The 71,035-nt window shown below is 49.0% G+C and overlaps 3 protein-coding genes and 1 pseudogene across 3 annotated transcripts; all 4 read right to left on the bottom strand.

Annotated features, from left to right (window-relative positions):
- Positions 1–7,800: 7,800 nt before the first annotated feature.
- On the bottom strand, positions 7,801–14,441 carry LOC149342041 (solute carrier family 2, facilitated glucose transporter member 6-like). Its single transcript, XM_089542072.1, has 5 exons — positions 14,104–14,441; positions 11,836–12,059; positions 9,786–10,063; positions 8,899–9,171; positions 7,801–8,229 (listed from the first exon to the last, which is right to left on the bottom strand). The coding sequence occupies exons 1-5, from the start codon at positions 14,375–14,377 to the stop codon at positions 7,884–7,886; spliced, it is 1,395 nt and encodes a 464-aa protein (XP_089398198.1). The 5' UTR covers positions 14,378–14,441; the 3' UTR covers positions 7,801–7,883.
- Positions 14,442–20,426: 5,985 nt separating this feature from the next.
- LOC149342042 (lewis-type alpha-(1,3)-fucosyltransferase-like) lies at positions 20,427–21,555 on the bottom strand. Its single transcript, XM_089546729.1, has one exon. It carries the CDS (start codon positions 21,528–21,530, stop codon positions 20,427–20,429), a length of 1,104 nt encoding a protein of 367 aa, XP_089402855.1. The 5' UTR covers positions 21,531–21,555.
- A 31-nt stretch (positions 21,556–21,586) lies between these two features.
- On the bottom strand, positions 21,587–31,565 carry LOC149342043 (uncharacterized; annotated as a pseudogene).
- Positions 31,566–41,843: 10,278 nt separating this feature from the next.
- LOC149342044 (arylsulfatase B-like) lies at positions 41,844–59,413 on the bottom strand. Its single transcript, XM_089542073.1, has 9 exons — positions 58,994–59,413; positions 57,433–57,592; positions 55,788–55,900; positions 52,360–52,470; positions 51,312–51,440; positions 49,460–49,586; positions 48,657–48,956; positions 46,716–47,200; positions 41,844–42,539 (listed from the first exon to the last, which is right to left on the bottom strand). Exons 1-9 carry the CDS (start codon positions 59,306–59,308, stop codon positions 42,390–42,392), a joined length of 1,890 nt encoding a protein of 629 aa, XP_089398199.1. The 5' UTR covers positions 59,309–59,413; the 3' UTR covers positions 41,844–42,389.
- Between the last annotated feature and the right edge of the window lie 11,622 nt (positions 59,414–71,035).

A 71,035-nucleotide genomic window follows, 5' to 3' on the forward strand; every position in this document is an offset into this window, starting at 1 on the left:
CACAACGTACGCCAACACACTGTACTTTAAAATTAGTCGTTCGCTTTTAACTGCAAACGTGATACATCTATGAAACCTTTACACACCACCCCGTCTAAGTTCAGAGCTCGGGGGAGCTTACGGAGGAGCTGCTGGTCAACCAATCATTGTTGCCACGGAAACGATAATAGAAGGCGTGAATCCTAATATCTGGTCTGTCGCTCGATCACGACTGCTTGACGCGACTACCCTGTAAAAATTGGCAGATGACACTGAATACGTGGTTTATTGTGCGCGGCGTCATTTCCGGCTTACGTATCACCTCTCAGATAACCTAGTTTGACGGTAGACGGTCGTACAGTGAGACAAATTCACTACCTCAACTCTCTCATGAATGCAGCGGAGTTAAGTATGAACGCTTCTCGGCCTGGCGTATCTTAGGTGGAGTGAAATAGATTCGTTTGAGAGAAAGACTTATGCTTGCTGGTGGCTTTTATTATGGTTATTTAAACATCTAGCAACCGAAATCTTGCATACAGAAATGTTAATATTACACACATCCCCAACTGCAGTCACGAACTTTGCAGAAGGTTACTTTTTTCTTTGCCCATGCACATTCCTGATTTCTTCCAAGCAATTAGCGCTATGTATTTACTTAATATTTGTTTTGCAAGTGAACTCTGCTAGCGCGTGAATCAAACCAAACTTAATTATATGAGTCCTAGAATGCTAACCAAGACGCCGTATATTCCTCCTGCCTGCACTCTTGACTCCTATGGAAGCGATTGTGTTGCATGCCGAGTGCTGCTAGTACCTACTTACGTTACTTTTCAGCAGTTCAAATAAAAATGCCAAGGTTATTTCTATTTTCGTTTCTTCAGTTTGAGCTACGAGGTTTTCAAGTTCATCGCATTAAACAGGCTACGAGTGGATGAAAGATTCGCGCAGAACAACAACATTCATAAAATGTAATTGCCGCATCTCGGTTAAACAATTTTTTGAGAAAATGAGCTTTAGACAACGACTGACATATGTTTCTTCCTTCACAATCAGCAAGTGACTTCTCGGTAGTAACCAGTAGTTAAATCACGGCACTCGTTATCTTAACATCAGCAATTGAACGCATCACATAACTGACAATTACGGTTGAAACAAAGCAAACAACGGAGACCCTACCATCCCAGGTCGTTCTGAAACATCACTTATTTTTTTTTTTTTGTCTTCGGCCTGAGCACTGCAAGAGAATACATGCATGCATGGTGCAATGCAAACAGTTTAAAGGAATCGAAGAGAAACGCCCTTCGTTGTTCTCCTAGCAACGCAAAACGAAATGCAATGTCTGTGCTGTCACGGGACATTGTGAAAGAGTATGTAAGGCCGTCTTTCCTTCTTTAAGCACATGCAGTTGTTTTCAAACGCCCACTGAGGGCCTTCAACTCAGCTCTGAGTGGTCGCGGACACTCACCGTCGCTGCCCCAGACAAAGTAGAAGACTATGGCGAGCAGTACGAACAGGACCACGGCACCACCGGCGAAGAGGGGCAGCGCCCCTTCGTTCTGCATTTGGTACGCCCTGCACACACACGCCAAAGGCTGGGTCTAGCTAAGCATCTTGCTGCCGCAAGGTGAAAAGACGACAAGCTTCGGAAGTTCACTGTACTAATGACAACGGTCCCACATGAAAACTCTTCCTTGATCAGCAAAGGAAAAATGATCAATAAAAATGGGGGTACGTTCGCCACTCAACATTCAAACTGAACCTCCAAGATCACCAGCTCGACAGACTCGGGCAGACCACGATGCTAAGCGTTTTTCCGCTCATTTGTGAACGAGGAAAGAGCGAATCAAACAGAGCCGAAGCCGCAGCGAAATCCGCCACATGTCATCGCAGCGTAACTAGATACAGGACGGAAATGTGGCGCTGGAGTAGTGCAGTCCCAAAGGCCCCGATAAAAACAACTTAACAGCTGCAGAGCGATCGTAGTTCCGATGGAAAGTAAATTTCAGAGCAGCGTGCTGTTCACTGAGGATCGGCTAACCAGCAGGGTTTCCCTCTCGCTGCCTTCTGCCCACCATTGCGAACGTTAGACGGAGCGTTCACTCGGCACGCAGGTCATAATAATTTGCCTTACACCCAAATCATTACCATGAGCAAGGTACCTGAGCTGTGGGTGTGCACTCTTCGTCTTCTCCGTCCTGACTAGCGTGAACGGTATTGAACGGTGCGAAACTGTCTCGCTCGAACGGACGAAAGATTGACAGATGATCTGGGAGAGGTGGAACGAGGTGCAGTGTGTAAGCACCGCAAGGAAAGTCGCGCGGTAGTTGGCCTGCCTTTCGGCAAAGTTTCGGATAGTAAACGCATGAAGAAAGCTCCGTCTACCCACAGCATAAGCATTTACGGCTCTGTGAGCCTGCCCTCATCGATAAGTCTGTGATCAGGCATAAGGACAGAATTTTTTTTTTCCAAACAGCGTGCGAATACTTTCTGCTCGTCATCTGTTAGATTTCTGGCTTCTTTCCCCGTTTTTGTTCTTTGCGCTACTTCCGCAGAAAACACCGGACAAACGACCGCTTGCAAACATTTTTTCAACTCCACGGTGAACTAACAGTACCAGTAAAACAGGAAACTCGCCTAAAAATAGATCCGTCTCAGAGGCCATGCTTCGTTCAACTGCTTTTGCTATATCTTTATCTGAACGTTAAAAACGGCTCCTTACCGCAGGCAAGAAGTCACCGTATAGCAGCAGCAAGTTAAACTATACGGTGCTACGAAAAAGAGCGAACGGGATCGTTATGTTTGTAATAAAATCCTGAACTCGATGCAATTCGGCATTTTGTTTTGTTCTGGGTTAACACAATAATAATTTAAACCTTGTTTGCGGTAGTGGTATGTGATGCATGAGGATTAGCGTCCCGAAGCGATTCATGGGTTATGAGGGACGGCGTAATAAAGGGCTCAGGATTAGTTTAGACCGCATGTCTTTAACGTGCGCCGACATTACGCGGCATTGGAACATTTTTTCATTTCGCCTCCTCTTAAGTGCAGCCGCAACCGGCTGTGACAGACCTTTTTTGCAAAAGGCGTTCTAGAAACAGCAAGTTCGTATAGCTGATTTATCATTGAGCTTACAGCTATGTCTAACGCAGCATCCAAACTGGTTCGTTTTTTTTTTCCTTTAACGCGGGCGTTCACTTCGGAAGCTTCACAGAGAAGGTGGTTGAACTGCATCGTCAGCTGATGCAATGAAGCACGTACCTGTCGACAATTACCTGGACTGGCGAGCTAGGAGCAGCAGTGCGGACTGAGTGCCGCTCGATGTTTGATGGCTCGCTCGGTGAAACGGCATCGCCTCTGTGGAAGAGGACAACACGAACTGAGTTACATGGTCAAGCTAGCCAAGACCGGTGCTGAAATTCAGGCTACCGCAACCAATGGAAATAAACTTCAATTTGGGCTAAAGGAGACAATAACGCATACAAACCCAAACACAGCGGAAGAACGACGCAAGACAAGCGCTAACACAGCGCTTGCGTTGTGTTTGTGTTCGTAGGTACTATTGTTTTCATTGGAAAGAAACTAGGGATAAGAGGAGTATAGATAGCTATACTCCGAAAGTCGAGCTGTTTTCATGAAAACGAGCCAGGAGCACAGTAAGCCTCGCTTAATGGTTCCAAAAAAAGAAGTGACAGTCCTATTTCTCATTCAACCTACCTGTATCTGTTGTTGTTCAGACGGCGCAGCGAGTCGTTATTTCTACATTTTTAGCCAGATCACGGTGATTTGCCGATGCTCAGCCCATGCGAATGGCTACGAGCACATACGCTTGTTAAGAAATTCCAGCTATACAGGGCTATACGAAAATCGACTCCCGAACCTCACCAGAAGGGGACAACACCACATTGATGCGGCCAGTGGTGTGATATCAATAAATTTTTCAACAAAAAGCACCGCCAACTCTTGTTCTATCTGTCCTACACAAAGCGACGAAGGCGCATGACGAAGGAATTTGTTGCCCTTGATGCAGAAGCCACCCGTACATTCTTAATTTTTCTTCTGAAAGGATTGCTGGTACCTTACAAAATATCTTTTACACAATGAATTCCTTATGTTGTATGCGACAGCTTTCCTGGAGTGATCGCATACTATTACTTTCATTCAGCAATCTATACGGTCCTGCTCATTGTCCCCGGCAATGCCGACATGTTTTCCCTGTCCATTAGGCTTGTAGTATATTAAGTTGCCGATGAGGTAATTAAGGTTAATTCTCGCTATGCCGCCGTGAATTCGTGTGTATTACATTAATCTGTTTCTTCCATGCTATTTCAAAAACTCAACCTTCATCAAAATTGGTAAATAATTTGGCAATATCTCACTGTTGTGCACTTAGACCTCAAAACTGGAGAACAGAGTGGCTGAACATATGCGCTGGAGTACTTATTTTTATATAGTTCTTCAACTTCGCACAGAAAGCTCATGTTCAACACATATAAGACTATACATCACTTCGATCAAACCTTCTCAAGATTGCAAGAACTTAGTGTGGGCCTTGTGCTACGGAGTCAGCTTAGAAATATTCACTCCAGTGACCAATCGTTAAGGATTTTCATAAAGCGGAAAAGTAAATTATCCTACCTGGCACCTGAAGCTGATGCCATAACGCAGACTGTCCTCCTTTTTCTTCTTCTTCTTCTTATGCCTGCTGAAGTTAGCATAACGAAACTTTTTTTTTTCGCTTGAGTGTTATCATTTATTTACTGCAAAAACAGCTGGCGAAGCCCTGAAAGTTTTCTTAATTCTTCAGAATTGTTAAGGTGCCAAAAGACAGCAGGTTAAAATTTATAAATCAGAAAGTGAAACGGCAACAAAAAAAAAATCGAAGAACGCTTAAGCTTCGTCTTTAAGAGTGGAACGCGGCAGCGTGCTGCAGGTAGTGGTGGTGTAAATGAACGAATTTTTCATTTTTTTAATTGTTTACAATTTTTAATAGATCAATTACACACTCTGTATATTCTTAATTACTGTCATCAAGAATTGGCTCTTTATTCTGAGTATTTTTACACCTTTAAACGCCCATTTTTACAAATTTTTCATTTCTTTAATTAGTACAGAACAAATTAATCACAATCACTTCATTAACTCCTAATTGCCTATCACACACCAATAAATCATCAATCACTAGAGCCACAAATTACCTTGATACGATTTTTACGAGCAGCCCCCCATTACTTCCGACACGCGGTGCCGACTACTACTAGGCCGACGGCTTTTCGACCGAACGAGCTGTATGCGCTGTCGCGTAAAAGTAATTCGGAACCTTCTACACTGTCGTCGAGAGCATTGTAGAAGATTTCAACTGACACTTTTGACAAAAGCAAAAACGTTAATAAAAAAACTGCAGGACTGCCATCAGGTGATCTGCGGAACTTTATTAAAATGCCGGTAACCGACGGTTTAACGTGTCATGACTTTGGCCAAGCGTCGACCCGGGGTTATGCCCTACTCTGCACTACCCCAGTTGGGCCAGTTTGTGGTGGGTCGTGAGGCTTGTGCTTTTCGTTGCTATGGTGAAATCTTAGATTATATGACAGACGCGTTCATAAATGGTTTCCCGCTCAAAGATACTTTTGTTCAGAATTGTTGGATATGAAAAGGCCATTTTGAATGAGGATATTGGTTCAGACCACATCGGCTCTTTTAACGCCCAATACGCAGTAAAAAAACAGTCGTTTTTGCGTTTCGTCTCCATTGAAGAGCGACCAGCACGGCATGAACCCAATCCCACGAAAGCATGCTTATAAAAAAAGAAGAAATATCATTGCTATTACTTCGAGGACGTTTTACTATTCATACAGTGCGGGTCATAAAGAATTATTAATTATGCTGAGGTAAAACAGTTTATTACGCATGTATGCAATCCTTCTTATGTGCCTTTCAGGACTTGGGACTACTGAAAGAAGAGATCACTGCTCAAAAACACCGAGTGGTCGAAACCACCTTGTGTTTCGTTTATTTTGTTTGTATCAAACTAATTTTTTCAGGTGTTATTGCAGTTTGAGCACCTTTGAGGGCCATTTTTTCTTTTTTTTACTTGTGTAGTAGAATACACAGTGAGAAATTTGAGCTGTTCCGGGAACAGCTCAACACAGTTTGACGGGCCTGGACGGGTTTGGTTGAGTGATAATATAACTGGCCCTGGCTTGAAGCTGTGGACCTGGGCAAGGTTCGAGCTTCTAGTCTCAGGCCGGGCTCGCGCCTCAGAAGGGGCCACCTGCAGTGCTTCAGCTCAAACGCCCGCTTTAATATCGTTGCCTAGCTATTCCTTTCCCCCAAAACCTCTTCCTCGTACACGAAATCAGAGTCCTAAACTTCGCTGGACACGCGTGCACTGAAAATCGTCTCGCTTTCACATGCAGCAAGAAAACCTCGCAGAGGCTGCAGAGTAATTCAGACCTCTCATCGGTACAGTGCCCAAACTTTCGATTTCGCCTCCCAGATTGTGCGACACGTTTTTAAACGCCGATTTTGGCTGAAAAGCACCTCAAAATGCAACCTTAAGGGTAGCACACACCCATCAAAGATGACAAATCTTCTGCATGCTTGTAATTCTTAGTATAAAAAAAAGATGGAAAAGAACCATTCCGAACAAAGGGGTTAGAGAGAGAGAGAGAACGTTTATACATTGCTCATAGCATCTCGGAGATCTTTATGACGCCCCTCATTAAGGAATTCGAACTCCTCGCTTATTTAGGGCTTAAACACGCGGCGCCAATATATTGTGCCAGAGTTCTGGGGGTATATCCAGGAAACAGTCCACTTTGTAACCGGCTCGCTTCTCCGCGGTTCGCCATATATCCCCTTATAAGAATGAATGCTTTTAACTGCCTTCTTAGCCTTCTCATAAAAGTTCGCCCACTTGCTGCTCGGTGACCTAGCTTAACTGGTCGCATAACACACTTACCCGAGACGGCTTAATGGAGGCAAAATTGAATCAGAATAATCGGTGAAAGAATACAGAGCTGGTACGAGAGAAACCTGTATGATAATTCAAGAGGCAGTACCCTTCAATTTGAGGAGAGATCGTGTTGTTTTAGAACCAAGCAATATGGACGCAAGTGTGAAAAAATTGGCTGTGGCTTAACTTGGTTAAGCCCGGTAATTGCGAAAGCAATATCCGTAGCTACGCCATGGTTCAGCTGGTAGTGTAGCTGGTGGTGGTGCTTGTGGTTGGACTTGCGGTGATGCATCGGTTATACAATCCAATCCAATCCAATCCAAACCAATACAATATGCTAATTTGGTAGCTACCGGCCTCGCTACGCGACGGGCTGAAAGTGCAACTAGTATTGCTTTCGCAATATTATCCGTAGCTACGCCACGGTTCAGCTGGTAGTATAGCTGGTGGTGGTGCTTGTGGTTAGACTTGTGGTGATGCATCGGTTATACAATCCAATCCAATCCAATATGCTAATATGGTAGCTACCGGCCTCGCTACGCGACGGGCTGAAAGTGCAACTAGTATTGCTTTCGCAATAAATAAATATGACATTTGTAGCACACGGGAACAGTGTAGCAAACAGCCACAACTACTGAACACTGCTGCCAGAGCAGCATTGTTGTGAGAGTGTATAAAGATGGAAATCCAGACTATTGCACTCGCATCTGCAGTGCAAAAAAAAAAAGAAACAGTTTGAGAATCATACCCCGATGATAATACATAGCTGGGGTGTTTTTATAGAAAGTTCAGAGCCGCCAAAAAAAAGTTCAGTACATGTAATGTCACCACTTATTTTATCCCGCCTTCACGGTGAAATCAGTTTGTTTCTCGTATCCAATTAGAAGAAACAAGAGAACGCCAGTGTTCTGAGCCTGTAGTGATCAAACGAGACAGCGGGAATTGCCAGTCATCCGCTCTCGATCTCTCCCAGCGTGCGACCTTCCGTCTCGGGGAGGAGAAGGACGACGGTGGCGGCGACCAGGAGCACTATCATGCTCAGCGCCAACAGGGACGCCCTCTGGCTGAAGGAATTGAGCACGTCCACCTCGAAGTGGAGCAGCACGAACGCCACTAGCCAGCGCGACGCCCATATGAACGAGGAGGCCGGGTGACGCAGCCTCGATGGCAGCAGCTCGCCAGTGAGCAGCGTCGGAAGGTGGCACAGGCCCGCCGAGTAGGCCAGCATCAGCAAAGTGATCGAGAGCAGGGCGCCCCAGCTGGTCACCGAGGGCTGTTCTTCCACCGACCACTGACTGCAACAAGGATCGGGAGTAGAGTGCACTGCGCTGTAATATACGCTGACTTCGATATAAAAATATTCGGTCGAGAATCACGCTCCTACCGCTGAGACTCTACTAGACGACAGGCTGAAGTGGTGGCGAGAAACGGAAGGTTAGGAGTTGAAATCAATCTACATGAAACTGTGCTGAAAGTCAAGCCAGAAAATCTGTTGTTATACATAATAATGAGGCTAAATTTGGTATGTGTCTGTTTAACACCTCAATGGGACTAATTCTATGAGGGATGTCGTAGTATAGGGCTCAGGATTAATTTAGGCAACCTGTTGTTCTTTAAAATGCAGCGACACCGTACAGCAAACAGCAGTTTTGGAATTCTGCCTTCACCAAAGTGCGGCCGCCGCGTTCAGGTTCAAACTCACAACCTTGGGATTAGAAGGCGAACACCAAAGCCACTGAGCCACGGCGGCGGTTGGAGCTCAAATTTCAGGCAGCTTGACTGTTTGACATGAGAATTATGTGGTGAAGTCTCCAATTACTGTGGCAGCACCTTAGAAAATTCCAGGGTTGCTTCAACCGATGAGATCGGTCCTCCCCGAGTATAGGAGTCTACTTTTCTATGGCCGACAAAAGGTTGGAGCTGTATACGCGTGCAAAAGAGGGTGAGCCCAGGGAGGAGCTCACCCGAAGCCTAGGTACTCGAGGGGCCGGAAGATGAACAGCACGCCAGCTACCAGGCTAGCCGAGGCGCCCAGTAATCTGTGGCGTCTGGCGATGTGCGTCAGGGCGGCGACCACGGCTGCGAACCCGACGTGGAGTGCCACCATGAACGCAGCCACAGCCTGCGCGGGCGTGTCTGCCACCGCACTCCCCATCACCTGCACCGCTCGCAGAAGGAAGAACTGTGCGCAGGACAGGTTCTGGAGGAGCTGGAGCAGCAGGCATGCCACCACCATCCTGCGGGTGCCGTGACCAACCGCAGAGTGAGCAACCTATAGAACTAGAAGGGCTGCGCCTTGATTATTTCCTTACGAAAATTGCAGCCGTCTCCCGTGGACATCGTAAGGACAGCTCGGGAAAACAAGGGGCTCTTCTTATCTCTTCTGTTGTTAAATATTCGTTAGAAGAAAGCACTCCATTGCTGCACGCCGTCACATTGTGGAGAATGGTTGTCATCAAAAGTGCCGCATTAAATGTTTTCTAAACGAAGAGCTTTTAGGCATGAAAAAACCTTTGCTAGAATAAAAGCGAAAGGTTAATATTATTGGTCGCTGAGCCCGCACACTTGTTTCCCTTTTTCAGTACGCATTTATTGATATCAAAGCGGGTAGATAATTCCCTAAATTATATAAACACAGAACACAAATTAAAAAATGCAAGTCTAGATACGCGAAGGCATACAAAAAAAAACTTTTGGCTGCAGTTTCTCGCGAGATATCTTATCCCAGACCTCTTACCAGCGTTCTCTCCAGGAAAGTCTTAAAAATGAATTAAGACGTCCGCATCTGTCTGGTGAGCACAACCAATGATAATGAATATTAAAGTTTGATGTAAAGGCGAAAGGTGGCCACCTCGCCTGCCTGGGCCAGCGGAGGGGAGTGGGTCCCGGAGGGGCCGCGTCTGGGCGCTGAGGTCGGTAGTCCGGCGGCGGGTCCACGCCGTACAGACGCATCACGGCCGTGTCGGCGTCCAGCGGACGTCCGCGCATCTGCAGCCAACGCGGGTTCTCGATCGCGTAGGCGTGCAGCGCCAGCACGGGCATCGAAGCGAGCGCGCAGCCGCCCGCCTGCAGTTGCCAGGCAAGGCCGCCCAGGAGGTAGGCAACCAGCGCACCCGCACTCGTCGACACCTGCGTCAAGTATGTATGAGTGTACAGTGGAAGCGATGGCTTCTACTTCGCTACGCCGGGAATGAATTCCTGTTCTAAAGCGATAGCTTCAAAGATCCGGTTCGCCAGAAAATCTGGCAGCGGCCGCTGTAGTTGGGAGCGAACAATCCGGATCGGTCGAGTAGTTGGCTTCGTCATACGTGAGGAGGCGGATTTTAAAAGTGAATAAAACATAAAAAACTGGTGATTATAAGGTTGCGACATGACTCAAACGGCATTGGAACATAGGAGTATATAAAGTGAAGGAACTGCGCTGAAAAGAAAATTAGGGTAGCGGGGCTTTACATGTGTGAATTACTGTCTTTCACATAACATGGAAAAGGTTTCGCTGTCACGACACATTAAAGCTGCCGCGTCATGCCGTCAAAGGCGTAACTCAAGTGCACCCGAAACTTTCTAAATTGTGTGCCGATGATTCCAAACATGAGGGAAGGTCGTCGGTTCGAATTCCTTTCGCAAGCTAGCCTCCAACTTGACTAGCACATGTAAGCTACATGTAACGAGAACTCGTATGACACCACCTGGAACGCTAGAAGACAAACGGTTGCGTCACAAATTTCGCACGAATGTTGTCGGGAAAACTGGCGCTACATCGAAGTCGGCCAGTTTGGAGGATATTTAGATGTAGGACATGTATATGATTGTCTGAAAGGGCGGTGGCGCTCTGCTTGGTGTGTGCGAGCGCTTGATTGGCATCGCTGGCACTTTCCGTACCATCTGCAAGCGCGCACGCACACACACACACACACACACACACACACACACACACACACACACACACACACACACACACACACACACACACACACACACACACACACACACACACACACACACACACACACACACACACACACACACACACACACACACACACACACACACACACACACACACACACACACACGTACACGCACACACACACACACACACACCACACACGCACGCCCGCACACACACACACACACACGCAGGCACATGCACGCACACACGCACACACGTACACGCACGCACGCACGCACACACGCGCACGCACACACGTTGCCGGATTTTTTCATAATGAGACTAGTAGTGATTTCGCATTAATATGGAAGAAATATGAAAAGAAAAATTCCGTGCTACACATTCAAACAGTAGAGCGCATATCTGTGTTGCCGTAGAGGAACATTTCAGAAATCATTAGTACTGTCGTAGTAGTTAATATGTTACATGATTTGCAAAATCTATTCCTCTTCTCACTTCAACAATGCAAATTCAGATTGGAAACACGAATTACAAATCACGACTACGTTAGAAGTTTCTTGAAAGACATCCTGTGTCACGCATTCAATGCTGGAAGATATTCGTGGTTATGTTTTAGCAGCGCACATATTTCCCGCACTATAATTAGTTCTTCCGCAAACGATGTTTCCATGACAGAATACATAGATATGAGAGACTACCTATCAGGGTTGCGACTGACCATGAAAGTTAATTTCGCTCAGCAGGCCCGCATTGTTTCAGTTGTTTTCTCGGCGATATCTCCTACGTCATGTCTTCTTCTTACGTGGTCACGAACAGAGGTATCAGTAAAAAATAATTTAAACACGAAGAAGGAAGGACGTTGCTCTTGCCTTGTTTTCGTCCACTGAGATGAAATAAACCATTGAATCTCTAAGGCGCCAAGATAGAGACAGCTCTGACCTGGATTGTCCAGAGTCTAGCAGGAGTTTTAGCGCATGCAGTTAACAAACCTCAACTAGGCCTCCGAAGAGGGCCCTCTTGGACGGAGGGGACACGTCGGCCACGTAGAGGCAGGCACAGTTGGTAACGACGCCCAGGCACATGCCGCTGGCCACACGTCCGGCGATGATCAGGCTGACACCGCTGGACACGGCCAGGAAGATCCAGACGCCGGCCAGGCCGCCAGAGGACAGCAGCAACGTCCTCCGGTAGCCCACGAGTTGCAACAGGAGGCCTGCGTCGGGTAAGAAATTAAATAACAAAGTTTTACTGAGATGCACCAAAGTCCCCTGTCTCCACACGTGATCAGAACTTGGAGGTGCACTAAAGAGCAATGTGAACTCGTCTTTTTACCGCGGAAATTCTATCTACACTTTCCGAGCAGTCTTATAGACTTCTAATTATTGTCCGGTCCGGCCGATTTAACTAATTCAAATCGGATTAAACGTCCCGGCTCCCGCCTTTTTTTCAATTTACCACTGACGGTAGGAGGAGCTAATTACCTCGCTTTCCACTTACACATGATTAGAAATTTGAGTTTCTATTTAAAGTTGGACATGGTTGGATCCCGGCCGCGGCGGCTAGAATTTCTTTGGAGGAGAAATTCTAGAGGCCCGTGCACTGCGCGATGTCAGTGCACGTTAAAGAACCCCAGGTGGTCGAAATTTCCGGAGCCCTCCACTACGGCGTCTCTCATAGCCTCAGTCGCTTTGGGACGTTAAACCCCATAAACCAAACAAAACCATGGTTTGACATGGTCAATAAAATTGATGAGCGAAAAGGAGGCAAAATGATCAGTTACAACTCAAGCGACAGTGACTGACCAATTTTTCTAGCTTGCTATCTGCGCAAGAAGCGTAGTATTACTGGGCATTGCTTGCTTGTGATGTTTAATGCGAAAAATTGTGCTTCTATCTTTGTCATTCGAACGTTGTAAAAGAATCGTCATCGTCGATGTGGTAGCCTACGCATTCAATCGGCTGGCCACAAACGCCACTCGCCGATTTCTTCCGTACGGCGAGATTATATTTTTAAACACTCGAGGAAGAAGTCTGATTCAAACGAGGCAGCCGGTATCGATGAACAAGCGCGAAGTTTTAAGCAAGGGCGTTTCTACGCAGGCTGACTCTAGAAGAAGTCCTCCGTGGAGACGCCACGTTGGATGAATCGAGGCGCCCCATCTGGGTGGTGAAAATCGACTGTACTGTTCACTTCTCTTTAAACGGCCGGGCTTGAGGGTTCATGGAGGGTGCATGGCCCGAAGGTTCAGAAGGAAAATTGGCAGAGGCTTAGATTGGTTAAGTCCGAAAGCAAATTACGAGCAACTTTAGCGACTAAAGTAGTGAAAGGCGAAAGCCTGAGTGGTGCACGGAACGCCGGAATTAGCTTAAAGTGCTATTGAGGTGTGCACTAAACCACAAAGTTGGTAAGGCGCCTTTCCTTTCCTCCAAATCTACAGTCTACAACGCTGTCTATCTTACCGAGGCTCCCCAGACCTTTGCCGAAATTACCAACCTCTACAGAGAGATGAGACGCCAGTTCCCGCCTCCACACCCCGACTTGAATCGAGCGCAAGCCAGCTTGCTCCGCAGGTTGCAGACGCACTCCATCCTTAGCCATTCTAGACTTTCACTCATCACAGACGGGGAATACGACCCCGTCTGCCAAAATTGTTACCAGGGAGAAATCGCCACCCAGGCACACATCCTCTGGGGTTGCGCGGGAAATCCGCCCCCTCGAACCTTACTGCCAGCTCCCTCCGAAGAAGGATGGAACCAACTCCTCAAAAGACCAGACAAGAGCATCCAACTGGCACTCATTTCGTGGGCCCAGGAAGTCGCCCCCACCTGGGGGCCACACCAAGCCCACCTGCCCTAAATTCCTCCAATCTATGGCAATAAAGTTGTTTCTCTCTCTCTCTCTCTCTCTATGTCAGAGCGCATCAATGAACGCTGGAATTAGCTTAAAGTATTATTGAGGTGTCCACTAAACCACAGAGTTTGTAAGACGCCTTTCCTTTCCTCGAAATGAACGAAGTCCCCTCTCTTACTGCCTGGGATCTGCGGCGCTCCCTGGCTACCGCTGGGACCGCGCCGACGAACCGACTTGGTAGCTCAGATTTCACCTCGGTATGACGTCACAGACGCGAGCGCCTCCACGCGTCATCAAACTAGAGGCCGTCTAAAGGTCAAACGTGACTACCGCCGGGACCACGCTGAAGGCTCAAAACCTAGTGTAGTATTGCTTTCGCAATAAAAGAGGACGGCAAGCCCACTGACCTGACATAAGCGCTCCCAGGGCGGCACCCAGGAGCAAGCTGTCGGCGATCCACCGGTTGTCGGGCGGGCTGCTGGGAGTCACGTTGTACCAGGGCTGGTGCTCGATGGACACCATGGCGGCCGAAGCGAAGCCCAGCGTCGTGCCTGCACCCAGTGCACCGCAGCAGGCGAGCAGCATGGACTGCACGTGGTGTCCGAAAGGGAACGCGCTGTCCGGGTCGGTGACGGGCGTGGCGCCCTTGGCCGGAGGCCGCATGCGCCGCAGCGCGTCCATGGCTGCGTTGTATGGCGGCGACTGCACCTCCTCGGACGAGCTGACGGCCACTGCCAGAGCCGGCTGCGCCACTGCGAGAGAGCCGCGACTGCCACGCGACGCCCTGCAAAGGCCCGTATCGACAGGCGATGAGTTAAGCTCCACTTAAGCTCCGCCTTGAGGAAATCGTTAATGGTTAATGTCCATATAGATGGAAATGGCCGTCGCCAACTTAACACTCATAGATCGTTCGGAGTCCGCAAGCCAGTACTGACTGGATGATCGAGGGATGGATCTATGGGTCGCTCTTGAAAGGGTGTTGTTGTGTGTGTGTGGGGGGGGGGGGGGGGGGGGGCTGCTGGTGGCTGTCCTATTTAAGCCATGTATTTCTTGGACTTTTTTCGTGAAAAAATAAGGTCCGGCATGTTTTTCTTGTCTAAAATTTCTCACTGAGTAGAAGGGACCTGGCCTTCCCTCCACTTTCCTCCCTCCCTCTCATAAAACCGCCCTTGCTCAATGCATACCTGTTATTTTCATTACATTGCGGTGTCCCATGGACGAGTCTGCCATCAGCAGCCCAGCGCCTCCATAGGCGCGCGTCACTGGGCAGCCAAGTAGCAGTGCCCATGTCCAGCGAAGCAACTCGGAGTATATGTAGGCAACCAAGCAGTGAATGAACAACTGCGGCTTCACCGGTGACCTTCAAATGAACCGTGTATCATCAATGTACTAACAAACGTTTCTCGTTCTCAGGGGCTCTTCGTCGGGCAGAGTCGACTGGCTGAGGTCAGCGAATGAATGTTTTTCACGGTACAAAGACATCTGTGGACAATCCCATGAAGGAATAAACAGAATCGGACTCGCTAAGAATGGCGAAAAATAGCGAAAAATACTTACACGCTTGATTTCTTCCTGTGCGCCATAATGGTGGTGCTGGAAGGTACGCCTTCTTGATCTTCTCAATCTTCTTCATCGCAGGATGTCGAGGAGGTTCGTGCGCACGTAATAACTTCTTTTTTTTTTCCATTCTGTCTGTTCGCATCGATTAAAAGAGAATGACCATTCGGCTTTACCGCCCACTTTCGTTTTTGGCTATGATTTAACAATGACAGTGGGTCAAGGCTTTTTTCCTGGTTAATAGGGTCGACAGCGGTGGTGGCATTGTACTTTATATTTGTTCCTAACACACTTGTTCACTCCTTTACCAAAGAGAATGATGCCCAGATTTTCCCGAGCCATTAAGATCATGTTGGTTACACAATAGGTGCCCCTTGAAAGTGTTCCATGTGACGTCACGTGGTTCAGGGGGCTTCACACTTAGCATTGCAGTGGATCCTCTTACAGAAACGTGCTTTGGCGATTATTACTGAGTGAACAGATAATGCCAACTGTATTCTTTGGTTACCAGAAGAGTCCATGCCACTCATGTCACCAGATAAGCGCCTGTCTATCATTCGCAACAAGGGGTGGAGAGATGCGATCGATGCGGCCCACTTTATTTGCGTGCTGGAAGGAATTAATATTTAAATAAGTGGAGCATAGCCACATGTTTTAACTACTTATATTCCAAACCTATTCATCGCATTGACACCTCTGATACTGTCAGTAACATCGCCCATTCATACGTTAACTCTTCCGCATACGCGACCCGACGTACTAAATAAGCCCTTAGAGCTCATCACTGGAATTACGTACGAATTATTTTATTTTCTTTTTGTACAGCCACAACTGATAAGCGGAACGACCTAGACGGATGCATGTACAAACTAGAAGCTAATCAGTGTGCTAAAAAACGACTAATTATGTTGCAAGCCACCAATGCCTGTCTTGCGCGCTGGTTAAGTCTGCTTAGAAGTCTGCCCTTTTTGTGCAACGACGGCGATAGGCACAGGAACGCTGGTGAAAAGTGAGACCACGTCGAAGGACACAATGCATTCGTCCGTGCTCAGTTCTAGGCGAGAAAGGCGTTCTACGAAATATATAAAGTTGCGCACGTGTACCGTTGTGTTCCCTGTCAGGACCATGCTCATAGTTCGAGAGGGCGTGAAAATTTTAACGATCTACCCCTTGTTCTCTCCCCGCTTACGCACAAGGCGCAAGCAGCAGTTCGCTACTTATTGAAGAGTTTCAACCTGATCGACCCTCGGTGGTAAAAGAGGCCAAGATATCGGATGAGAGCAATTTGCCTCAAATTCAAAGCAAGAGCATCATCATCATCAGCTTGATTACGCCCACTGCAGGGCAAAGGTCTCTCCCATGTCTCAAACAAAGAAATGTAGCTACAGAAGCGTGGAAGTAGTAAAGGCTGTGAACAAGGGTGCGCTTTTCTGTCTCCTCGCGGCAACAGACTGGTGGAACTATCTACTGCAGGCACTGTCGGCATTGTTGTGGTGACTCTACCCCCCCTCCCCCCTTTGTGTGTTCCCGCCACATCCGTCTCCACATACGCATTTCCCAGAGGCAGTGCGGGGTTCTGCTAAAGTGGTGTTTCTCCAAGCACGCGCTCCCATGCGACCTCCTGAAAAGAAAGGTGGAACCGGACACGAGGGACGGACACGACTCCTTGATTCCACATACCTCCACTGCGGCATAGCTGCCACCACGTGTTTTTCCCGACTTAAGGAGTTCCCCTTAAACAGCACCCACCGCAGCAGTATTGACCCTGCGACCTTGTGTGTACATCCGCCAGGGTGACACGACTCAACGCCTGCTGCCACGTGCGGAGACCAGCGTCTGCCATTCAACCGCGCCTCGCTCTTTTGTCAACTGCGCGGGTGACGCCGCTGCAGGTGTTCGCCTTTGGGCGTTTCCTTGAAGCAAGATATGGGATCCACCTGGCCGGAAAGGACACTTCCGGGTATCCAAGTGACTCAGCCGAGGAAGACGATGAAGCGGGGAACGCCCTTAAGGAGTACCCGGACGAAGTCCCTACGATTGGTCGGAAAAGGCGGGAAGAATAGTACCTCGGGAGGGATTATTTAAAGCGCTCGACACGTTCATCGAGGAGCTATTCCCTCAGCGATTCCTTGAGACTCTTAGCTTTTACCCTGTTTGTCTGTTTGTAAATAATTTTTGTAAATATGTGAATACAGTTTTTCCTTTGCTTCTCCTACTCCCTGTCTCCGGCCCACGCTCCTTCCTCCGTCGGCATAGCGGTGGTGCTCCTGGACCCGATGCCTGGTGGAACACGCTACTAGCCCAGCAAAACATATCAGCATGTACAGGTGCGGACAAAAGTAAACGGAGCACGCAACTGTCTTCGAATATTTTTCATGCGTCACCTTATTGAAATTTCCAGCAGTGGTACGCGCATGCTGGTAGAGGAGGTTGGTGGGCTTTCTGTTGACAAACAACGCTTCTTCATTGCCAATGGAGAAAGCGTGATCGCACTTCGAACGCAATAGCGTGCTCCGTTTACTTATGGCCGTGCTTGTACGTTCTCGACGCTGGGCATGGATGAGAGTCGAGCCCATGTTCAGGCAAATTCGTCGAGTTTGGTGACCTTGTTCAATTGGGACTCAACATAACCCCCCCCCCCCCCCCCCCCCCGTTCCCCCTTTCCCCGCGCATGAAAACATTGCGTGACGAGGAGTAAAGTTTCTTCCAGGAACAAGTTTTCCGTTCTCGACTGATCTGACCCGTTCGGAGCGGTTTCTTAGGCAAGTGCTATGAAGCGGCCAGGTTTAGCATGTCTGTACATAGTAACGCTGTTCCAGCTTGTTCTGAAAGAACACAAATGATTTAATTTTACTGATGTTATTTACAATGCACTACACTCCCTTAGACGGGCCCCATAAAGAGAGGCATAAATAACAAAATTAGAATCAAGTTACAATGCTCAGGATGCCTGCCTTCAGTATTCAGTCACTTATTTTTCTTTATTTTCTCTTAAATGCCTGCCTTTTCCCGACATTCTATAGTGCCTGGATTTTCGGGTACTTGTAATAACGCACACTGACACCCGCTATAAGACGGCGCTGCATGCACATGTCTGATGAACGCATGTACCGCGTAGGAGGCGAGGGGGGAGGGGGGAGCAATGAAGGAAGCAGCCACCGCGGTGGCTCAGTGGTTGGAGCGCTCGGCTACTGAGTCAGAGTACCCAGGTTCGAACCCGGCCGCCGCGTTTCGATAGAGGCGAAACGCAAAAGGCGCCCCTATGCTGTGCAATGTCAGTGCGCGGAAAAGATCTCCAGGTGGTCGAAATTTTTCTCGACTACGTCACCTCTTTCTCTCTTAATTAAGTACCACCTTCCTCCCTTCCCTCACGGCGCGGTTGAGGTACCCATCTGGAAGTGAGAGGAGTACTGTGTCATTTCCGTTCCACACAACCACTACTAAAAAGGGGGTTGAGCTTCCTCCTTGCATAGTAACCACCCTCCGAGTGGTTCCCATGGCAACGCGCCCATCGTTTACGACGCTGACTACGTAATTATGCGACATACTACTACTACGACCAGTTTTTCAAAAATGGCCGAGCATCCTGGGCAATGCGGGCATACCATGTCGCCGCATTTCCAGCAAATGAAGACGGGGATGTGGTTCTTGAGCTCGGCCGCTAATCACTATGCAGTTGCTTACTGTCCACACGACTAGTTGGTAGCCACCCTCTGGTATCGAGGCTGGTAACTCTTCTCGTCCTCCCAGGGTATCTAACCTCCGGGTAAGCACTCACGCATTTCTCCGCTCGCGTCATACTTTCACCCTTGCACGGCAATCAACCTCTAAGTGGTTCCCATGGAAACGTACCCGTCGGTTACGCCGACTCATACGACCTACTACGACGAACTACTACTGCTACTACGACGACGCGAAGCTCAGGAACAACTATCACTCTAATATCAGCGCAGGATGCAGGTTGCATGTATTATACGATCCAAATATTTTAAAATGGCGCGCGTACCTTAGCATGAATCAGAACCTTGCTGAGAACACTCAGGAAAAGCTATTATTCTTTTACCCAAAAATGCTTTCCAAACGACGCTATTAGTTGCACTGCAGCGCGCATGAGCTGTGCGAGAGAGACGTATGGGCGCACAAATTCCAGCAGACCTGAACAAGGTTGACCCTATGTGCGAGTATGCCGCCACCACCACTGAGCACACTGTGTTTATTTCAGGCGAAATTCTGGAATACTAGGTTGCATATCACTAGATAAAAATTACGTCTCTATGTTGATAATGTGTACTATCGGGGTCAAAAGTGGTATACTCCACGCGGCGGGAGCCGGAGGAACGGAAAACTGCGTTGCAACGCCATCTACAGGCGGAATCTGGGATCGAGACAACCAATGCGTGACTTTTATTATCAGCAGGCATGTCGCTTGGCTCGTTTCAATGTTTCGTGCTTTAACTCGCCAAAATGCCGCAGTTTTTCGTTGCTTCGGCTCCTGCCCCGTAGAGTACACCACTTTTGTCCCCGATAGTACCTGTTCGTTTTAGGTGAGGTCTTTATACTCGTGGACAATTTTCTTTGGCAATGCAGCACTTGCTTGGCAGGAAAGGAAAAAAAATCCAGGCTGTTGTACTCGGGCCATAGAGAGTGGGCCCCACGCAGTTTCTACAGCTTCCCCTTCCCCCATCCGCACCCCTAGCCTGAAGAATGAACAACCCACTTAGCTCGGCACGGGGACAAAGGGCCGCCTCTTTCTCTTTCCTGTCTAGAGTTTCTTGCATTGCCAAAAAAGTTGTCACGAGCACAGTTACCGCAGCCTTTCTTTGGGGGCCACTTAGTTCATGTTTTCAAGGCGGAATACTATTTAGCGCAGCACATATAGGGGACAGGACAGGCAGTTTGTCCTTTTCCCTTTATGTCTTGCGCTAAAACATTTTCCGCGATGGTAAAAGAATCTAGTTACGTTTCTTATCCCGGATACAATAAATATACACAACAAGAGACGAGATAACGATAGTAAAATCGATAGTTGACACGATGTCAAATCTGCGAGTGTTTTATGCTGGCCAAAACAGTTTCGTCCATGTGAGAAACTGTTCTCCCAATATTGAAGAATGCTTTGAGATGACAGCGCGTCACAGGTTGGTAAGCATAAGTACTCGGATCAATTCTTTTTTTATTCTTTATTCGAAAGGTTAGGTCGGCGGCTCACAGTTCTCCCGGATGGCGCCCCAGCACCCGGAGCTGCTGCTGGCTTCCACGACGTGCACAAACGTGGTTTGCCATGCCACCAGCGGATGATATCCTTGTACACTTTCCGCTCTCCCGGGCGCGCCTTGTATAGCGCCTCGCAGAGTGCGCAGTGGTTGCTGGATGAGTGTACTTCGATATCGTGTGTTCTCTTCCAAGCGAAGTACTCTTTGTAGCGTGACTGGTCAGCCGCCAACGCCTTCAAATAAGTGGCGAGGTGCCTGGGCGAACGAAAGTCAAACGCGTTGATGTACGAATTCGGAGGAACGAGGCCGGAGTAGTTGCCCAACACCACGGGGAGCATGCCATAGCGAACCGCTCGATAAAACTTCTCTGTGATGTAGTCAGGACATATTGAGTTCTCCAGAGCCAAGTTAAAATAGTACATTTCTCCGAAAATGGCCGAGCACTCTGGGCCATACGGGCATACCATGTCGCCGCATTTCCCGTAAACGTCGACGGGAATGTACTTCTTGAGTTCGTACACGAAGTTCATTCGGCCGCTTGTACCTTCGCAGTTGCTTACTGCCCACACGACTAGTTTGGAACGGTTCGTTGGCGTGACGAAATCTGGCGCACTGCTGCCCGTTTCAGTGAGTCGTCGAACGAAGAAGTAAGGGTGCCAAACGTCCGAGTCACGCCGATACGTGTACGTCCAGTTGAAGACATGCTTCAGTTTTTCCATTTCTCGCGGTCGACTATTAGAAGGCGCTTCCAAATTCCAGTACACCCATCGCTGGTGTGCGGCTCGATACTTTGGAAGGTCGTCGCCGTCGGCGTCCCGATCGTGTATGACGACGGCGTCCACCGTTCTTATCAGGGACCTGTTATTAGTCAGCAAGCACGGAACCGGGCAGTTGTCGTGAGGGGTTAGGTCGCTAATGTTGTAGCTGTAAATTTCCTCCCAGGAACTGTGGGCTTGTGTCCAGAACAAGATCTTGACCGGTTTTTGAAAAGTTTGCTCTTCAAAAGTCCTCGCAGTCCCTCCGGGGCGTTTGAGTTCAGTGTACATCACTGTGGCGACGATCATCGAGGCGCAGAGAAAACACGCACCAACAACGATGTGCAACATGGCTCTGGGCTGTGCTACGCCTGCCTGAAAAATAAGAGCAAGTAGATGAGAACACGTACCAAAAGTATAACACTCGATGTTCAGCTAAACAGAGGTGAATTTAAACTTCACATGCAATGTTGAATTCACTAGCATCCCACAGTAGAAAGTGAGCTACTTCATGAATATTCCTCGGTTCTTTGGAAGAAGCGCTTCACAAATGGATGTGATTGGACGCGCTTGAGCTATAAACCTCGCAAAGACGCTGAATTTTGTCACCTATTGTGCGTCCTCATGCCTTGGTGGAGTCATTAACCGAGAGACGGTTGTCCCTCTTCAGACAAGGGTCCAATAAAATTTTCTTCAAAGCCCTCCTGCAAGAAGCTCCAAAAAAATTGCCGACGAATACGCTACTTCTTAATGCGAAATGTGAGCTCAGCTCATCAGCTGTTTCAGCTTTTCGATTGACTGAGGCAAAAAGTTCGAACAAGACATGCATTTATAGTCACAGAAAACTTGTTATTTTTCAGACATATTCCTTCTTCAAGAAGCACTCCACTAACAGTTCTTGATTGTCATGAAGGAAGCTGGTGGTAGGATAAACAGATGGATATACACTCGACTTGCTGCGCCAGTGCCTGGCTCTCAAATACAAGGTCTATGTAAATATTACGCGAGGTTGTCACGTAAACGGGCAGCCGAAACCGATGAAGAGAGGGTACTTCGAAAGCAAAGGAAAGGCGCATAACTACACCCCCCCCCCCCCCCCCCCCTCATCTGGGACAGTGGACACCTGAGTAGCGCTTTAAGCTACATGGCGGTAGTGACGGCTGTGCGCTGCATGTGGTGGCATTGACAATGTTGTGGTAGAAACGCCGCCCTCAAGCTATGGGCCGTCGGCTTTCACTGTGTTCATTGTCGTTAACGTTCTAGACTCCAATGATTTTGAGGAAAAGAAAGGGATATAACTGGCTCCCTGGGTCAGTGGACGCCTCAATCGCAATTTGAAGTACGTGGCGGTGGTGCGAGATAAAGATGTGGGCTGCATTCGTTAGCCCTGACAACGTTGTGGCAGACACGCGACACTACAGCAATAGGCGCAGCGACTTCACGCTTCTTAGGCAAGCGTGACTTTCGCTTGCATATTCAGGGTTAGCTGAGATAAGCCGCAATCATTTTAGAGTGCAGCTCTTTGGCGCTCGTTTCTGCATTTCGCGGCGTCGCCGTCGTCGTTGTCGCTTGTAACTAGCAGTGGACGCCTTAGTTGCCCTTTAAGCTGCGAAACCAATGGAGCGGGAGCTTGGAAGGCAGAGTGAAGGCGCATAACTGCCCTCTTGGAACAGTGGATACCTCAATCATGCTTTGAGCTATGTGGCGATAGTGACATCATCATCATCATAGAAACTATTTTATGCAGAGGAGTTTGGGGCTCACAGACCCCTGGGCCCCCGCACGGCCCCACTTCACTCAGACGTTCATGCTCCTGCGGACCATGACGTCGGCAGCCGGCTGGTTGCGATGGCCTGTTTTGCCCGGTCCGCAGAGAGCAGCAGGGTCTCCCATGCTTCCCAAGTGGTGAGGTGATCCAGGCCCCGCGGGGGAGGCTCCGCCGGGCAGAGGAAGAAGATGTGGGAAAGGGTAGCGGAGGGATACTGGCAGAGGGTACAGGAAGGACTAGTGGAGTGATATCGGGATTGCAGATAATGGGACGGGAGGGTGCGCGACTGGAGGCGTCGCCAGAGCGTCTGGTGGTAGTTGTCTAGGGAGGGGTGGGGTGGGGGATAGAGCAGGCGCGCGGCCCGAAAGGCCTGCGTCAGATGGCTGAAGGAGTGCATGCGATCCCGCGTGAATCCCTGATCGGAGGCCGACGGCGCCCAGTTTAAAGAACCTCGGGCTAACGCATTGGCGGCCTCGTTACCGGGATTCCCGGAGTGCGCACGCACCCATATCAGCTCCACATGTCGGGGCTGGTGGGCGGCAGGCGAGCTCAGTATGCTAAACGCAGGGACGTGAACTCGCCCGCACGCGAAATTTAGTATCGTGGTTTTGGAGTCCGATATTATGTAGCGTGCCTCCGTGCGTGAAAGCGCGTAGGCGATGGCTGCTTCCTCGGTTGCCTCCGAGGAGGTGACCGAGGGGAGGGGGACAGTAGCAAGAGGCTGTAGAGAGGAGTTGGCGACGGCCACCGACGCTTCCTCACCCGTGCATGCGGCGTCCACCCATACGGCACCCGATTCGGAGCCGTAGTATTTGTGAAGCGCCTTTGCTCGGGCTCGGCGGCGCGACTCATGATGCTGGGGGTGCATGTTGCGAGGGAGAGGTTTGATGAGAAATTCTTGGTGGAGGGGCTGAGGGATGGGGAGGAGGGTAGGGTCATTTGCTGGGATACGAATGTCTAGAGACTCCAGGATATGGCGACCAGTGGATGTTTGGGTGAGTCGCAAGTATTGCGCTTGGCGATGGGCTTCCACAAGCTCCCCAAATGTGTTGTGGAGTGTAGAAGGCGTTCTGTGGAAGTGCTAACTGGCAGATGTAGGGCAGTCTTGAACGCAGTGCGTAACATGACATCTAAGGCGGCCGTTTCCTGTCTGGTGAATCGGAGATAGCGAATTCTGCCTAAGAAACGGCTGAGGACGAAGGCATGAATGAGGCGACATAGGTCGTGCTCCTTCATACCTCTGTGGCGGCCCGAAACTCTGCCGATGAGGTGCGATATCGCGCCCGTCCTCTGCTTGAGCTTCTTGAGGGTTTCGATGTTTTTTACATTGCTCTGGATGTGGAGTCCCAGAACCCGGAGAGTATTCACCTCCGGGATGGGAGAGCCATTCAGTTCAATGACAATGGGTGCGGTGGGGTATCCGCGGGTGGTTGGGCGGAGAATAAGAAGCTCGGACTTCTTTGGGGAGCTCGAAAGTCCGATGCTCTGGGCGTGGTCTTGTGTGAGTGTGGTGGCGTTTTGTAAGGTGCCCTTTGTGTCGCCATCACTACCGTAGGTGGACCAGAGCGTGATGTCGTCCGCATAGAGGGTGTGTTTGAGATTAGATATGATAGACAGTTTCCAGGCGAGGGGGATGAGGGTGGCGCTGAATAGGAAAGGAGAGAGGGCGGACGCCTGGGGGGTGCCGACGCTCCAAGGCAAGGGAGCCAAAATTAACCTCAGTCGTGCGGTCCGTGAGAAAAGCCTGAATGTAGGTGTACATCCGTGCACCTATATTCAGGGGGGAGAGGGCAGTCATAATCGCCTGATGTTCGACGCGATCAAAGGCTTTGGGGAGATCCAAAGCCAGGACTGCCTTTGTGTGGGCCGGAATATCCGGATCGAAGATGTCGTGAGTGAGCTGCAGCATGGCGTCCTGAGCGGAGAGATGGGGGCGGAAGCCCACCACGCTGTGCGGGTAGAGGTCGTTGTCCGCCATGAGAAGTGTCAACCTCGCCAGTGCCACGTGCTCGAAAAGTTTTCTGAGACACGAAGTGAACGAGATTGGGCGTAGATTTTCTAATATAAGGGGCTTGTTCGGTTTTGGTATGAATATTACCTTGGCGTGTAGCCAGGACTGAGGGAGGGTGCCCTCCGCCCAGCATTTGTGAAGTAGTCTGTATTCTGGGTGGTGGTGGTGGTGGTGAAAACATTTATTTCGAATGAACTGGAGGTATGTTTGGATCAGCCCGTAAGGGACCGATCCTTACAAACACTAGGTGGAGGTCCCTAGTATGGGACCCCAGTGGCGGTTGCCGCCGCCCGGGCGCGCCCGACTAAGGCTTGTTGGGCCTGCAAGTCGTGGCAGCCGAGCAGGGTCGCCTCCCAGTCCTCCCGGGTTGGGTTGGGGATGGGGGGAATGGCCGGGTTGGAGGGGCAGGCCCACACCATGTGATAAGTGTCAGAAGACACTGCACTACAGTGTGGGCAGCTGCCGCTAAAGGAGGGGTCAAAATGTTTTAGCGCTGCCGGGCACAGCAAAGTATTGGTGAGAAGGCGGAGAAGGAGCCGCTCATCCGCCTTCTTCAGGCCTTTACATGGGCTAGGGTAAAGGCGATGACAATTTTGATAATATGTTGTAATATCTTTGAATGTATAGACCGGATTAAAATCGGGTTCCTGATCGGATGGGGAGGAGAAAACAGCCCGGTGAGAGAGCGCGCGGGCGGCTGCGTCTGCTGCCTCGTTTCCTGCCAACCCCTGATGAGCAGGGGCCCATATGAGGTAACGGTGTGCTGGGTCCGTATCCCGTATGCAATTTTGATATATTCGATAGGCTAGGAAGGGAGTGCAGCCTTGTTCGACGTTCCGACAGGCCCCTCGCGAGTCGGTGATTATGTATTTTGAATTGGAATGTGAGGCCGCGAGAGCAATCGCGACCTCTTCTGCTTGTGTTGCACTGCGAGCTCTAAAAGTTAGGCCGTTAACTGTGTTGCTGTTGTGAACTACCGCGGCCGTGTACCATCCCCCGTGGTGAGGGCCGGAAGCGTCCACGTAGTATACACCTGTTTTGTTGCCATAATATCGGGCTAGCGCTTCCGCTCGTGCCAGGCGCCGACCATTATGGTCTTCATGTGACATGTTTGCTGGAAGAGGTCGCACGTGGAGGGCACGTCTCCACAGTTCCGGGATGCGAAACCTGTCTTCCATTGGAGGGGTGTGTTGGATATGGAGTCGAGCAAGAAGGCGGCGACCCGACTCCGTTAGCGACAAGCGCGTGTACTGGTTTGTAAGGTGCGCCTCCCGGAGCTCCCGGAAAGTATTCACCACCCCAAGAGCCATAAGCCGGCTGTTTGAAGTAGTGATAGGGAGGTCAAGGGCACGTTTAACAATTTTGCGAAGGATGACCTCAAGGGCGTCCTCCTCTTGTTTCCGTAGGTGGAGATAAGGAGTCGAATAGAGAATTCGACTAGTTACGAAGGCGTTTGCCAGCCGCAAGGCATCCTTACTTCGTAACCCTCCGCGTTTGTTGGAAACCCGGCGGACCATGCGGCCCACCTGGTCCCCCACCTTACGGAGTTTGGCCAATGTAGTGTCTGGCCGCCTGTGTTTGTGGATGTAGAGTCCGAGTACCCGTATCTCATCACTTTCGCGTATGGGACCACTCTCAAGAGAGAGAGATATTTTAGTTGTGCACTTCTGTGAGGGGCGGAGGTGCACAAATTCCGATTTTTGAGGGGAACATTGAAGACCGCAGCGGCGGGCGTAGCGGTCTACTATCGTCGCCGCTGTTTGCAGGCTGGTTTCAATGTCTCCTGTGCTGCCCTGCGTGGCCCACAGAGTGATGTCATCAGCGTACAGGGCGTGCTGCACGCCGGCGACACCACTCAGCTGGGCCGGCAGGTGCATCATGGCCAGATTGAAGAGCAGCGGGGAAAGTACCGCGCCTTGAGGGGTTCCCCGCGTGCCGAGTAGGTAAGGACCATGGTCTCTATCTTGAATTCGAATGTAGGATTGACGATCCATTAAAAATTGGCTTATGTATTGGAATGTGTTGAGGCCGCAGTCGGTGTGACTTAGGTTAGTGAGTATGATCTCATGTGTTACATTGTCAAATGCCCCTTTAAGATCCAAGGCGAGTACTACCCGGTCATTATGGGGGCATTCGAGGGGGTCAAGGACTTCCCGATTGAGTTGCAGGAGGACATCCTGTGCGGATCTGTGTGGGCGAAATCCGAACATGGTGCTCGCAAAGACTTGTTTGTGTTCAAGATATGTAGATAACCGATCCCGCACCATCGTCTCCATTAGTTTGCCCACGCATGAGGTGAGAGAGATGGGGCGGAGGTTATCTGTGTCAATTGGTTTGCCAGCTTTAGGAATAAATGTGACCAAAGCCGTTTTCCATTCGATTGGCAGGGAGGTGTCCCCGCGCCAAATCGCATTTACGTATTCCAGGAGGGACTGGTATGCCAAGTCGGGCAGGTTCGTCAAAAGCTTGACGGTGACCTTATCCCGTCCTGGCGCAGTGCCCCGTTTCATTTTGGCGAGAGCCGCCTGGAGATCATGGAGCTGGAAAGGTTGATCCAGCTCCGTGTTCTCTCTGCCTGCATAAGAGTACGCAGATCCACGGGGGTCTTGGGCTGTACACAGATACTGGTCCCGAAGTTTCTGTGCCAGTTGAGTCGTGTTGCCAGGAAAAGCGTGCAGTGCTCGCTGCAAATGTTTTTGGGTGACTGATTGGTCATCCAGTTTACGGAGCATAGAATTGAAAATTTTGTCAAGACCCGGCGCCGAATTCGTGCGGAGAGTCAGGAGGGCCGCTCTGACTTCCGCCTCAGATATATCGGCGTCCAGTTCCGGGTTAGGCTGGCCTGTGTAAGGAGGCATAGGGTCAGGTGTGCTGGGTGAGGTGTATGCCCGTTAAAGGGTGTCTATAAGTGCGTCCGAGTTGCTGTTGTGTGCGTTTAAGAGGCGTGTGACGTGGTGTTGTGTAGAGGATTTGGACTGTGTGGGATCTATAAGATGTCTGAGGAGTTGCCAACCTCGCTTGTTGGACAGTTTGCCGGCCAGTCCGTCGCAAACTTGTCCCCAGTTAGAGCTGCAGAGCTCCTCCGCGTGTTGTTGTATCTGCGTTTGCAGCGCGGCCAGCCGCTGTTTAAGCTTTTTGTTGAGCTTGTTGCGTTTCCAGCGCTGGACGAGGCTGTGGTAGGCCTCCAAGAGGTGGGCGAGGCGAGAGTCTAGGGTTGGGGTGTCTTATGTTGTTGCGATGTGTTGGGTGTTGTGGTGGACATCGGTCGTAAGTGATTGTACGCATTCGTCGATGTCCGTAATAGGTGTGTTTGGGAGCTCTTTCCGCGATGCGCGGATGGCGTCCCAGTTCACCAGCTTGTGAGTGAGGTATGTAGGGAGAGGTTGTTTGAAAGGGAGCGAGATATTAAGAAAGAAAGAAAGTATTTATTTAGCATAAACATGAAATACAAACACACAACTTCAGGGACCCAACAAAATTTGTTTAAGGGTCCCGACAAATGATGTAGTGATCGCTTCCCAGTGTGTGTTGTGTTCTTGCCCAAGTGATTCCACGGAGGGAGCGGCTGAGCGTCAGGTTCGGACTGGTGTCAATGCTGACGCTGTTTCTGATCCGCGTGGGTGTGTGGAAATTGTTGTGAGTAGTGAGGCGCAGTTCCTGTACTAGGGACCAGAGGCGCTGGCCACGGCCTGTACTGTAACGGTAACCCCAGTCGGTGTGCTGGCAGTTGAAGTCCCTTCCAATGAGGAGAGGGTGCTTGCCTACGAGTCTTGGAAGCCCCGCAGTAGTGTCTCCAGGGAAGACATCGAGTGAGAGGAGGGGGTGATATATATTTGCAATAAAGATGGAGGGCATTGTGTGTGTGTGGTCTATGATTTCCGTGATTATGCAGGGTGTCTCTGAAGTTATGGTGTGTGGTTGGTGGGTGATCGAACGGTGTACAAGTGTGGACACCCTAGGTTTGTCCGTGGCGTCTGAGTGGTAGGACGTGAAACTAGGAAGGGAGGCCTTACTGGTCGTATCCTGGAGGAGGATGATACGGGGCGGGGGGCTGGGTGGTGGTGGTGAAAACATTTATTCAGAACAGGAGGTGTTTGGATCGGCCCGTAAGGGACCGATCCTCACAAACACTAGGTGGAGGTCCCTAGTTTGGGACCCCAGTGGCGGTAGCCGCCGCCCGGGCGCGCCCGACCAAGGCTTGTTGGGCCTGTAAGTCGTGGCAGCCGAGCAGGGTCGCCTCCCAGTCCTCCCGGGTTGGGTTGGGGATAGGGGGAATGGCCGGGTTGGAGGGGCAGGCCCACACCATGTGATAGGTGTCCGAAGACACCGCACCACAGTGCGGGCAGCTGCCGCTAAAGGAGGGGTCAAAATGTTTTAGTGCTGCCGGGCACAGCAATGTATTGGTGAAGAGGCGGAGAAGAAGCCGCTCATCCGCCTTCTTGAGGCCTTTACATGGGCTAGGGTAAAGGCGATGGCTATCTTGAAAGTAGGTTGCGATATTTTTGAACGTATAAACCGGATTAAAATCGGGTTCCTGATCAGGTGGGGAGGAGAAAACAGCCCGGTGAGAGAGCGCGCGGGCGGCTGCGTCTGCTGCCTCGTTTCCTGCCAACCCCTGATGAGCAGGGGCCCATATGAGGTGACGGTGTGCGGGGTCCGTATCCCGTATACAATTTTGGTATATTCGATAGGCTAGGAAGGGAGTGCTGCCTTGTTCGACGTTCCGACAGGCCCCTCGCGAGTCGGTAATTATGTATTTTGAATTGGAATGTGAGGCCGCGAGAGCAATCGCGACCTCTTCTGCTTGTGTTGCACTGCGGGCTCTGAAAGTGAGGATGGGAACGATGAGTTGGAAAGGCGCGCGCTTGCCCCGGAAGCCGCGGCAATTCCACTGGATAATGGGTAAATTAGGGTGTTGCTCCGCCATAGTAGAGCGTTTGGTGTTAGAGTATGGGAGGAGTCGGAGGGGGGGGGGGGGGGGGGAGGGGTGGTGGTTGGAGGTTGGTGCGGTTCATGATAGCGGTTTCCATGTGCTCTAGGTTTTGGATACGGGTGTCTAGGTGGGCCATTTTCATGTCGAATGTATGAATCAGGCGTGAGAACATCGTGTTGATCTTTTTCTCCAGTTGTTTGGAGAGTCGATGTTGGCATCTATCCGGGCCTCTAAAGCCTTCAGTTTTGCGTCAAATTTTGCGTCAATGTTTTCAAGGTCTTCATGTGTGACGGGTTGACGGGTGGGGGTTCTGTGGAACGTTTCTTTTTTGGCGGGCGGTTGCGTGGGTGAGGGTGTTTGGGTGTGAGTAGGAGCTACGGGTTGTGAAGGTGGGGTTGGTGGTGAGGGTGGTTGTGGGATTTGTATGAGGGAGGATAGACGACTCACCTCTTCCCGCAGGGCCCTGATCTCCTTGTCGCGTGGGCCCTCCTGGGGGTGGGGGGGGGGATGGGGTGGCGCGGTCTGTTTGGAGACGGCTCCAGCTGCTCGGTCGGCCCAGAACAGCTTTTGGGAGTCCTTTGGACGTTCTCCTCTGGGACGCGAGGTGGAGCGGGTAGCGGCGGTGTCCTTGCGAACAGTGCATCTGGATGGTTCGTCCTTGCGAGAGATGTGGGGATGTGCAGGAGTAGATGTGAGCCTTCGCCCCCTGGCGTTGCAACTACCCGTGCCCGTCACGTGTGCGTCCCCGCATAATATGCATTGGGGAGTGCAGGAAGGGTTAGGCTCCTTGGGGTGGGGTTTGCCACACCTCGCGTAGTTACTCGTACGCGGCAGCGTGCATACGTCTGTTCTGTGGTCTGGTTGTCGGCAATTAACACAAGCGTCCATGTGGCCTCTGTAAGGGGTGCACCGGTGAAGCCCCCTCCATAAAGGATTGTGCGAGGGACCGGTCCTTCTCGGAAGGTAATCAGTATAGATCTAGTGGTGCCCATGCGTCGAGCATCCACTATGGGAGCGCGGGGGTTGCCGGTGATGAGGTCCTCTAGTAACTCCTTGGGGGTTTCATTCCAGTAGGCGTTTGAGATCACCCCTCGCACTGCGCCGTCCGGGGAGCAATGTAGGCCGCTACGGCGTAGTCGTTTGCTTGGTATTGAATTTGGCTGATTTTGACGAGTACAAGTGCGTCTGCTTGATTTGGCGTGCTCACTGTGCAAGTGTTGTTTGTAGGGTCTACACGTATTGGGTGCGGGTGGGCTCCTGGAGCGTAGAGGCAGATTGTAAGATGGCGACGCAAAGCTGGCGTGGCGGTACCAAAGCGAGCTGAAGTCTTCCCCGGGAGCGGAAAATCACCTTGTAATCTGCAGGCGGTAGCGGCGGCTGCTGGCGTGACTTTTGCGCTGCGACGCGCGCGGCGGGCAGCTGCTCTGATGTCTGGGCTTTGAACGCGATATCCCTGGCAGGCATGTTGGCTGTGATAGGGCTGGCTGCCTTCTCGGCTTGCATGAAAGAGCCTGGGCGATTCTGCTGTAGTGGACGCTCTTGGGTGCAGGCGGGAACGCTGAGGATGTGCGTCCAGTCCCGCGGATCGAAGTCGCGAGGGTCAATAGTTTCGCCTTGCACTTGCACCTCCATGATGACGGTGTGCGTGGAGGTCGCGTTCGGAGTAGGCCTAGCTCCCATCGAAGTGAGGCCTAGCCCGAGCGACGCGGTGGCTCAAGGCGAAAAGGGGCCGTGAGGGCCCGAAGAATGGGCGGATCGAGCCCAAAATTGGTCTGCATGCGGCGCTCACACGGGACTCTTGGTGGTGGAATATATGCCGGTGGTTCGAGCGGTTGGCGAATGTCACAGTCTTGGCACGGAGTCGGCGTGAAGCCCGATAGTGACAGATGTGCGCTGCATGCGTTGGCATTGACAAAGTTGTGCCAGAAACGGCGTTTGTTGTGTTCATTGGCGTTGGCGTTGCCGTTTTACACTCCGATCATTTTAAGGAGAGGAAGTGCACATAACTGGCTCCCTTGGTCAGTGGGCGCCTGAATCGCGCTTATAGGTACTAGTGGGGTAATGACTTGATATTGTGGCTGCATGCGTTAGCGTTGACAACGGTGAGCGGGCTCTTGCGACCAGCCGTAAACTGCCACCTTCCAGGGTGGCAAGGTGGGTGGGGACTTTAATGTAGATATAAAGACAAACACGAATTTCTTACCACTTCTGCGGGAGAACATCCCGTTCCTCTGGCTCGTAATGCCTCCCACGGCGATGGCAACCTCGCGAAATACTTGCGTAGACCTCGTCTTTAAGAACCAGGTATTAGTGCAGCAAGTCGAGCATATCGTCACAGTACGAATCCATCCAGTGGCGCCGTACCGCGGCCGAACTGTTTTAGCAGGGACTTGCCATACCTTGGGCATTCGAGGGGCTCGCTCGACCTTCCTCCACGACCCCTTCACCGGGAGCTCCTCATCAAGCCGCTCCCGAGGAATATGCACCCGTCCCACCATGAGCAGCGCCGCAGAGCCCTTGCGAAGGCACTCCATCGAGCGTACGGCCCCGAGCCGGACGCCGTATGGGTGGACGCTGCCTGCACGGGTGATGAAGCGACAGCAGCTGTGGTGGACTTCTCTTTATCCGCCCTCCTCACACTACCTCTCCCTCCAGACACGTCCCCAGAGGCTGCAGAGGAAGCCGCCATTGCCCTTGCTATCACCCGCACGGAAGCCCGGCACATTTTAAGTGATTCTAAAACTGCGATTCTAAATTTTGCTCGAGGACAAGTCCCCTGCTTTTAGCATACTGGACTCGCCCGATGCACCCCCTCCCCGCCAAGTGGAGCTGATATGGGTGCCCGCGCACTCCGGGAATCCCGGAAACGAGGCCGCCAACCTTTTAGCCCGAGGTTCTTTAAACCGGGCTCGGGTGGCCTCGGATCGGGGATTCACAAAGGACCGCATGCACTCATTCAGCGAGCTGAAGCAAGCCTACAGAGCCTCACGCCAGCTCTACCCCCCGCCCCACTCCTCCCTAGATAATAAACAAGCAACACTTTGGCGCAGACTGCAGACACACTCTCTCCCCTCACCCCTTACCCTAGCTCACTATCATTCCTCCTTCCCCACTCCGGCATGCGCCCTATGCCCAGAAGCCTTCGCTTCTTCCCTCCACCTACTTTCCCTCTGCCCGGCGGACCCTCCCCCGCGGGACCTAGAGAACCTCAAGACCTGGGAGGACTGGGAGACCCTGCTGCGCTCGGAGGACCCGGCCGTGCAGACCATCGCCACCGGCCGGGCTGCCAGTGTTATGGACCTTAGGAACATATACACTTGAGTGCAGTGGGGTCGTGCGGGGACCCTGGGGCGTGCCCCGAATTCCTCTTTAAATAAGTTTCTCTCTCTCTCTCTCTCGACCTTCCTGCTTTTTTGCACGCCCAGAACGTCTAATTAAACCTGGTCTGTGTGCTTCAACCGTTTATCGGTGACATATTTGGTGGAGGTGCTGGGCATGTACTCCGACTACGAGGACACTCTTGACGCCTGTTCTCCACGCGTGGACTCAACACCCGTCCACAAGCCGAGCCGCCGTCTGCGAGGCCTACAACCGGAGTTCGGCCAACTGACAGCGCCGATAAGAGCCATGACATCCACTGCGGCTAGCCAGGCAACTCATCATACTGGGAGTGCCCCGCCATTCGTCCTTCACGCATTTCGGTCGCCGCCACCGTTCCACGGGGACAGGTTCTAGGACGTCGAAGACTGGTTGGCCACCTTTGACCGAGTGGCGGGTTTCAATTAGGGAGACGGCGAGCGCAAATTGCGCAACGTCTACTTTGCGCTGCACGACTCGGCCAAAACGTGGTTCGAAATCCAGGAAGCTTCATTTACCATCTGCGAGGTTTTTCGTCGAGAACTGCTAGCAACATTTACCACCTGCAAAAGAAAAGAGAAGGCTGAAATCACCCTGCACCCGAGAGCACAGCAGTCGAACGATAGCGTCGCGATGTTCATCGATGACATGATGCGACTGTTCAATCGGGCCGACCCTGCTATGCCCGAGGCCAAGAAAGTGCGCCACTTAATGCGCGGCGTAAAAGAGCAGCTTGCCGGACTGGTCCGTGACCTGGCAAGAACAGTGTCCGACTTTATTAGCCACCACGGGATGCGGCACCCGCATATGGCAATATATTCGGGCCTTCCTTCAGGGACGCACGGCAGAACTCCACCTTGGGGATATTGCCTCCCAGCCTTTCCCCCTGCCTAACCGGGGTACCCCACAAGGGGCGGTTCTGTCACCTTTACTTTTTAACATTGCCCTAGCGCCACTGGCAAAGGCCCTTGCTGCTATCCCAGGGCTGCACACAGCCATATACGCAGATGATATAACCCTCTGGACAACGGGAGGATCCCTTGGAACAGCCCAGGATATCCTGCAATCTGCCATAGACATCACCACCACTCATTTAACTAACACAGGCCTCTGTTGCTCTCCAAATAAATCGGAACTCCTGCAACTGAAGCCCCTCCCCAGTGACCCCCAGATCGAACTACACATGTACGGCAATCCAGTGCCCATTGTGCCTCAGGTGAAGATTCTCGGCCTTCTCATTAGCAACACACTCGATGCAACCACCACCCTACAGCTCTTGCAAAAACAGACCAAACAGGTCGCTGCACTTATCAGGCGGGTGGCAGCACGCAATCATGGGCTGTCTGAACGGGAGACCCTCAATATGACAAATGCACTAATCATTAGCCGCATTATATACCACCTCCCATACCACATACTCACTCAGCGGCAAACACAACAGGCGGACATCCTAATACGCACGGCTGTCACCTCCGCCCTACGGCTTCCACGGACGGTTAGCACGAAACGTCTCCTGGCCACTGGTACCCACAATACAGTGACCGAATTAATAGAGGCTCAACGCACCAACCAATTAGTCCGCCTGAGTCGCACAGAAACAGGACAACGCCTACTGCGACAGCTACGTCTCAATCCACCCATTCCCACCCCAACAAGTCCTACACCTTACGTAATCTCTCTGCGCACTCAGGATCACATATATCAGAAGCCCCTACCGCGCAATATGAGCGCTAGTTTCCATCAGGGTAGGCGGCAGGCACGAGCGAGCTATTACACGAAAACATACAGCAACCGCTCCGATATCCTTTATGTCGACGGGGCACAAAATTCGAAACCAGGATATTTCACGGCAGTCGCAGCCTATGAAGACGGCACAGTGGGGGCCGCCGCCACTATCCGGACTAATTCGCCTGCAGAAGCGAAAGGAGCCGCCATCGCACTTGCTTTGGCCCACTCCACCATTGACAAAAACGTAACCGTAATTTGCACAGATTCCCAGGCCGCGTACCGCCACTACCTAAAGGGCGTGGCGATGCCGGCAACACATCGTATTCTTGCCACAGTCACCTCTCTCGACCGAACGGTTACTCTGTCGTGGGTCCCTGGGCATGCCTCGATCCCCGGTAATGAGCGCGTTCATGCGCTGGCCCGAGAACTCTCCTCCCGGACCCCGGATGATCAGGCACCCAACCCTACGAACGAGGCTACATCGGTCCTGTATACATATCATAAAATTACAACATTCTACAAACTCAGCCGCATGACACTGCCACCACCCCACAGTACCTTGTCGCCCTCATCCAGCGCCACATGGCGGCAATTACAGACAGGCTGTTTTATTTCCCCCCACCGTCTCTCATGCTTTCACCCCACCTTTCCTCCTGATTGTACCACCTGTGGCGTGCCCAGATATACACTTTTCCACTACCTTTGGGAATGTCCTTCCCCAAAGGCAGTACTCCCCATCCCCAATCCCACTCATTCTTCCTGGGAGTCTGCTTTACGGACCGCTCAGCCCGCCGGCCAGAAATGGCTAGTGGATCGGGCTTTACGTGAAGCGCAAGCCCGTGGACTCCTGGACCAGTAGGGGACCACCCTGGAAGATTTTTTATTTTGTTTTGGTGTAATAAAGTTGTTTCCTTCCTTCCTACAAGGGAGGCAACGGGTATCGAGCGCTCTCTGCAGGAACAAGGCGCGCACTACGGACGTCAGGCTACTGTAGCAGCCGCTTCCGAGTACACGCCTATGTCGCTGCCTGCCGAGGAGCTTCGGAAGCTTGCAAGAATCCTTGTGCGCGAGGAACTGGTGAAACTTCGCTTTGAAGCTCCACAGGCCACTGTCGCTGCCGTAACGGACGTGGGCCGCGACGAAATCCGACGAGCTCTGCAGTTCATTGACAATATATCCATCTATTTCTCCGACCACAAAGCTTCCTTCATGACAATAACTGTTAATGAAGTGTTTCTTGTAGAAGGAATATGTGTGAAAAATAACAAGTTGTCTCTAACTGTACATACATAACTTGCTCGAATTTTTTGCCTCAACCTATCGAAAAGCTGAAACAGCTGATGACGTGCGTTCAAATTTCGTATTAGGAAGTAACGTAATCGTCGGCGATTTTTTTGGTACATGCCCAAACTGTGTAATATCAGAGCCGTATATTCCCATATACGGCTCTGTGTAATATAAGCTTGGTGTTCTCTGCAGAATGGGCATGCGTTCGAATATATCGTTGGGTGTATCTTGTGCATAAACTAAGGTGAGGGTACTTGTGTCTGAAAGCGCCTGATCGTGATTTCCTCTTCTTTAGACTAATCAAAGATTATTTGGTTGCAGGTATTTCAGTCTGGCTAATTTGTAATACTGTGATGTAGCCTGGTATGCAATCAGCCACTGGCTTTAATTGGAGTGCCTCTCTCGCAGTGCACGGCTTGCCGATCCTCGGGCGGCAGAGTGTGCGCCTTAGTTCCTCGGAGGGTCTCGTTTTCAGGGGCCCTTCTAATTAATGGGAGAAAGCCCTGCCGTCATGAGAATCCCGTGGTCTAAACGCGGCAAGATAATGACGTCATCACCCTTCCTGGAGCATTAGGTCCCTGGCGTCCCCATCGCCACGTAGCTGAAAGCGCGACTGAGGTGTCCACTGACCCAATACCTCCTGACTAACCCCAGTCAGACAGTTTTGCGTCTTCCCTTTCCTCAAAAATCAGCGGAGTCTAAACTTTCCGCTGGCTTTGAGAAAAAGAAAGGCGCATAAATGCCTGTATTTGAGTATGACGCCACCCACCCACCAATGATCCAGTGAGCGTTACACTTACTCTCGCATTCACACATGAGAACTCCTTAGGTTCCCCGATAATTTTTGTTGTTTGTGCCACCTTGTGTGCTCCTTTCCGCAGTATATTTAGTGCTTTGCTTGAGATTCTCCCTATCATGTAACTGGTACATCTCCATTGTGAATCCGTTATGATTATTAAGTTCTGGTTGGCACTGTGGGTCTTGCTTGCTACAGCATCCTCCGCGCCTTCTGCGCGAGTTTCTCGAATTGTGGCACTTGCTATGGTGTTTTGCTCGTAATCTATGATTGCTATACGCATCGCAGTATCCTCACATTCGGCTGCATCCGTGTTGAGGTGTGGAGTGCTCTCAAACGCTTTCTATAGGTATTTAGCCCTGGATTTTTCTTCTCTCTACATGAGTTCCGGGTGGTTATTTTTAGGTATTCGTGCTATATTGACCTGCTTCCGCCTTTCTCGTGATATGTCTTCCTTGTTGCATCTGCACCTGGTGGCTAGTTGTACGCCTGTCGATTTAAACATGTTCCTCCCTGTGTGCCTTTGTGATGGCCTCTCTTGTGGCGTGCGGCTCCGGAATAATTTCGACTACGTGGGGATCTTCAAGGTGAACCAACATCGCACGACTTATGGGCGCCTTTTCGCAGCGGTTCGACGCTCGCGAAACCTATAATGACGCAACTTTCGACTGAAGCAAGGAGGACTGCGAATTGTATGGTTTGACGTCCAGAAGCGACCGATAGATTATGAGAGACGCGGTAGCGGTGCTCCACGTTAAACTAGTCCAACTGGGATTTTTTGACTTGTTCTGACACCGCACATCATCCGCGGTACACCGTACCGTGCTCGATGGCGGTATTAAGGCGGTTAATGCCTCATCGTTGTCGACAGAAGGCTGTCAGCAGAAGATTGTCGGCAGATGTGTCACGCTTTTAACGGGTGTCCACCGATATATGTGAGACAGTTAGTGTGTAATTTCCTTTCCTCAAATAAAATTTAATTTTCTTCATCACGGCCTCTCTTTCTCTTTCTTCTTTCACTCCCACTTCCTCCCTTCCTCTTCAAACGCATGACGGGTGTCCACCGAGATATGTGAGACAGTTACTGCTTACTTTCCTTTCCTCAAATACAAATTTCATTTTCTTCATTACGACCCCTCTTTCCCTTTCTTTCACTCCCACTGCCTCCCTTCCTGTACGGTGCGGTTCAGGTGTCCACCGAGATGACAGGGAATTACTGCGCCATTTCCTTTCCTCAAAAAGCATTGCGTTCGAAGGGGGCGTTCCGTGAACTCCTTGGCAGCGCTACAACACGCTGTCGCGTTCCACTCCTAAAGGCGAAGCTTAAGTGTCATTAATTAGCAGTTAATTAGCATTTAGTCATTAATCAGTAATTAGTCATTAATTAGTAATTCGTCCTTACTTAGTCATCAGTACTTAATTGTGTGTGACGTCGTGACGTCATCAATGCCACAGAGGCAAAGTTGTGCGGAAAACGCTGTCGCCTGTACGCACTCGACCATGGAAGTGCCCCCTGAATTTTTTTTTGCACTGTCTCCACCGAAACCCGCCCGAGGCCACCTGGATTGGACCCGGGTTCTCCGGCTCAGCTGCCGAGCGCTCTAAACACTAAGCAAAAGTCATTTACGCAGGTAGTTCTGACGTTCATTTTGACAGCTTGATAAAGCGGAAATACATAGCTTTAATGAATTGGTTGGTTTGGTTTGGTTTATGGGGTTTAACGTCCCAAAGCGACTAAGGCTATGAGAGACGCCGTAGTGGAGGGCTCCGGAAATTTCGACCACCTGGGGTTCTTTAACGTGCACTGATATCGCACAGTACACGGGCCCCTAGAAAAGAAATTCTAGCCGCCGCGGCCGGGATCGCTCCGTGCATATATAGAATAAGCTCAGTTCGGTAAAGAAAAGTTATTTTCTGGGCTATGGCACAGGCCGTGTGGAAAAATCTTTTTTTTTTTTTTTGTCGTCCATTCCGGGCTGTTCAGTGTGCTCTAAAAGCATGCTAGTCGGAAGAGATGCGTGCCCTACGCCTATAACGAAATGTGACTGCAGCGGCCAGCATCTGTCTTGCGCTTATACTTGAGTCCGGATGCTGTAACCACAGAACCACCGGATGTTATTAGTCGAGAGCCTTACCAGTGTGTATGGTCTCATGCTTCGTGCTTGCTCTCGTCTCTGTTGACTCCGGGACTGCGAAGCCATGGTTTTCGGGCATTCTTGTCCGAGCGGACCGAGGGCCTAATACGTTGTCAGGTTTGGGCTCAGTCGTCTTCTTTTCAAGGCGCCGCGCGACGGCACGCGCTGGTAAGTGAGGCCTGCCGTCCTGTCAGCCTCCTCTTTATTCTTTTTCGTTCTCGTAGGCTCAGACCAAAAAAGGATATTTTTTGTTGTAGCTGCCGTTTTTGTTTTCTTGTCTTTGGAGATCCATGGTGGTGTGATTGGTGTTATATTTTTAGAAGCTTCATTCGTTTCATCACGATGCTACTTGTTATTTCTTAATGATGCGGAGCGCCCGAAAGTGAAGCCACCGGAAGTAAGCGGCCTTGACCCGGAAGGCAGCCTTTGGCAGTGCACGAAATCTGACCTTAGCACGGTTCTTCAGTTTTCGTTTTCCTCTTGGCGTTTCGTATTTTTGCCGTTCTCGTCTTTTTCCGCGACGATGTGCCTACCTGTAGCACCGTCAACTGCATGAGGAGACCAGCAAAGTCTTCGGGAAAGACGTTTCGAAAATAAGGGTCCATTGCATCGCAATGGGGCGACACCAGCAGACGACAGAACGTCGCTACACACGGCATTTACAGAAATGATACAGAGCCTTGTCTTCTCAGCCCTGTGTCGTCCCGCTGCGCTAGCTTCACCAACTATGCTGTTTATTGTGATACACGTCCCCCCTCTAAGCGCAAGTTATACCACCAATAGGGGATAAATTTAAGAAAGAACAGATGGAAACTTTCTCCAGGCAGCTGACTTTGCAGTCCCTCTTTACCGATTTCTGTTTTTCCCGAACCGAAACGAGGCCTCGGCTACTACCTGGTGGGGTGCCGACGGTGTTCCGGTTCACGTCGGGGCCCCCAAAAGGTAAAGTACTCCTTTTCTAACGGAATGTATAACGTACTGTTCGTTAATTTTGTAGTATAGCAAATTGTATATGCCTGAACGGGCTTTTATTCGTGATGCTTGGTACAATTTACTTCTAATAGCGCTTGTCCTCCGTTCCTCTTTCTCGTCCACAATTTCTCTCGCGCTGTGCACATCGAAAAAGGCATGCGCTGCAGCCTTCATCTTTCTCATCATTCGTTTCTCTCGCGCTGTGCAGCTTGGATGCTGTAAGTTTTCCCGGAAATGAGAGGCTGAGGAGCGTATTCAGGAGCGTATTAAGGCGGTGATTTGGAGAATCGGGATTAGCTTTCGAACAAATTAGTCAAAAAGTTTATACATTATTTCCAAATGTCGGCTAAAACGAGAGAACAACACAGTACTATCGCTGCTCCTCTTTTGTTATAAATAAATTGATTTTTTAAGAATGGTAATGGCGCAGTATCTGTCTCACATATCTAGGCGCACACCTGAACCGCGCCCTAAGGGAAGGGAGGAAGGTGGGAGAGAAAGAGCTGCCATACAACTTCGACCACCTGGCGATCTTTAACGTGCACTGACATCGCACAGCACACGGGCGCCTCTTGCGTTTCGCCTCCATCGAAACTCGGCCGCCGTGGTCGGGTTCGAACCCGGGTACTCCGGCTCGGTAGACGAGCGCCGTAGACGAGCGCCTTACCACTGAGCCATCACGGCGGGTTGTACTTCCATTTCCTGCGGTGAACTCTTGATCGAATTTTATGCTCAATCTTTCAAATGAGGCCTCTGTGTGGATTATCTTTGTTCATTTAATAACTTTTGTTTGTTGATTGTGAATGTGAACTGTTTCTTTTTGTATGGTGTGTAGTTCAATACATGAAAATAGTACTCCTGGTTTCTTAAATGTTGGATTTCGTCCATTTATTTTTTCTCCTCTGTGCTGAAACGAATGAGTGGGAAGTTGCATGATGTTGGCAATGCGGGTGCCTGTGATCATGTCAAGCTGCCATTATGAAAGCTTTTGCACAGGCCTCCGGCATCACGTATGCGTGATGCGAATTAAGTTATTATTACTATTATTGTCATTAAAACGAAATAATTATGTGTGTTCAACATTCGCACGTAAATGTGACAGAATTGCTCGTGTAATACGCGCAAGCTTCTGTGGCACCTTCTTTCCGTTTATTTCTTCATTTATTCGTTCTTCCGCTCGTTCGTTCATTCACGCTCGTCCATTCATTCACGGAATAAAAGTTATCTTGTCTGAAATCGTTTCAGTAGCTTTTTATAAAGGTGCGCGTTCTGAATGAATTGATTATGAAGGACAAAATGTACACAAAGCCTTCTGGTTTTAGCTCATGGGATAATTTTTTTTCTTGCCTACATATTATTTTACTTTCTTCCCTGCGCCTTCGAGATATGTCTTAGAGGTGACAAGCTTCCATTGGATAGTTCAGTGATGCAAGCGGCAATGCGGTACTTCTTGAAGAGCTTCAAGATGAATGTCCTTCGTCAGTAAGCCACATTAAAAGAGACTTCAATCCTGTGGTCCCAATTATCGGGAAAATGAGGCGAGAGAAGAGAAATGTATTAAAACAGCACAAACTCGCGAACATGCATCCAAGAGACGCTTCGAATATTTGTGTGCTTTGTTCAGAGACGGGCAGCCACGACCAACATGCCAGAACTGAACTTCGCAGTTGATTTCTGTGGAAAGAAAGCCCTGGCAGGGCACAATCGTCAAATTTATACAAATGAACTTAGGTGAGAACTGAAATGGTCAACTAGCAGCTTCCGCCACTTTCCGCTGGAACCTGTAATAATGTAGGAATGAACGCTATATTAAAAAAAACCATAAGTAAGGTGTCGAAAGTAAAGCGCACACATTCCCGCAGGTACAAAGGTACCACGAGTTCAAAAGTGGGAAACAAATTGACGGAAAAAAAAAACCCAGGAGGTGGTCTCGTTCTTTAACGTCCACCCGCTGCAGGAGTTCCCGGGATATGCAGCTAGCTATGATTTAACTTTTCAACTGCCCCATGTCCAAACGGAGGAGCAGTTTCGCAGCATGCGTTTACGGCCCACAGCAACTGTATAGGTTGGAAACATAAAGAATGATTCTACGTCCACTTCACTACAAAAACGAGCCTTGTAGGCACCCCTACTTTTTTTGCAAGCAGGTGCAATGTGCTCCCAGTGGCAATGCGTCCAACCCTACTGCACCACTACGGAATCCTCGTCGCCCCATGGAACCCACATGTTGTTGTGAAGAGAAGGATTCGAGCGTTCGTCGGGCCCCAGGTTTCCGGGTGGCACGGCTGTCTGCTCGTAGTACTCCAGACGAGATAGAAGTCTTCGCGTAACCTGCGCAAGAAACCTTTGTGTCATTATATTGCCGTTCCTACGACTAAAGGCTAGCACGGGTGCCAGTAGTCAAATTCATACAAGTAAATTGCTGAAATTTGCACTCATACCGGAGAACAACTCCTCTCTACCGCTCTCTCATACTTACTCAAGGCGGAACCTTTTTGCTTCAATGGAATTTCTACTTTGCATTAAAAAAAACGCAAATAGTGCGGAGAGCTTTATTTTTTACTTACAGCGATGGTATCAGCTTAGTTTGTGATCGTCTAGAAGGGTAAAACACGTTGCGGGGCTAGTTGGTGATGCATTTTCTTTTCTTCAAATTTAAAGAACGAGACGAATACACGTCCTGTCATGTCTATCTGTGTATTCGTCTGAAAAGTTGGCGCTGTTTAAATTTGAAGAAAAGAAAAAAGTCTAGAAGGGATTCACTAGTTTTATTATGTTTCAAAACTTTTATGTAATCGTATTTTATTAAGATAGCAATTACTCATTAGCACTCAGCCAAGTGCAGCCAGACGGTTACAAGGAAAAGCTATACAGTTTTCGCAGAAACATCGTAGTTGATAAAAAATTAGTCCTTGTCGGGGGTACGGGTCCTGGAGTCCTGGCCAGGACAGAGTCTAATGCGATAGCATTATGAGAGCAATGAAGGCAGGAACTCTCTGGCATCTGCGTCTGTGTGAAGCCTCCGGGTGGAGAGAGGAGAGTTCCTCTTTATGCTTCTTGGAGAGAGGATAGATAGGCCGGACTAAGAGTACTCTGAAAGAGTGAAGGTGACTAAAAATGGCGCAACAAAATTAAAGATGACTAAAAATGCCTCAGCGAAATAAAGATGACTAAGAATGACTGAGCCAAATTACAGATGAGAAGAATTATCCAGTAAAATTATGCTCCATTTCATACAATATGTGCTACGCTGTGAAAGGTACGGATGTAGTCCACATGAAAAAATAATAAAAGGCGTGTTACTCCGCGGTTGTTGAAAAAAAAAAGGTTTTTGAGGAAAGAAAATGGCGCAGTATCTTTCTCACATCTCGGTGGACACCTGAACCGCGCCGTAATGGAAGGTATAAACGTGGGAGTGAGAAAAGAAAGAGGTGCTGTAGTGGTGGGTTCCGGAATAATTTTCACCACCTAGGGATCAACGTACACTGACATCGCACAGCGCACGAGCTTCCTTTTGCGTTTAATGAATAAATAAATTGGTTTTGAGGAAAGGAAATAACGCAGTAACTGTCTCACATATCTCGGTGGACCCCCGAACCACGGCGTAAGGGAAGAGATAAAGGAGGGAGTGAAAGAAGTACGGAAGAAAGAGAAAGAAAGAGCACAGAAAAACTTACAGTGCTTGCCTCCCCCAAAACCACAAAGTGAGACAAGAACTTATGCCATGCTCCGAGTTTATATTCATTCTTCGTAACAACGGATAAAAAGCATTTCTCACTGTTCACGAAGAAGTGTTCACACAGCAGTCACAACTGACAGCTCGTCTCTTTAACTCCCACCCCCGGCCCTCCTGCCCGACTTGGCATACCAGTCCCTCCTCGACTACATCAATGCAATTTGGCGCGGGGACACCCCCCTGCCAATTGACTGGAAAACGGCTCTGGTCACATTTATTCCTAAAGCAGGCAAACCAATTGACTCAGATAACCTTCACCCCATCTCTCTCACCTCTTGTGTGGGCAAACTAATGGAGACGATGGTGCGGGATAGGTTATCTGCATATCTTGAACACAATCATGTTTTTGCAAGAACCATCTTCGGATTCCGCCCGCACAGATCCGCACAGGATGTCCTCCTGCAACTTAATCGGGAAATCCTTGGCCCCCTCGAATGCCTCCATAATGACCGGGTAGTACTCGCCTTGGATCTTAAAGGGGCATTTGACAATGTAACACACGAGATCATACTCACTAACCTAAGCCAGACCGACTGTGGTCTCAACACATTCCGATACATAAGGAAATTTTTAATGGATCGCCTATCCTACATCCGAATACAAGATACAGAGCACGGTCACTACCTACTCGGCACGCGGGGAACCCCCAGGGGCGGTACTTTCCCCGCTGCTCTTCAATCTGGCTATGATGCACCTGCCGGCACAGCTGGAGGGTGTTGCCGGCGTGCAGCACGCCCTGTACGCCGATGACATCACCCTGCGGGCCACGCAGGGTAGCACAGGGGACATTGAAACCAGCCTGCAAACAGCGGCGACGATAGTAGACCGCTACGCCCGTCGCTGCGGTCTTCAATGTTCCCCTCAAAAATCGGAATTTGTGCACCTCCGCCTCTCGCAGAGGTGCACAACTAAAACCTCTCTTTCTCTTGAGAGCGGTACCATACGCGAAAGTGAAGAGATACGGTTACTAGGACTCTACATCCACAAACACAGGCGGCCAGACACTACATTGGCCAAACTCCGTAAGGTGGAGGATCAGGTGGGCCGCATGATCCTCCGGGTTTCCAACAAACGCGGGGGGTTACGAAGTAAGGATGCCTTGCGGCTGGCAAACGCCTTTGTAACCAGTCGAATTCTCTATTCGACTCCTTATCTCCACCTACGGAAACAAGAGGAGGATGCGCTTGAGGTCATCCTTCGTAAAATTATTAAGCGTGCCCTTGACCTCCCCATCACTACTTCAAACAGCCGGCTTATGGCTCTAGGGGTGGTGAATACTTTCTGGGAGCTCCGGGAGGCGCACCTTACAAATCAGTACACGCGCTTGTCGCTAACGGAGTCGGGTCGCCGCCTTCTTACTCGACTCCATATCCAACACACCCCTCCAATGGAAGACAGGTTTCGCATCCCAGAACTGTGGAGACGTGCCCTCCACGTGCGGCCTCTTCCAGCAAACATGTCACACGAAGACCATAATGGTCGGCGCCTGGCACGAGCGGAAGCGCTAGCCCGACATTATGGCAGCAAAACAGATGTATACTACGTGGACGCATCCGGCCCTCACCACGGGGCATGGTACACGGCCGCGGTAGTTCACAACAGCAACACAGTTAACGGCCTCACCTCCTGAGCCAGCAGTGCAACACGAGCAGAAGAGGTCGCGATTGCTCTCGCGGCCTCACATTCCGATTCAAAATACATAATCACCGACTCGCGAGGGGCCTGTCGGAACGTCGAACAAAGCTGCACTCCCTTCCTAGCCTATCGAATCTACCAAAATTGCATACGGGATACGGACCCCGCACACCGTTACCTTATATGGGCCCCTGCTCATCAGGGGTTGGCAGGAAACGAGGCAGCAGACGCAGCCGCCCGCGAGCTCTCTCACCGGGCTATTTTCTCCTCCCCATCCGAGCAGGAACCCGATTTTAATCCGGTCTATACATTCAAAGATATTCCAACATATTATCAAAATTGTCATCGCCTTTACCCAAGCCCATGTAAAGGCCTGAAGAAGGCGGTTGAGCGGCTCCTTCTCCGCCTTCTCACCAATACATTGCTGTGCCCGGCAGCGCTAAAACATTTTGACCCCTCGTTCAGCGGCAGCTGCCCGCACTGTAGTGCAGTGTCTTCTGACACCTATCACATGGTATGGGCCTGCCCCTCCAACCCCGCTATTCGCTCCATCCCCAACCCAACCCGGGAGGACTGGGAGGCGACCCTGCTCGGCTGCCACGACTTACAGGCCCAACAAGCCTTAGTCGGGCGCGCCCGGGCGGCGGCCACCGCCTCTGGGGTCCCATACTAGGGACCTCCACCTAGTGTTTGTAAGGATCGGTCCCTTACGGGCTGATCCGAACATACCTCCTGTTCATTCTTAATAAATGTTTTCACCACCCACCTTCCTCCAAGGCGGCGACCGCGCGATAGCGCGCGGTATTCTTCGCGACTCACGTGAACTGCACTCGGGAATAAAAGTGCTTATTTCTTGCAACCCGGCCATAGCTACACATGAGATAGGGTAATTCAAGGTGTTTATCACGGCGCTTTCTATCTTGCGCAGTTTACCGTTGACTACGCTCAATGGCAATCCTCAGCTTTCGAGTGGCTGGAGATTTGGAGACTTAAATTTGTTAGAAACTAATAAAAAAACATCTAATTCTTTTATTTTCTCTTACTACAACACCTTCATTTGCAAACACGAGAAAAGTAGCTTAAGCACTCAGGAGCAGGGGTAGCGGAAGTAAACCATCAACTCAAGTATGAAATACCTCTGGTTTTTCGTCGGCAATATTGTGGTACTCGCATGGGTCTTCAATTATGTCGAAGAGGCAGGGCGCCACCGTTGAGTCGCAGGCTGTGCGGTGTTGCGCATTCACTCTTGCACACTCCAGTGGCTTAGAGTAGAGTCCACCAATGGGCAGTGCTTGCTCCTTTTCGCCGCACTGAGTCCTCGTGAAACCATGGCTAATGAGAACTCTTGTCACGACGGAGTCTTTGCAAGCCTCCATGGCCCGACTGGCAGCGTTTCCGTCGGGATCCACAGTGCCAGAAATAGGAATCCATCGGTCGCTTTGCCCTCCGAAGTCGGTGCCGATGACGAGCTTGTACTGGTCCTGAATTATAGCGGAGTGGTTCTCAATGGGGTCGATGTTCAGCAGCACCTCATCCCTTGGCACTGAAGATTTCGGATCACGAAGAGACCGGATGTGGCTGACGCCGTCCAAGTCGGGGCCAAGGTCCCCCAGCGATCCCCCTGTAAGGTAAATTGTCAGCATTACGTAATTTCTAGCTCTAGCTCTTGTTTTTTTTTTTTTTTGCATCTGTAAGAAGAATAGAGAAGAGGTGCAGCAGCGGGGCAGAATTCATCGTTTAGAGGAGCGGTACACATCCGTCGGAGAGCAGTTTGTGTAAACGTAAAATACACTACTTCCAAAAAATATCTGGCTATTGTGTGGTTCCGGATGAGCAGCATTGCCATGAAAGACAGCAAAGATTTTTCGCGGTAACTAAGACTGTACGACAAATGCGACTGGGCAAGCCCGGTAAGAGTAGTTAGGCCAACGCGTTACCGTATCAGCCGTACTGTTACCCATCCGTTTAAAACTGTCTCATGAATCAACGCGCGCCAATATAAAATTATCAAAATTATAAAAAAAATAGCGAGCGTTTTTCTTGCTGAAATTCACTCTCAGGTGACAAGCCAGCCGTGAACAGAAATTTTTTGAGCGCTGCCGGACAGCCGTGCGGCCAGTACGGTAACGCAGTGCCGTGCTTGGCTAGCGACATTTACCGCGGTCCTAGTTCTCGTAGTTGAAGTATTAACCCTACGAAGGTGCTAAAGCTCTCAAATGGTGGACGCGACTAGATAAGTTTGATGAGGAAACGGTTGCTACCATTTGAACACCTAAAGAAAATGGATATCTGTTCCAGTGCGCTTGCAATTGAATTTTGGGACCCTTTGTTGGCACTTAGGCCGTGCACTTAGGCCTTGAGCAGCGCGTACTCAAGCCTCACATATCTTGGAAGGAAGATAACGTATTCTGCCGTGCAGAGGGCACGTCTCACGGTTATGTCAGGAAGCAAGTGACTCGGAGACAGCAGGTCTTCGTGGTGGCTTGCCACTCGTGGAAGGTGCTCTTGCTATATGAGCGAAGCAATGCCGCGCACGATCATGATCAGGTATCTTTAAAATGATTCGCTTTAAAGTCTGGCTGCTGGCTAATCATGTTGGCATACTCCATAAACTGTTTGGATGCCCAAGGCTGCTTAGGCCTTGCCAGCTCATCTTTTGAAGAACACCACCACCCTATTACGTGCTGTATATTTATAGAGTAGTCCATTCGGACCGGGGTAGATTTTTTGTTATCGCTTGGCATCAAACTAGAACACACACTCTTTACACACTTTTAAGAAAGAAGTGACTTTTTCTGGTTAGGTACTTCGTTGTGGCTTTAACATCTGCCTTGATGTTGTGTTGTCAAGGGAGCCAGCCCTCTTCGAGCCGGAGGCTTTGACATAATGCATCGCTCTAAACAGATAGCAGTAAAAATGGAGTACTCTCCTCTAGAGCACTCCATTTCATAAAAAGTAGAGCGCCAGAGGATAGCTTACTTCCTTCTTACTGCCATATAGGCATATTCATGTTTAGAGTGTGACCACGTTTCTCTGTCTCACTTGTCAACGTGCACAAAGTAGGTAGGGTTACACACCGGCCATCTCGTACAACGTGGGTAACCAGTCAGTCGCATGGAAGAGGCGTTCGTACACAGACCCCGGCCCGTACCAGAGGGGATCAGCCGTCCACACGAGGCCGGGCACGCGGACTCCACCTTCCCAGAGTGTCTGCTTCTCTCCCTTCAAGGGCCACGGAGAGGCAGCGTCCATGCTATAAGATGTGGCCGCAGCGCCATTGTCCGATGTGAACACAACTACGGTGTCTCCGAGCATGCCCTTCTCGTGGAGTGCCGCGAACACCATGCCAACAGACTCGTCCAGAGCAGACACCATGCCTGTGGATATGGCCAAAGAAAGATAGTACCCCTGTGATAGTTGGCAATAACTCTTCGTCCCACGGTGAAGTCCTTCGTTCGATTTGTTAGGCTGTAAGTGTTGCCAGGCGACAAAAAAAAAACCGGGGTAATGCGGAGAACGACTCCAGAAGTGACAAACGGCTTCCAAGCCAGGCGGAGAGGTCGAAGCCTCTCCGACATCCTCTTAAGGCATCAACTCAAAAATGCAACGCTACTGATTACTTTGCTTCATTTAGAGCAATGCAAGAACATTGAGCTCTGCAGTATAGCTGAAAGATGATAAAACTGTCCGATAGAATGTGTGGCTGGATGCTATTAAGGTACCAGTGAATTCTGATGCGGTATGAGTAGAATAGTATAGCGACCGTTACTCCTATGTAGAAGGTGTCTTTGTTTATCATTATGGTGCGCAATCCTTGTGCGCACCCTTGTATTAGAGTGCACTTGCTGGCTACACAGTTCCGTCTTGTAGTATGCCTCACCTGCGTACAGTGTCCTGTTGACGTGTCCTATGCCTTCGTATCCTCGTACGTATCGTTCAGGTACCTGGAGACACTCCATCTCGCCGGCAAAGTGAGGAGCCAAATGAGCCAGGTAGAGGAACATGGGCTGCGGGCACATGCAGGCTTTACCATGCATATGTATTCTACGTGAAAAGCCAGCAGCCAGTGCTCTAAAATTGATGGCAGAAAAAATTATGATTTCCGTTGCATCCACGGCTATTGTGCTATATTTAGTTGAATAGGCACCAGTTTTGAAGCTGCGCTAATTTTCTTGACTAAATCTTGCCATCGTAGAATCTGTTACTAATGCATTAGGTCTCAGTTTCGGTGCCTGCAAACGCCGCTGAGGTCGCCAGTTTTTTTAGACGGTGCACTGGTATCAATCGTAGGCCCTCGGCTATAGGGGCACAGACTTTATCGGCAAAAGAACCTGCGACCTCGAATCTCTTAGGCCTTTTAAAGGTTCTCGCGCGAAAGGTTCCTTCAGAATTTCCTTATTGATTCAATTTTAACACCTTTGAAAGTTGTGTTATGTCATTTTTTTCTGTGCCAAATTTGTGCTTGTTCAATGAATGCCATGAAAATTGTTTTAAAAAGTGCTTTGACACCCTTGTTTTCAAGAAGCGTCGTAAGAAAACTTATCGCCGGATGTTTCTGACGTTATTTATGAAGAACAGACCCCAATTTAACGTATATATAGAGACGTCTTTGATCGACTGCTCTGTATTTAAGCTCTTTTTACAACAAACGACAGGGACCAACAGGCGTGTCGCTGCTGGAGCGGCGGAACGTACACTGCCAGGTTGACGGGCACTGTACACCTGCTGTACCGCGACATCCTTGAGAGGACCCTAGATGAGAGACATGTGTAGCTAACGACGCTGATACATCGCTCGTGGTGAACAGGAAGACTCGGCTCAATGATTGCTTTTCCGCAGCGATATTAAAAACTTAACACTCAAACGAGCGTTGCTTAAAGCTTAAAACGAGCAGGGAAGCAATGTTGAAGTCACAAATGTAAGCTCCCTACAGAAAAGTGTTCACCCCAAGAGTATCCTGCCGCTGTAGGCCACAGCACAGAGTTCATCGCCCTTGCTCTTCTAAAGCCTGTCTTAATAACGCATATCTTCGCGCATCTGTCTGTGCGAACAGATGTGGCCGATGTCATTTCCGTTTTTTAACAAGCTGCTCTCGGTAAATGACAGTAATACCCGGCCTCGTTGGCGTTAGCTGTAGATGGGGAATCTCTTTCGCATGAGGCCCGTGTACTGTGCAATGTCAGGGCACGAAAAAGAGCCCCAGGTGGTCGAAATTATCCGGAGACCTCGGCTATCGCATCACTCACAACCTGAGTCGCTTTGGGGAGTTAAATTTATAAAACCAAACGAAACCAAATCAAACCTTTCCCTTGAGTACCGGCTGCAGCTGTGGTTGTATATCGCTACTTACCAGGACGCGCCGAAGCCGGAAGCAAATTACTTCAAAAATCTAAGACGTTGACAAATCTACCCGCATGCTCCATTATTTCCATTTTCAAAAGCACGTCGATATATTCTTCGCTAGCGCTCTGGCAGGGCAGTTATGCTACACGTGCCTACATGCACACATAAAAAACCTACGAACCTGTAATAAATTTGGTGTGTAGATGCTCGGAAATTTCTGTGAAGGTACGCACGTTCTAGTAACTCATAGACCAACATTTAAAAGCACCTCAAAACCTGAGAATTTATGACCTCCTGTCTGCCGTGTTATTCTAACTGCTAGAAGAAGAGAAATTATTGGCTCTGAAGACACTGCCTCGGCAGACACGAAAACAAGAAAGTGTTCTCACCTTCTCCTTCGGATGGTTTCTGATTATGGACACGGCCTCTTCGCTGACAATGTTCGTGTAATAAGCTCCATCGTCGGCCCTAGATGGCTCGAGGCCTCGAAAAAAATCCAACCCATGTGGCATACCAGGCTGTGAAGAAAAACGATGGCTTAACTTTTTTTTTTCGGCACTAAGTGCTTCGTTGATAGCTGATGGTTATGAAGGCGAAGCATCAGTCGAAGCATCTAGAGGGTATTGTACAGGAATTCGACCACATCATCATTGTCACTTTCTTATTATAATTTATGTTTACATTGGAGCAGTAACTTCTACGTGTGCCCTAAATTGTTTCGCTACGGTTCCATGTGCCCGAACGCTATACCAATAGTTATCCTAATATTTTCCGTGAATCAGACTCCCAAAGCATTCAGGACTCAGAAATTAGTTTCATAGCTGATTCCTTGTATCCTTTTCTGTTTTTTTTTTATCCTCGCCTGCAAAGAGAGAAATCAGCCGAGAGTTCTCTTCTTAATTTCCTGAGTAGTCTTTTCTTTATGCAATCGTTATTACTAGGACATTTGAAATGGGGTCAGCTATACCTCGTTTAATGCTTCGTTGCTCTCACCCTTTAACTTTATTGTTCAATAGTTTGATCAAATATGGAGAAGTTTGAGCACACATCTATCTCCTCGGTACAATAACAAAAAGTTTACATGAGAGCATTCTTTTCCCTGTGGTCGCCTAGACTTTCGAAGGGCTAGAGCCGCCTGAAATTTTCCCATACAGAAATTACACCAATATTTTCTCACTCCGTCCCCCTATCTTCCGACCAACATGTGGGGAAAGATTCAAGGCAGTTCCTCGCTATATAACGAAAAAGTGAGCCGAACTAGTGGAGCTGATGCTAACCATTTATATACTATATGAGCTTGTTTTTTGAGGACTTTTATATCAGTCCCGCTAATTGTCTTTACAAGTGAAACAAGCGGAACGCACAGTTTGGTCATTGTCTCTACATGCTCAGAGTCGTCTATTGCTGTTTTTTTTTAACCATCAAAGACTAGCTTACCGCATCCCGACCGTGGTTGTAGTAGTCCACGAAACCGCCCCAGGATCCCACATGGCTGGAGAAGCCTCGTCTGGTGGGAGTGTACTCAGACTTATAGAAGCCGAGATGCCACTGTAAAAACAAATTCTCAGCACCCACTTTAATTGACCTCATGCTGCTTTGAAGGAGTCTCTTTGAAAATATATCTTTTTGTGCGCAGGAGAAAACAAAGTGGTGACTGAGCTCAGTTGAACACTGAAGGGTGTGTGGTTTGATAGCCAAATGAATATTTCACATCCATAGGCCTCCAAAAAGAGGCCGAATAGCCCACGGGTTTTTCTATTCATACTTTTTGGTGATGCACCCATTGAAGATGCTCCCATCTTGCCTTGTACGTGGCTACATGTTAATTGGCTACGTTAGCTTCAGTAGAGTAGCGGGGGCAACAACATTAAAAAAAGCGATCCTTGTCACATTTCTTCCACCAGGTAAACCACTTTCAAGGCCATTTGCGTCACATCACCACGGGTCGCAGATCTTGAAGATGGCGTCATGCCCGTCCTATATATGCCTTATGGCCATAACCAACCATGCTAATGCTCTAATTAGAAGTCAGGTGAATGGGGGAACTATAGCGCCGTTGCCAAGTTATAGAATTTCTACCAGTGTCTGCCAGCAGCCATTGCCGGAAAATTACTGCAAGCATTTCAAATGTGAAAATTTATAGGAGGTCCTAGGGAAGTCCCCGAATCGCTTTGGCTGCGTGAATAAACGCCCAGAAAAAGTATTTAGCCCAGCGATATCTCTGCAGCATTTTACCAAAACAGATACGATGAGAAGCACCTAGCTATTTCACTCCTCCCCCGCGTGCGAAGAAGCAATAGGGGTAGTTATAGGGGCGTAAAAAAAATTCAGGGGGCACTTTGGCTCTCTAAAGTGCTGCAAGGCGAAAGCGTTTCCTGGCGCACTGTTTGTTTTTATTTACTTTTTATTTTTCATATTATTTTTATTTTTGCTCCCATCTTGTTTTTATTGTTTTTTATTTGTATTTTCATATCCTATTTTATTTCGTTTTTATTTTTGCTTATTTTCTTATTTTTATTTTCCTTTTCGTGACTTTATTCCTTTTATTTTATTTATGAAACCTATGCATTCACTAGATGCGCCTTTATTCATGCTGGAACCTTGAGCCTTCGTTGGCGGAGTGGTAGCGTCTCCTCTTCAAATGCCAAAGGCCCTGGTTCGATTCCCACCCTCGGCGCAGTTTATTTTTCAGCAGTGACGCCGAAAGGCGGACAAATCTGCCGATGCGTCTGTCGACACGGGTGCCAACGCGTGCCGACATTCCTACCGACGCGTCTGTCGACATTCCTGCCGACGGGTCTGTCGACACGGCTACCGACGCGTCTGTCGACACTCCTGCCGACGCGTCTGTCGACATTCCTGACGACGCGTCTGCTAACAACAGTATGAGGCATTAAAGGCTTTCGCCTTAATATGTGCGAACTTAAGTATCTGCGTTTACATATGCCTCCTTGGAATCGATGACATCACATTCCGCGGTCCACTCCTTCAAAGTCTCTATAGGCCAGTATGTGAGAGTAGGAGCTGCCAGCCACGACATGCTGTACCGGTCCCGACGGCGCTCGCCCCGGCTAAAGAGCGAAATGTGACCGTTGTTGTAGTTAATACTCAGTTCTTTTTCCTTTTGGCCTACTTCTTCCCACTTTTGATTGTCTCCTTCGGCTGAGCAGTGTAAATAAAGTTGTCCTACAAAACTAATTTCTTTTTCTGTTTCTGCACGCTCCGCACGTTCAGTTCCTCACACTGTACGGCACTTGGGCGGGACCATTGCCACCATTGCCATGTAAAGCTTAAAATCGACTTCGGCGGATGAGTTTCTCCACTCTCTTATAAAAAAATAACGGAATAAATGTCCCAAGTTGACTAACAAAGCTTTAAACTTGGAGCTATAAACGCGGTGAGTCTGGACAGTTAAATAAAGGCAAGCAGAAGGAGCTGCTTCAAATAAAATGGTCAGTTCTTTTATGCGTAGCATATTGCAGTCACTCAGTTCAGCCCTTGGGCGTGGCCGGGCAGCCACCAAACCACGTGACGTGACGTCACGACAGCCGGAGGAAAAACCGTAGGTAAAGATGGTGGCGATTATTGGTGAGAATTGCAAACACAGTAAACAAGAAAAATAAATAAATAAATAAATAAATAAATAAATAAATAAATAAATAAATAAATAAATAAATAAATAAATAAATAAATAAATAAATAAAAATAATAATAAAGAAAGAACGGCTGAGCATGGTGGCGGTTGCCACCGCCCCGTTTCAAAGGGGGCGCTCCTATCCATCCATCCATCCATCCATCCATCCATCCATCCATCCATCCATCCATCCATCCATCCATCCATCCATCCATCCATCCATCCATCCATACGTCACGGAGGAAAAGCTGCTGAGAAAATCGAGTGCCGCCGAGCAATACCTCGCGCAAAAAGACCGCGCAATATGCAGCGCATTCTTGGCTTAACCAAGCTAAGCCTGGGCATCTTTTTTTTTAAATAGAAAACGGCTACAGCGAAATGTACTGTCGGCAGCCGAAGTGATGTTTATACTACTCGAGCTCCAATTCAAGTTCTTTGTCGAATCATTTTCTGGAAGCGCCTGCTATCGAGGCAGACGAGGAGGTGACCGCTGTTATCGCAAGACATGTCAGTTTGCTCATTTCATTTCGTGGCTCAATACGTGGCTTCATTACAACGGGGAAGGAAATTGCAAGAGCAACGAGCCACCTAACAACACGAGGTGGACACGAATTGTGCAGCCGCCATTACCTTTACTGTGCTGCTGAAAGTGTCATGTTTTTTTGATCCGTTGGCTTCCTTTGGAATTCGCAACAGCTGAATGCAACTGCGGAAATTTCTGACGCAGGTGTTAGTCGACAGACACAGCACAGTATGTACTGCATGCCGCACATGGTGACCTGGCCACGCACCATCGTTACTTGCAGCTGCGACCTCAGTGGTGTTCTCGTGGCAGGCAGCCTATTATTCGTGAAACGAAAGCTGCGTAATTGAAAGCGTACTTCGGTAACAATACGGAAGATGGGAATATGATACTACGAGCCAAATACGCATGTTGTACAGCTATAATGGCTACCTCCAAAGCAAAGCTCTCGCTTTATTCATTGTCATAACAGCATGCCTAGCACATGTTTCATGCTTAAATCTAGTAGTCTCTGATTCGCAGCGATATTCGATCTGTGCAGCGATGAAAAATCTTGGTGGGTATTCCCATCCCATTTACGAAAACACACGCACGGAGCCTTTTTCTCTCTTAACGGAGATAAAATGTTTACAGAAGGAAAATAACTATTTTCGTGCAATGTGAGATTAGTTCGCTTGGATACGCGATGTTTTAAGTAAACTCACTGACCTTTCCCACCATGTAGGACGTGTAGCCCAGGCCATTGAGCCATTCAGGCAGCGTTTTGAAGTGCAGTGGTAGGCCTCGAGGCTCGTTTTGCAATAGGACATAGTGCTGCATTCCTGAATATAGGGAGGGTACACAAATAAATGACAAACACCTCATTGTCTCCGTCCAGTGAATGCGGTGCGATAGTTCCGCTTCAAGTGTATAGTCCTAAATTTATTTAAACCCAGTTTACGGTGCGCTTATCCAATACGCAATGACATCCACTGCACTTATTCAGAATGGGTCATGCCTCATTTGGAACTGAGTCATATCACACAGCTAGATACGAGACGTTACTACGGTTTCAGTTTTATTGATACGTAATCGCGCTCATCGTTCAGATAACCAGAAAACATAGCTTTAGTTACAAATGATAAGGTAACAGGAGCAATGTCCCAGGCCGCATATGGGTTATGAGGGATGCCGTATTGGAAAGCCCCGCGTTTACTTCGACCAGCTGGGGGTCTTTAACGCGCACCGAGACCACACAGCACACGGCCGTTTTAGCATATCGTCAGCTTTGAAATGCGGCCGCTGCGGCCAGGATTCCATCTCGCGTCCTTGGGCTGAGCACCCGAACGCTATGCAGCCAAGCTCAGGTGTCGGGTGAATTTTGAATAAAAAATAATAGTTTTCTGGGCCCACTCATTTCAGTTCTCTTCACTGCATGATTTTTTATTGAACGTAGGGAGCGAAAACTTTAATTACATGCAGAAAACAGCAAGTTCCAAGGAGATAAGATAAAGTTATGAGCTGCTCAGACAATGGTGATAAGAAATGTGGAAGATTAATAACTTTGATTTATTTAACCCTGTGGCGGTAAATTGAGTTTGAGCTTTTCGCACATTGTGTATTCCCAAGCATTCGTTAATCGTGGTAGACAAAAGCAGTGGATGAAAATATTAAATCAACAATAAAAAATCAATGGTAGCAAGTCAGTGAGCACCAGATCCTCAGTAGCAGATCAACAATTAAAAATTCAACAGTTGTTTATCGATAATTTACTCGTGGACGGCTGAGCAGCTGTTGCAGGGAGAGAGCTGAAATTCGCCAGAAGTACCGCTACAGATTCGCAGAATTTCGTGCCACGTGTGACCTATACTTCAGGGTCGATGTGGGCTCCAAGCGTAAGCTGCTTAGCGCACCTGTGAAGGAAAAGCGTTTCTCCTGACGAAAGAGCAAGTCATGAGAAAACCACCTTCAACGAATTGCAGTTCCGTCGATGACCTGAATAAAATTAAGGAAACAAAACTGAAAAATATAGGCTAGTTTTGGCGGGCTAGAAAATATTGCGATCTATGATTGCTGCCTACCAGAAGACTCCCACGATTAGAAAGACTCCTATGTCTACAAAAACACCCCCAAAAGGCGTAAAATCAAGCGCTCAATTAAATGTTTCCGGTAACCGGGGTCTAATCTGTACATAACCGATCACACTTGTCGAGAATACGGAAATAAATCGAAATTCTAAAGCAGTTATTGATTTTCACTGATAATTCTTGCACCAGAGCGCCGTGATACGATTTCACTTGATTTGCTCCAAGGCATACTGTTAGAGCGTTCTAGGCAAGTGTGATTGCGTCTGTACATCCTGAACAGTTCTTACCACTGTGTATTGGGTAGAGCCCGGTCATGAGGGCTGATCTCGACGGCGAGCAGAGGTGCAGGTGGTACAGGCGGTTGAGGCGTACACCGTTCCACGCAAGGGCGTCGATGTTTGGCGTCCTGATCTGATGGATTCCCTGGTAGCTCAGATCGTTCCATCCCTGCCATGCGGAACCAAAAGCTTTCTTGCTTTTACTTTTTTTATGTTCAAGATCCCCCTAAAGGCGCAACGAAAGCTTGGTTCAGGCTATTTGGTTCGAGTTTCTAGCTCAAAAAAAAAAAAAAACCAAAACAAGGACGACAATTTGAGCCAGTCCCGTCTGCTGCGTCATCCTGGTCTTTTTTGCGCCGTGCATATTAGGAACAACCCCTAAAGGCCCTCTTCAGAGAGTATTACAAGATGGAGGGGTTGGGGTAGGGGGGCTAGTGTACGGTGCAATATTAGGAACATTTAGAACTAACAAATGTGCTATCAACAGGCAAGAAGTAGCATGGTAGTATAATTGAAACACCTGAGCCTAATATACAAAAAAGCAAGAGTGAGAATATTATAAGGCAAATCATAGGCAGGCACTGAAATAGTAATAAGCTCTGAAAATGCAAATTTTAAAATAACACGTTTATAAGCGCGAAAAAGGACGCGAAGCAGTCGTAAAAGTGCAAGGTTAGTTAGTTTAGTTTATGGGGTTTAACGTCCCAAAGCGACTAAGGCTATGAGAGACGCCGTAGTGGAGGGCTCCGGAAATTTCGACCACCTGGGGTTCTTTAACGTGCACTGACATCGCACAGTACACGGGCCTCGAATTTCTCCTCCAAAAAATTCAGCCGCCGCGACCGGGATCGAACCCAAAAGTGCAAGGAACAAAAGTAACGAGGAAAATATTTAAATGTCAACGTCACGGCCAATTAGTTTATGAAATTTATTTTTGTTCGAGGAAGTGGCAGCGTTGGTAATGCAAGCCAAAATCGGAGGCAAACAGGCAACAAGTAGGTTGTGTGCGCGCTGCTGATTACGCAGAGTGCGCCGTATTAAAAGAATGTAGCAGTCCTAGTGGTTTTAGTGGATTCTTTGACTAAAGACCATATAACTTTGGCTCTGGTGCACACGAAGGAATTGTAAAAATGTCATGGGTGACAGTCTCGCTTGCTTAGCCTAAGAAAAGCTGTTAATATCTTTCCGTAATATCTTTTCAGGCGTTCCCAGTAGCCACTCAAGAGCGCAACTGCACAAACAGTCGGAATAAGTGAGCATCGTTCTCAAAACGAAAGAACAAACAAACAAAACATATATTGTGATGGAGCTTATGCTGATTGTTATTTAGCTTGTGGTTCCTCATTTAAAATTTCTCGAGGTGTTAAAAGCTCTTCACTTTTACACCAGACTGGCCTGCTCGAGGAAAAATTACTTTATCTTTTTATAATTGGCGCACAGGCTTTGCAATAGTTTACCTTACTCTTAACTGCTCAAATTACACGCTTAATAATAAACCATCAAGTGAGAGTGAGAACTGCTGCAAATAAATATGAAAGATTGTTTTACAACAGCAGTCTATTGGACTCACCAGGTCATCGGCCAGTATGAAAACAATGTGTGGTTGCTTCCGCCGAGAAGGCCACATCACTCCCATTGCTGCGAGAACCACCACGATCGCCAACGACGCCCTCACTAAAGACCACCTGTAATTTTGTTTCTTCGTCTCGTTCGCCGAGCTAAGCGCTAAATCTGCACCGTGTCCTGAAAAGTGCACTGTTTTTTCTTGATGGGGTTTGCAACGTTTTCCTGTTCGGCTAACTGGTTGTACAGTCTCGTGAGCGCAGTTCGGGCTTCCAATTTCCATGGTAGACGCAGTGAAAATTCCACCGACATGGTGCGCCATTCTAACATGAAAGATGTAGGCTTAAAGCTCCGGCAGCCGCTAAAAGCGCGCACACGGTGCTTCGGAACGAGGCGATTGTTTTTGCGTGTGCAGCAGTACGGTATGGGGAGGAAGCAGCTGCGATGCTGACTCAGAGAAGGGCAGCTAAATTACAAGGAGTGAGGGCGAAGCTGAAAGCATCAACCTAAACTGAGTATGAGTGATCTGTCCTCCTCTCTAACACATAAGTCCCTAACACAAAAAAAGCCAAAGAGGAAAAAAACTACTCCCAGCGCTATTGGCAACAACGGTTGCTCTCCAGCCGCAATACAAAACAGTGATGCTCTGCACGCAGGCGCACATTTAGGACATACGCGTGTTTGACTTTGTCGAGACCGTGGTGTCGCGAAATGATAGAACTGGCAACTTTGAAGGCTTTTCAGTGAGGGGTCATACTGCTGGTTACTCTCTACAGAGAGAAAAAAAAAAAACTACAGTAACAATAACTTCTGTATTCATTACGAAGCATTCACCTCGCTGTCAAGTTATTGTGCTTCTAAAAGAGAACATCCAAACCCCCTGCTGCTCGTCGTGAACCCGGCGGAGGTACCCCCGAGTGAACAGCTCTGCGACGTTCCCCATGCCGCTGCCGGCGGGACACTGACACAATCAAATTAAGGCACCCTACCCACCATTTTAACCATGGCGTCTGTAAAAGCAGCTGGGTCGGTTTAGGCTTGTTTTCGATCAATCCGAACTGGTAGATGCCGAGTATGTAGCGCGCCGACTAAGCCCAAAAGAAGAAGTGTTCATACTCACAGTGGTATACACTCTTACTTCTCAGTCTGAACGTTGAGCAGTCCTGCTTCATGACGACGAATGTCGCAGTATAGGTACGTTCGTCAACTGTTACTCGGCCGGTGGACTGTCGTTCGGTGGACGAATAACTCAACTCGACAGCTGCGATAGCAACGAACGTGCTCGGTGGACATCGAAAAAAAGAATCACCGCTGCTTTCGGCCGGGCTTAATTTAAAGCTGACAAAGAACCATCGAGATAAGGCGTAAAGAGCAAATATATAAATCTCGAATAATATGGAATTAGTTGCGCGTGGCTGCGATCATTTTGAGATAAACATGGCCGCATCTCGCGTCAAAAAGTGGAAATATCACGTGAGGAGGGCCTTGAGCAAGAACAAATAAAGAATTCACAGCTTTTTGGCAGTATGTCGACATTTACATTTTCCTCTATCGGAATTAGCTGCGCCACTCTCACCTCTGACGTTCCATTGCTGCCTATTTCTCCTTTCTCCTTATCCTCTCCCTTAATATGGAGTGGCAAGCTAGAGACGGGTGTCTCCGACCAATTCCTCGTCCCAGCCCCTTACCGTGGCAAATTTTTTTCCTCGTCCGTCAGTCCCTACAAATTCGGATAATAATACCACACAGACCTGAATAGCAGTAAATAGCACCCATGTCCGTATCCTGTAAAGACGACCACGGCTAGCGTACACTGCCTCCATGCCTTCATGGATAGGAAGCTAGGTTTTGAATAACGTTTAGGTGCGGTATGAAGAAGTCGATGAAGACGAAGATCTATTAGACTAAGATCACCTCGAGGAGGACTCGTCGACTGATTGAAAACCATTATTGGAGATCACAAAAGTATTCACCGAAGAGCAGTTTTGGGTAGTTAGTCCAGGACTCCCCTGTCTTTTGCAGACTTCTGGACCGCTTCCATCAGCTTAAGCTGTTCGATGAGGTGAGAGCTGGCCAGTTGGGACCCCCACTGCCCTCGAGAAGTGCGTATGCTTTTTCCTAGATCCACACATTACACACACATCCACGCACAGTCCACACACATTGCTTGCTCTCACATTACAATGTATTGCCTAGAAAGGGATGCGAGTCTTCGAACCAGGGACTACCGTCTCTGTACCTAGTCAAATACGTGCGCTTATATAAGAGTAGTTAGGATAGACCCTCATCTGAATTTTTCGCCAGATTGTTTTTTTGTCCGGGACCTGTGTGGATGAGCATAACAGCACCTATTGGTACGATGACGTTCTAGGCGATCAGAGAAGGATATAACTCCCGGGGTTAAGGGTAGCATAAGGGTCGCTCGTTTGGCGTAAGCTCCAGCTGGCCCATTTGCTCCCTCGTTAGCTCGTTATTCCTTTATGTCCCAAGAAAGAAGAGAAGACGCAGCGCTATATCTCGTCTCTTCATCCCTCGTCCATGTGCTAGTACGCTGTTTTAGCCTTATTATGTTGTACCAACACTCCCATTCATCTGCATTGTTGCATGAAGATATAACAATAAACAGAATTATATGTTTCTGAACAGCCTTACAAATTAAAAGAACGCAGTTGAGCCTAAAATGAATGTTACCAAAATTGTATAGTAATCTCGAAGTATTCTGAGCCACATGACTGCACTTTTGCTCTGCCGCATTGCGACTCTCTGAACCGTGTTTTCAACGAACGAAGCTTGAATTTGTAGACAAATTTTGCATCCTTATTCTTAGCTAGCGGCAAGGTGGAAGTAAGAAAATACATGCTCTAAATTGCTGCCCACAAAGAGAAATAATATGGACTTGATTCGACATATTTACGGTCTACCATTTTTAATTAAGCCTTGTTTGAAGTTGCATGAAACGCTGTGCACATTACAGTTTGGGACCAGCCGTCTATAAGCGTACTAGTAATTACCGGAATACTGCATCATTCATCCGAAAAGAAAGGAAACGTATTGCACGGTTTATTGACTTCAGATTCGCACAGCTCTCCAGAAAAATTTCTCATGCGTGGTGGTGATGGTAAGCCATTACCTAAGCTTAACAACGGCTTGGCGCCTGCATTCAGAGAGCAGCTAGTCGTCCCTAGAATGCGCTGGCATACTCGTTGTACAGAAGTGTGATGCCTCAAGAGGGTTCATGACTATTGTACACATTACTTTCAGCCGTTACTTCCAGGCGCATATGTTAATGCGCCTGCTCAATTTGAAGCCCGTGTTTTATGAGGCATATAACCAGATGAAGGGAAAGCGAGATTAGAAATTAAAAAGTATTCCCGTTGCTTCCTGCGCTCCATGAATTATTTAAGGCGCATGATAAGCACAGGAGCCGACGCAGTGTAAGGAGAAAGACATCAGACAATGTGATGCCCATTTCAAATTTACTCACCTACCTGCGTTATCGCTTGTGCTCACAGGTTAGTGTTTTTACAAGAGCGCCAGCATGTGCGCTAGACGATCACACATTTATTCGAGTCCGCTTGTAATTGGCGAGCAAGGCTCACTGAGTTAATATTTGAAACTCTGACAAAGTACGTTGAATTATAAGCGCTATACATTGGTCTTTAATGAGGCAGGATATAATGTAAGCTGTGCTATTGACTGTTGTACGATACTAAACAGCTTCTCTCGAGAGTAAATGATAAAAAATTACAATGGAGAGTCTAGAGCCGAGGTCGAAGACGGCGCAATCTTCTTTCACTTGGCAGTCAGTCTTTCACCAGACAGCCTGCGAGTAGATCGCCAGAGAAAGGGAAATGACAGAGGAAGTTATATTGAGAAACAGAAAGGAAAAATACTGCAGTGAGACCCCCCCCCCCTCTCTCTCTCTCTCGGAAAAAAGAAGCGTTTGCTACAAGCATAGAAAGTCCTGGTGTATAATGAGCTAATTCGACAGATTAGACAATGCATTATAAGTTTTCAAAAGGACGCAAATTTAACGACACTGAGGATTTCCCTGCAGATTTCGTTTCGATAGCCAATGGATGCACATAATAAAAAAAGTGAACAAAATAATATTTTTGTTTGGGAGCGTAGGTTCATTCCGCCTCAAAAAAAAAAAAAAAGCTCGTTTTTAATTAGCCCTCGGCTGAGAAGAACACTATATTCCATGCTGACTTAAATGCAAGAGGTGCAGCTTGCCTGCCGCTATGAACGAGAACGAAGATTTTAAACATTTCACGCGGACACCCACGTTGAACTTCAACTTTTTTTTTCCATCACAAAAGATCCGCTTATTGTAGAGTTAATCCCACCCCGGGACCCTTAACCGTTACCGCAAACCCCTCTTAGTGTTTAACAAGTTGTTAGTTTTCAGGTTCTACTTCTCAAGAGCGTTCATATTACCATGACGATTCATTAGAAATGTTACAATACTTTGCTGGTAGGTTTTTCAGGAATCAAAATCGCAATAATAACGACGCCGAAGCCGTCCCATTTAGTATACACCTAAAAACTAATTTGCTGAAATAGCCGAAAGCTGCACAACAAACCATTACGATTTTCCGCCGCTGCCAACGCGGTGACAGTGTACTAAAATGGAAGGCCGGTAGGTTGGTAGAGTAGCAATGCTCTTTTTACCATTTCCTACACTTTACAATGACGATGCATTCTCGGCTGGTTCATGTCAAGTGTGCGTCTGCGTCGCACGAAGACCTCGCATGCTCCCAGAAGAGCTTGTACGACGCTTACCTGCTATGCAAGCATTCAGACAGGTGCTCAAGCAGCCAGTGAAGAGCGCCCTCCAACGGACGCCCTGAATGTCAGCCGCGCGGCGAGGAGGTGCCATGTTGGTCAGAACGTTGGCCACCACTGGCATCTGCTCCAGGCTGGAGGCACTGCACAGGGCATACGTGGCCACCACGGCTGCCCGCTCCTGCAAGCGTCCCCCGTTGCCAGATCGTGAAGCGTTGCTTTCAGTGCACCGGTTTCGCGTAACAGACTATGCAAGTGCTACAGATACTTCGGACAGGAGGATTCGTTAACACTGCGTACCGAATGGCCCAGCTTTTCTGAGAAACTTTGCTTTGCTCGCATGAGTGCTTGTTGTCACGGAAGACGTTTGAGATCATTACCGCACGGCTAGTAAGGCTACATTCCAGATCGCGGGAACAGTACAAGTGTGACTTGTCGAGACTAACTCGTCCAATTTGGGCATTACATTCTTTGAACTTCTACGCCAATGAAAACAGGAATCCATGCGCTTTCCCCGTAGAAAAAGAAAATTATCGCTGGGAAAAGAAGGAAGGAGGTCGGTACGTCTAAAATCAGCTCAAAAAGCCAACTCTACGCGCAACCAGATACAAGTTGGTTTGGATGCTCGGTGTTTCGCGAATTCGGCCCCTGAGTGTTTGGCGCGGGCTCCATCTCCCGCGTCGCAAGACTGTTCTGGTGAGGCACGGAAGTGTTCAGATTTTGGGTTCCGCTAACGTGATGACCGGCCCTCCTCACCGAAATCGCTCCGGCCGAATGCAGCTTCTCAAGTTCGAGGAAGGCCAGTATCTCGGTTGCCAATGTGCGAACCGCCACCAGGTAGCCAACGTGCACGGCGTCGGTGCCGCTCAAACCGAAGGCGAACGACACTGGCGAGAAGAGAGTGCCCAGCAGCTCCTGCGCATTCAGAAAGAAGGGGTGTATAGGGAGATATGATTAGGGGTCTTCGCATTGTACTGACATTATCTGGAATAACTCGAAGTCTTCGTGACCAACTGTAATGTGTGGACCGCAATGTGAGTTGTGCTTGAAGCACTGCCTCAGGCCCAACCGTTACGCACAAGCTTATATCACGACATTAGTATCACCACTTAGTGGATACATTGATATCCAGTCATTATCGAAGTGATATCGACTTCCCCTAGCCCTCTATTTCATTCACTCGCTCCTTCGGATCTGCCAGTACTGCTAGAACGTTTCCGGCGGGCTACTTTCCATTCAAGACGTTGACTGTGTTGTGTTTGACGACATATGCGTTTCATCCCAGTTTTGATGAATGATGAGACGTAGTATAATAAATGAATAATTTTATTCCTCCAGCTGCGAACATCGCACAGAGCGGTCTGCTGCCAACTATGCAGGTTTTGTAAAAAAGTATATGCATACAGTCTAAGGGCCTTGGTTCTAACAACTTCTAAGGCGTGTAGTAGAATAGGACTCCTGGAAGCTCTGAGCTCAAAACTGGCCATGATGCTAGCTCCTCACTCCATCGTGATATTTGGAACGATAATAATAAAAAATAAGCCACAGTGTTGACTGAAAGGGAACTTCGCGAGCTGTGCATTTTTGATAAAGGCTGAACCTAATTCTCTAGTTTGCTGACAGAACCGACAAATTCGCTACGAAGTTTCTCGACACTCGAAGCACGGGTAGCTATGAAAAATTCTTAGGTGAAGGCATGTATAGTTGTTTGTTGCATTTTGCTGCACGATTCCGCATGGTTTCGGTGGCATGCTACTTTGACACCTGGTGTCCACACACGGAACTAATGGTGATTAAAACGATCACCTGTTAATTTTAGCCGGAGTGCAGTCGTTCTTGGATACCTAAATTGTATTTTCTTCTAGAACCTAAAAGCGACAGTGAATATGCGTAAGCACTCGAAACACCACCGTATGGCTCCAAGAGACCACTACTGTCGCGACTGCCTTAGCATGGGTGCTTCCGCAACCGATGGCGCATGACTTCCAATACCATAGAACGTATAAATTGTTGCCAGTGAGCCTTATTCACACAGTAAGGGAAATAACTTGGATTTGTTTTTACGTTGTTTAGCTTTTTTTCGCAGAAGCACGCAACAACACTCACCTGCAGGCGCACAGTGAATCCTAAGGCGAGGAGCATACTCCCCACCACCGCGTCCACCATGGCCATCAACGCGGCGTACACGATCAACGTGACCGTGATGTGCGCCACTACGGGCAGCGCGGATATTGCGCCGTTGGAGCCTGCCTCGAACACCGTGTTCTCGGAGCTGCGTGAAGGGGGAGGGTGCGAAACAGTATCGCTGATGACTGCTTCACGAGGGCAAGGTGTCATAATGAGGGTCACCTTTCAAGTCAGCAATCATGCAGTGTTTTGACATCACAGGGCTCCCGCCGCGGTGGCTAAGTGGTTACGGCGCTCGGCTGCTGGCCCGAAAGACGCGGGTTCGATCCCGGCCGCGGCGGCTGAATTTCTTGAAGGCGAAATTCTAGAGGCCCATGTGCTGTGCGATGTCAGTGCACGTTAAAGAACCCCAGGTGGTCGAAATTTCCGGAGCCCTTCACTACGGCGTCTCTCATAGCCTCAGTCGCTTTGGGACGTTAAACCCCAATAAACCAAACCAAACCTTTTTAAGTGCAGTACACATTTAATGTTAAGAAGACCCCACATCAAAGTCCACCGTTCGTCTGGCCTTGTGTATTCGAAAATAGCATGGACCAGACTTCATAAGGTCTGGTAAATTATTTCCTTGATGTCGTCTTTATTGGCAGCTGTCACGGCCTATAGGCGCCGCCTCAAGTAATCCAGCACGGCGACGTTGCGGAGGACTCATGTGGGCAGCCAAGGTAGGACCGCGTTTGTATGAAAATTTTAACCATGAACTCGCCCCTGTTTGTCGCTGGTTGCAAGCGTTTGGGCACCAGTCTTTGGTTTCTGGAGGGTGTAAAGGAATAAAAAAAAGAAGCTCCGCGGGCGAATTTGACCGTGACCCCCGCCACTGTCACGGCCACACCCATTTTTTTTTTCACTTCTCCCAAACGTACACCCCTAAAGGAAGCCGAGCGCCAGGCCGGGGGACGCTTGTACCCTTTTGACCGGTGGGTGCCCGGCGGTGGGTTGGTTTCGAACCACCCACCTCCCGCAGCCGAGGCGGGCGCTCAAACCACTAGGCCACGACTGCGGTGACGGTGCACGTGCCATAAACAGCGTTTTATACGCACATGTGCAGTTTTTCAGTTGCTTTAACCCATGGAGGACGGAAAATTTTTTTAACCGATGGCTCTTTCCCATTTCATTTCCGGAGGACAGCTCCATAATAAAAAAAATCTCTGCCTCTCCCGTAACCGAGAGCAGAGTAAGCATGAAATGTTTACGGGCCTAATGTCATCTCGGTGGACACCCGAACCGCACCGTACAGGAAGGGAGGAACGCCACCACCCGTTCAGCGCGATGCCTTGCCATTTGAACGCAAGGTTTTTTGAGGAAAGGAAATGGCGCAGTAATTCTCTGCCATCTCGGCGGACACCCGAACCACACCGTAATGGAAGGGAGGAACGCCACCACCCGTTCGGCGCGATGCCTTGCCCTTTGAACGCAGCGCTTCTCCCCCGGGCCCCTGTGCGCCTGCGCGGCTTTGCTTCGATGCGCGAAGCCCCTAAGAGATCACGTATGACAACGAATTGTATCGTGGCATTTATGTGCTTTTTGCACGCGTTATTAGAAATCGGAAATTATAATTCCGTGCATTATCAAACGCACAGCGACTGATATCTTGATAAACATTAAGAAGGCACTCGCAGCAGTTATTTTTTGTGACTCCTTTGGAGACCAACCGGCGCTTGCATGCCGGTCGCGTACGAGGGCTTAGAGAGTCTCGTTAAATCTCGTTAAGTCTCGTACGGTGCCCGGATGTTCTCGTTTCAGAGCCCGGATGACTCTCGGCGTGTCGTCACCACACTGCCGACAACGGGGGCTAAAAGCATTTCATGCTTAAAAGGGACGAGGAGGAAATCTCTGTGTGGCGTTTGAAAACGACCGGCCTGAAGTTGTAGCGTCAGATGGTTGGTGGTGGTGGTGTAAAACATTTATTTCTACTATATACAGAGGTATTGCTTGGACCGTGCCTGAAGGGCCCGGCCCTCACAATCACTAGGAGGGATCCATAGTCCGGGACCCCTGTGGCCTCCGCGGCGGCCCGGGCTCTTGTCACCAGGGCTCGTTGGTCCTGGAGAGTTGAGCAGCCGAGTAGGGCAGCCTCCCAGTCCTCTCGGGTGGGGTGGGGGTGGGGTGGGAAAGCAGGATTCGCCGGGCAAGCCCACACCATGTGATACGTGTCCGCAAACACTTCCCCACAGTGTGGACACTCGCCCGAAAAGGCCGAATTGAAATGTTTGAGCACTGCCGGGCACAGTACCGTGTTGGTGTAGAGGCGAAGTAGCCAACGCTCCTCTGACTTATTGAGGCCTTTACAGGGGGTTGAGTATCGGCGGTGAGCGTTTTGATACAGGAGAGAGTTCTCCCGAAAAGTAATAGCCGGATTAAAATCAGTAGCCGGATCAGGCGGCGAGAGAGGCGATGCCCGGTGGTTAAGCGCGCGGGCGGTAGTGTCCGCTACCTTATTTCCCTCTATCCCCGCATGTGCTGGGGCCCAGATGATGGTGCGCCGGGTTGGGAAATCCCGGTACTCACATCTGTTGATGCGAGCTCTGGAGAGAATACGATTAACATCAATTATATCGAAAATGAACACTCTAGTAAAACGGTTGAATAACAATTCTGGAAGGGCAATTTTCCAGCCAGACCCATCGATTGTCTTGCTGCTTACTCAAAAAACATGTACATAAGTTTGCTATTCCCAATCCCGGCACTCTTTTGCCTTATTCGTGGTGTAAAATTTATTGCGCGCTTAAAATCAAAAAGGAAATAAAGGTTTCTTGTCATGCTTGGAGAAAAAAAGCGAGTAAAACAAGGTCGTCTTTTCCGCACGTTGTTTTCGCGAAGAAATTAACCTCGTCTTGTGCTCTCAGCTTGATTGCAAACATTGGATTGAAGGCATGTAATAACTCGAAGGCCACTGTGATAAAATTATTTGCGATAGATTCTCTTAAGTTCTTTTCGTAATCCCACCTCAGTGCTTCTAATGTGAGCGAGGACACGGGGAAATGAAATGTAAAAATAAACGGAACGAAATGGAATTCGAATGATGACATCACTTTTTCCTCTTCCTTTACATATATAGATAACAGAGCACCATATATGAATTGATTTTGTGATAAGGCCGGTCATTACAGATAGTCTTGCACAAAAATCTTCGCGCTCTAAATGTGCACGTTATAGTTCCGTGTACTCAGCCATGGCCGGTACGGTATATCTTTGAAAGAAAAGTGAAGAAAAGTTGACCGACGAATTCGATATTTTCTAATGAAAAACTTGAGCGGAGCTGTTTAGGTGTTTTCATTGTGCAATATTGTCAGGAAATCTGATAGAGACATGTATGTATGTAAGTTACAGACCACTTTTTTTTCCGTGCATGCTCTTTCTTCAAAAAACATTTCTTTCCCATTACTTGATTGTCACAACGGAACCTCGTTTAGGAGCAGCTGCAGACGAAAGACTTCCACCGGTTGCGCATCTCAATGTTCAGAAAGAACCGCTGGTATATTTATACACAGGAGAAAGAGAAGATTCACTCAGCTAACAAAGCTGACGCAGAAACGTTCGAACACACGCTTGAACGCTCTTCACGTCTGCTCGAATGCCTTGGCCTGTCTATTTCCTTCGACGAAGGCCGACAAAGAACTGCTTAACATCCCGCAGAACGCTCTTAAATAGCCAAGCACGAAAGTGGGCGGCGGCGCCGAGAAAGGGAGTAGGCGCTGCAGCTCGCGTCAAGCTGCGTGTCCCTCCACCTTATTTCTCCAGAGGGCTCGAACGATCTCGAACCGCTGGTGTGCGCGCCCCACTCTCTCCGAGGTCGTGGGGAGAGTTGGACCCGGGTCGGGAGCTCAGACGCGCCAGCGGGAGCCGTGATTTCGATCGTGTTCCAGAACAATTGTTTCTTTTTTTACCGCGGGACCGCGCCGCACGATCTGCATGCCTTCACGCTACCGTCAAACCTCCCTCCACCGCTTTCCTGCTCTCGCTTTCTGCGCTATAGCTGTCTTTCACCCTCCGCTGCACTTCGCATTCGATTACGCCGAGGCATGTTGCGCAACCCGGGAACCAGCGCCTGAGAACTGGGCTCTAAAACACCTGAGTGTGCCGTCGAACTACTAGCAACGGTGCAAACTACGTGGTTTCGCGAGCGTAGATCGTTCTTGGATTAGTTCTCGGCGCTGCAATATCCGCGCATGACTCTTCCACACCGCATGGTGCTCGACATTGTCATTTTTGTTCTTAGGAAACGAAGACAATACATTTGTTTGTCTCCCAGAGTTCTTAGCGTGCGTTCACTTCACAACATGCAATAAAGGAGTATTATCCCCCGGGCCGCACGCACGACATGCCATTGAGCGGGCCGCTTACCTGACGAGTGGCTTGATGTTGGCGCCTCCAAGCGGTGCCTTCTCTGTTTCGGGTAGCAGCAATTTGGCCATGCCGAGCCCCGCCGGGATTGTCATCAGGTTGGCCGCCAACAGGTGATTGCCGTAATTCTGCGCGGCGTACAGGGCCTATTAATAACGACTGTTTACTTTTACCTCAAATATGAAATAATGTATTTTTGGACACGAATTTCGATATTGATCATGTCTACAGCATCCTCCACAAGTTTCCCTCTCTACGTTTGCTTACAAGGTGTCACGACTATAGAAGCGTCATTGTCGAAGATACGCGCTGTTATGAGCAGCCCATAAGCGAAGTTCGCCTGAACAACACTGCGAGTTTTGAAAGTGGGAGTCAGGTATATCATTAGATGGCAAACAGTCTTACGATGTGCTATGCTACAGTCACCCGACATTGGCTGACTCCAGCTAACGACCACAGACACGAAAGCGGGGCCAACTTCAAGCGGATGGACGGGGGGGGGGGGGGGGGGGGGGTCGTGTGATATCGCAGCATGTCCTCGACACCAATTAACCAGAGAGGTCATAGCAGCACTTCAAATAACAAAAATTCTGGCAGTGTATGTGGGCAAACTTCTCATTACCTTAAAATGAAACTAGAGCTGGATTGGACAGCGAGACGATAATTTTGTTGCTTGTTCAGAGAGTGTGTTAGCCCCTTCAGTCATTTTTCGTCGAAGCTTTTTGTTTTCAGC

The sequence above is a fragment of the Amblyomma mixtum genome, chromosome 5 (genome assembly GCF_055824585.1).
Source record: "Amblyomma mixtum isolate Tamu chromosome 5, ASM5582458v1, whole genome shotgun sequence".
In the NCBI taxonomy this organism is placed as follows: domain Eukaryota; kingdom Metazoa; phylum Arthropoda; class Arachnida; order Ixodida; family Ixodidae; genus Amblyomma; species Amblyomma mixtum.

Excerpts from the sequence above, each read along its gene's own strand:
- LOC149342041 (XM_089542072.1), bottom strand. The coding sequence starts at position 14,377 with ATGGACGCGCTGCGGCGCATGCGGCCTCCGGCCAAGGGCGCCACGCCC. Across the intron at positions 9,172-9,785 it reads CGCTGGCCCAGGCAGGCGAG|GATGGTGGTGGCATGCCTGC; the intron begins GTGGCCACCTTT and ends CGGCACCCGCAG. Across the intron at positions 8,230-8,898 it reads CTCGAGTACCTAGGCTTCGG|TCAGTGGTCGGTGGAAGAAC; the intron begins GTGAGCTCCTCC and ends TCCTTGTTGCAG.
- LOC149342042 (XM_089546729.1), bottom strand. The coding sequence starts at position 21,530 with ATGATCGTCGCCACAGTGATGTACACTGAACTCAAACGCCCCGGAGGG.
- LOC149342044 (XM_089542073.1), bottom strand. The coding sequence starts at position 59,308 with ATGGCGCACCATGTCGGTGGAATTTTCACTGCGTCTACCATGGAAATT. Across the intron at positions 55,901-57,432 it reads GCTCTACCCAATACACAGTG|GAATGCAGCACTATGTCCTA; the intron begins GTAAGAACTGTT and ends CCCTATATTCAG. Across the intron at positions 48,957-49,459 it reads CAACAGGACACTGTACGCAG|GCATGGTGTCTGCTCTGGAC; the intron begins GTGAGGCATACT and ends CCATATCCACAG.